The sequence below is a fragment of the Capra hircus genome, chromosome 3, assembly GCF_001704415.2.
Source record: "Capra hircus breed San Clemente chromosome 3, ASM170441v1, whole genome shotgun sequence".
In the NCBI taxonomy this organism is placed as follows: Eukaryota; Metazoa; Chordata; class Mammalia; order Artiodactyla; family Bovidae; genus Capra; species Capra hircus.
Window position 1 is genome coordinate 23309769 of NC_030810.1, and position 71645 is coordinate 23381413.

The 71645-nt window shown below is 46.9% G+C and overlaps 1 protein-coding gene across 4 annotated transcripts; it reads right to left on the minus strand.

Moving 5' to 3' along the window:
* BEND5 (BEN domain containing 5) lies at positions 3866 to 52981 on the minus strand. 4 transcript variants are annotated; one of them, XM_018043979.1, is made up of 7 exons: positions 52622 to 52691; positions 44863 to 45061; positions 37681 to 37814; positions 35188 to 35572; positions 19786 to 19934; positions 13892 to 14105; positions 3866 to 4405 (listed from the first exon to the last, which is right to left on the minus strand). In XM_018043979.1, the coding sequence occupies exons 3-7, from the start codon at positions 37783 to 37785 to the stop codon at positions 4248 to 4250; spliced, it is 1011 nt and encodes a 336-aa protein (XP_017899468.1). In that variant the 5' UTR covers positions 37786 to 37814; positions 44863 to 45061; positions 52622 to 52691; the 3' UTR covers positions 3866 to 4247. The 4 variants fall into 4 exon arrangements, with proteins under 4 accessions (XP_017899468.1, XP_017899464.1, XP_017899475.1 ...); XM_018043975.1 differs by lacking the exon at positions 44863 to 45061 and having other exon boundaries at positions 52622 to 52981; XM_018043986.1 differs by lacking the exon at positions 44863 to 45061 and having other exon boundaries at positions 35188 to 35654; positions 52622 to 52981.

Consider the following 71645-nt stretch of genomic DNA (forward strand, 5'->3'; position numbering starts at 1 on the left):
AGCCAAAGGCAGGTTTGGAAGCCAAGGTCACCGTGTAAGAGGTCAGAGCAGGTCAGAAACAGGATAGGCACACACACAGGTGAGGACTGAAGGGGTGTGAGGAGAGGAAAACCAACATTAACACTGGTGGCCATTCATCCACTCTCATTGGGTACCTTAATTACATCCTCAGTCCTCCTAACAACCCCCAAACTAGACACTACTTTCTCCAGTTTACAGATGAAGCCAACATTCAGAAAGCTGCAGGAACTCGCCTCAAGTGAGGTACCAGGTGTTACAGTTGGGACCTGACCTCTGATGCACTGAACTTCTAAACTCAAGCTCATTCCATTACCGCACTGACCCAAGTATGCAGAGAGGCCTTCCGTGGACTGGCAGCCCTGTGGGTTGGCCCCACAGCTGGCCAGGTGGCTCACCCAACTGCAGCTCGATGCCCATTCACTGGGTGGGTGTCCAGACTGACGCCTGCACACTTCATGGAGCAGCAGGGGAATAAGTGAAGCAGAAAGGGAAGGATATGAGCTTGACCACACGCCACCACCACAGGTACGCGAAATGCACACTTACGCTCTTGAACGAAGGACGAGAAGAAATGCAACACAATGCTTGCATCTTTGCAATTTGGAATGTTTCCCCTATTTTCACAAAGATTTCTATAACGTGCTTTTCATTTCTTCATAATTTCCAAAAAAAAGTCATAATTTAGAAATGCATCTAAGAAACCCATGAGCACAGAACAGTCCTTAATACTGTTATTTACCTCATCTAGAAAGTAAAAATAAGCCACTTCTTTCTGTTTGGTCTGGCAACAGAGAACTTGTGGCTGGGGCTTCTGAAGACAGGGCCCAAACCTCATCAATTCAGGCTCTGCGAACCCAGGGTTGACTGTTCTGTCCTGCACGTTCACTCTCCCTGTCACAGGAAACAAAAGAACCTAAGTGTAAAAGCAAGGGGAAATCATTGACACCTACACTGAAAGTCACCTTCTGCATCATAGCCAAGCACTTGGTGAGCATGGAAGCGTAACTTTGGACAAAGTTTGCGGGCAGATCCTCAGCTATTTAAGAGGAAATTTATTCTCAGTTTCAAATATTGCCAGGCACTTTAGAAGGTGCATGTCTTTTTACTTAGGAAACATTCTTGCTCCTCTGTTAAAGCAGGACTTCTAATGAGCCTACTAGACTGGCGTTATTTAAAACTGGCCTGGTGTGTGGTGTACATGTTCAGTCATATCCAACTCTTTGCGACCCCCTGGACTGTAGCCAGCTAGGCTTCTCTGTCCATGGGATTTCCCAGGCAAGAATGCTGGAGTGGGTTGCCATTTCCTACCCAGGGAATCTTCCCAACCCAGGGATAGAACCCGTATCTCCTGCACTGGCGGGTGGATTCTTTACCACTGAGCCACTGGGGCAGAAATTGGCAGTAGTGTTAAAATACGTTTCCAGCTCTATCCCAGAACTACTGAATCCAGCTCTCTAAACTAAAGCCCAGAAATCTGCATTTTAAGTACCTCAGCAAATTCTTAAGATTGGGCAAGTTTGGGAAACTCCCTGCTACGCGAAATGAACTTGAGCTTTGTGTACGTATTTGAATGTAATAAAACTATAGATCCTCATGGATGGTACTTTCATTTCCCATCTCTCCAAATGGCTTGAATTAATGAGACCAATTTCCATTGATTGGTTACTGATGTTGGGACTCTCTTAAACATGCTCTGAGATTACATGGCTAGATTTTCAGCTCAGACCATAATATTCCACTCAGCTTTCAGTGGAAGTGTAAGGGCAGATTTTGCTCAGACCTGGATTCTGACTCAGCTGCACCACTGACAAGTCTGAGACTCTTGCCAAAAAGTTATTTAACCTTTTCTGAGCCCATTTCCTCTTTTGTATGAATACAAGAACAGTGGCCCTGCCCTCATATAAGAGTCACAGTGCATCAGGGATACAACAGGTGCTCAAAAAGTCTCAGTCTAACTAGGATATAAAGACACCTGCCCCACCCATCCAGACTCCCCATCAGAAACAGCTCTTAAGTCCTTTCTTCTCACATTCATGTCTGACTCTATTCTGCCTTACAAGCTAAAGACCAATAACATCTGCATGGCTCTTTGAGACTCATTTCCCAGATATTAGCCAGCTCATTTTCCAGATATTACCCAGATTACTTTCCACAATAGTGCTGAGTTAGGAATCATCACCTCCACTTTAGAAGAAACGAGCTCCAGAAGGGTCAAGTGACTTCTGAAAAGTGGTAAAAGTCACGATGTGAACTCAGACCCACACAGTCTCTCACAACCTTGTTCTGTCTCTGATGCATAAGCTGTACATTACCTAAAGCACTTCCACATCACAGCATTTTAAACATTTATTTCCATGACTCTTGCCACACTCTCAATAAATGTACCTTTAAGCAGGTATCATATCATACTAGCCTGTGTAGGGAAATGCACGGGGCCTCTCAGTGTCTGTCAGGCTTCGGGAGCAAAGGGGATAAGCTCAAATATGATGCATGCTTTTCCCCAGCCTCGCATGCATTCCACACTACTAATGCCCCAGCTGCCCCTGCCATTTAAATGAACACATCTTAATAACAAGAATTTATTGAATTCTACCAAGTGTCACAAACTCTACTTACTTAATCAATTAACTTATACTAGACACTTAGAAAAGTCCTGGCACATATTAAGCATCTGTTATTGTTGCTATTATTATTTAATTATCCACCTAGCCTATGTGGTATGCATTATTTTCCTCATTGTACGGCCAAGGACTTTGAGAAATTAAGTGCATGGTCCAAGATCACATTGCTAGTCTGTGGAGAGCTGGGAAAACACCATAAAACGAAATTCACACTAATACAACCTATTAGCAAGCATATAATATTTCACATTATTTTATATACTAAAATTATTTTATATACTAAAATAAAACTTCTTATAAAGGCAGCCACATCCACTATTCACCCTAGTGACCCTGAGCTTTTGCTTATAGACCACCAATGATCTAATGGTTTAGTGGATAAAGCATTAGAGAAACCGGACGCCAAAGTTTTCCAACCAACGCCTAAAAGTCAATAACCAGAAATGACTGCCAGTATTTATTGTGCAGCACACGCACACGCACACGCACACACGCACATATGTGTGCGTGTGTATGTATATGTGTGCGTGTGTGTTGCTCAGCTGTGTCCGACTCTTTGTGACCCCATGGACTATATAAATTCCATGAAATCCTCCAGGCCAAAATAGTGGAGTGGGTAGCCGTTTGCTTCTCCAGGGGGTCCTCCCAACCCAGGCATCGAACCCAGGTTTCCCACGTTGCAGGCGACCTCTTTAGCCGCCGAGCCACGAGGGAAGCCCGGTGCTGACTTCGTAGGCACAGGCATTACAGAAAGGAAGGGCGAATCAACAGCAAGGTCAAATGCGGTTTGCTTGACTGTGCACCAGGCACTTTAGAGACGCAGGTACTGAATGAGATACAAATTAGGCAACTTGAGAGATCACTTGAGATACAAGATAGGATAAATGAAGTTACACCGGGTGATGTTGCCTCCAACCTCCTGAAGGTCACCCTGAACCACATCTAACATTACCATCCCCTCACACTCTTTTACAGATTGACTCAAATTATCAGGGAAGCTGAGTCTCAGATCACACTGAAGGAGAGGTGACTGGACAGATCTGTCCTCTGAGGTAAGAGAAAGTAATCTGCTTCAAGACAGCCCTTCAGATCTGCAGACAGCAGTTACATCCATTATGAATTTTCTTTCCTTCAGCGTGAATATTCTGCCCCTCAAAGGACACTGGTCACGTCCACTGTACACTTAATATCCATCCTTAAATAAATGAGGATAAAGATTGTCCACAGCAAAGAATTAATGAAGCTTTATTATAGAACAAAATAGAGGAACAAAGATAGAAGTCCTTGAATGGTAAAAATATCAGCTCAAATTCTTGGCCGAGTGATAGGCAACTCAGAGTCACTTCATCCCCTTCCGAAAGGACAGGATTTTCACCATCCCCAGAACAACTCTGGTGCCAGGTTGCTGCCTGAATCTCAGCAAATCCATCTGCGGTCTTTGGAGTGAGAAGTCCAAGCTCAGAACAGGCCGGCTGACCCCAGAACCCTACTGGCTCCTGGCCCGCGCACCACCATGCATGGTGGGGTCTGATCTGGACAACACCATCGCCCGCAAATCACACGCCAAGCAAGGAAAACGAGAAGGTTTTATGAAAAATCCAAAGTTTATTGCAAATTGTATTTTGCTTCCCTTCGTTCTTCATTTTTACAGGATTTATTGATATCCATGATTTTTTCACAGATGTACTTGTTGACTTTGGAGAGTCTCTGTGCAATTTCAGTTTCATCCACAGTTTCTTGTGCTATTCTGTCATACAAACACTCTAGACAGGGAAAAGAAACAAGAAGGCCAAGGATTAATGGTGCACTCAAGTACATATCTTTACGGAAGAGAGAGGAAAATGTGCCTCCTGACATACTTCCAAAGTACCAATTCACAAGGCTGGCACGGCTGCCTTTTAAAATTTTCAACACAAAATGTACTGAGAAAAGAGATCTACACTGTAAATTTATACTTTAAAAATTAAGATACAATGCCTATGTGCCCACTCCCCTGCTTAACGAGGTCCCTCTGAAGCTCCCAGACACCCCTTTCCCATCCTACCCTCTCCTCGTCCTCACCAGAGGTAACTGCTCTCCTAAATTTCTTTTTCATGTTAACACATACGCACACATCTTTATGCAGATGGTGACTGCAGCCATGAAATTCAAAGACACTTGCTCCTTGAAAGAAAAGCTATGACAAACTTAGACAGCATATTAAAAAGCAGAGACATTACTTTGCCAACAAAGGTCCGTCTAGTCAAAGCTATGGTTTCTCCAATAGTCATGTATGGATGTGAGAGTTGGACTATAAAGAGAGTTGGACTATAAAGACAGCTGAACACAGAAGAATTGATGCTTTTGAATTGTGGTGTTGGAGAAGACTCTTGAGAGTCCCTTGAACTGCAAGGAGATCAAACAAGTCCATCCTAAAGGAAATCAGTCCTGAATATTCATTGGAAGGACTAATGCTGAAGCTGAAACTCCAACACTTTGGCCACCTGATGCAAAGAAATGACTCATTGAAAAAGACCCTGATGCTTGGGAAGACTGAAGTCAGAAGAAGGGGACGACACAGGATGAGATGGTTGGACAGCATCACCGACTTGATGGACATGAGTGTGAGCAAGCTCTGGAAGTTGGTGATGGATAGAGAAGCCTGGCCTGCTGCAGTCCACGGGGTCGCAAAGAGTCGGACATGACTGCGTGACTGAACTGAATGACTGACACACCTTTAAATAACATATCATCTGCTCTTCCCCTGTTCTGAACTTTTACAGTGTCTCCCTACTCTGCATATCCATCTGACTTTCTTTTCAGTGTTGAGAGTTACCCACGCTGAAGTGTGAGTGCAGCTGCAGGTCACTTATTTTCACTGATGAGCAGTGTTCTACTGTCCGACTAATCCACGCGGACTGACCCACTTTACTGTCAGTGAATACTTGGATTGTTTGCTGTGTTCTGCAATTATAGGCACTTAGGCTGTGTCCTGGGGCAGACAGGAAATGCCCAGTACGGGCCTTGGCTGGACCTGCCCAGTGTTAGGGTGTATGCATACTGAATTCTGAAGGCTTCCTGGTGGCTCAGCAGCTCAGCTGGTAAAGAATCAACCTGTTGATGCAAGAGACGTGGGTTCCATCCCTGGACTGGGAAGTCCCCCTGGACTACGAAATGGCAACCCACTCCAGTATTCTTGCCTGGAAAATTCTATGAACAGAGGAGCCTGGTGGGCTACAGCCCATGGGGTCACATGGGCTGTGTGTGGGTGTCTGTGCACACTCAGTCATGTCCGATTTTGTGACCCCATGGGCTGTAGTCCACCAGGCTCCTCTGTTCATAGAATTTTCCAGACAAGAATACTGGAGTGGGTTGCCATTTCCTAGTCCAGGGGGGCTTCCCAGTCCAGGGATGGAACCCCCATCTCTTGCATTGGCCACTGAGCCACCAGGAAGCCCTCAAAGTTCAGTATGCATACATCTTAACCGATTGTTAAGGTTTCGGCCACCTGGTGGGTGTGAAGTGGTGCCTCAGGGAGGTGATCACTAACGAGGCTGAGGACAGCCACTTGCACTGACTTGGCCATTTCTGGAGATGAGGCAGAGAATAAGCCCCCGACAGGACCTGACTGGAACCTGATGGTGGCCTACTTCCTAGCCCGGGGACCTGAGGCAAATCATTGCCCTAGATTCCTCACCTACTAAAGAAGGATAAGAAACCACATATGATCTTTCTTAAGGCTGCCATGAAGGATATGATACAAACATTTTGCAATTTGCAAGATTCTGTCAAACTGTAAGGAACACTATACCTGTATGGGGTTGTCATAGTTATTTTATGTATATGCCGTTGTTTGCTCCAGGGTCTAGCACAGTGCTTGGCACAGGGGCAAGAGTAAGTAAATGCCTGTTAAATGAATAAATGGATGCATGAATGTTTCTTTAAGGAAACCTGAGGGGACACGATAATTCTGCACAAAAGGGGACTACGGCTGTGAGTGGGACTGAACCACTGGGGTAATGTAGTCCTGAGCAAGGTTTTTAACTTTGTTGCACCTGATCCTCCTCGTCTATAAAACAGGAATGGCAACCGAGTCTCGAGGAACTGCTATGGAGGATGAACAAAGTCTTCCCTGGAGGAGGACACGGCACCCCACTCCAGATTCTTGCTTGGAAAATTCCCTGGACAGAGGAGCCTGGTGGGCTACAGTCCACGGGATTACGCAGAGCCGGACGGGACTGGGCACACGCACACACACGCACACCAGGTCTTGTCTACCAGGCCAGGGCACAGCAGGCAAGCCTGTCAGTGGCGCACAGCGTCAACGCCGGCAGAAATCATGGAGACTAACTGGTGCCAACTCCTCCGCCCACGTGAGACGAGACCGAAGCTGGAGAGCAGTTAAGCGGGGGCGAGATCCCCCGTGGTCTCTGCTCTGAGCCCTTCCCTGGGGACACAGGCAGCCTGCCTCCTGCTGCCATTCAGGCTGCGGGTAAGTGTGCTACAGGCCTTCTTTCTCTGAAGCACGTCTCCTCCCTACGGAGAAGGGTTTAGAAGCTTCCAGCTGACCTCACTGCTTCCTGACCAGCCTGCACTCTGTCTCGTGCTGGCCTTTCCACGGGGACTGAGACGAGAAGGCAGGCAGCCTTGTCTCTCCAGTCCTACCTCTGCTGACTCCACTTCCTGCCCCATTCCAGGCTGGCCCACAAACCAGTCTTTGCTCATCGCCTCCCCAGTCACTCGGGCCTCATCCTTCACCTGACTAAACCGCACTCATTCTTCTAGCTTCATTCATCTTGCAATCTCCCAGGCTGAGCCAGAGACCCCACTCTGCCTGCATTCTTGGTGCTCCCTAACTCATTTGGCTTGCTACCTATCAAATCTCTGACTGCAATCTAATAAAACTGTGACCACACTGTCTCTCCTACAGACTAGAACCCTGGGGGTTCCCTCTCCAGCCCTGGGCCATGGTAAGGCAGACAACTGCAGTGATGTTGCTGGAACTTGAACCAAATGTGGGGTGGTCCTGCGCAGAGGACTGTCTCCAAGTTCAGGGGTTCGAATCTCGCTCTAACCCTAGTTACTGGGCCACCTTGAGTGGGAACCTCCCTGGGTTTCAGTCTCACAGTCTGAAAGCAGGTCAAACCCGATCATCCAAGGAGATTCTTCCAGCTCCAGGGCTCTAGTTCTCTGGAAGGTAACAGCATGGGTGAAGAGGAAGAGGAGAGAGAAGGGGGCAGGGGAGTGGGTGTGCTGGCCCCGAGAGGCCCCGGCGTGAGTCAGAGAAGAGGCAGGAGGAAAAACGGGCAGATGGAGGAAGGTTTTCAGAGTGGCCTCCACAGAATACCAAATCACTCTCGTTTCCTGGGGGTAAGAGCACTGAATGGCCCCCGAGGTTGATTAAAAGGCTTTCGTTAGGCTCCAGATATTAATCACCTGCAGTTGCCGGGAATGTCTCCCTCTGCGAGGGAGCGTTTGAGATTATTGCTTAATTAACAAGGTTTATAACAGCGTTAATGTGTCCTATTAAAAAAGTTATAAAAATTAACCAGAACTCAATGCTGTGGCTCATTTGAAAACTCACAGTCTGCAAAAGGTCATTTGACCTTAATAAGGGTTTAGCTGTCATTCTGGAGCTTGTCATTGCAGCCAGACACCCCTCCAGCCCTCCTGCTTTCACCTTTCTAAAGTGACGTCAGCGTTCACCCCATTCCCCGGCTACCTGGTAAAGAATGGCTTCCAAACCAAAGAGAAGAAAAAAGTCCTCACCAACCCTGTGAGTACCAAGGCTTTTGTCATTTTGACATGTCCAATGTGAGTAAATGTGGCAAAGTCATACAAAACAAACATAAACAATCTCAGTCCAGAATACAGCCTGCATGGGAAGAATCAGTCAAATGCAACCTCAAATAATTAGGCTAAAAACGGTGAGCGCATGCTGCGATGGGAGACAGATTTTAAACTTGCTGGGCTGTAGTTAACAACAACAACAACAAAAACAAACTGACATTGTACTTCAGTAAGACAAGAAACCCTTGGAGACCCAGGGAAGCCTGAAAGCCCACTTCAGCTCAGCTCTGATCGAGCCAGATGTATGGCCTTGGGTAAGTCAATTTCCCTCTTACTCACTGGTATGGTAAGTATTATGGGCTCTAAAGGGTTATTTGACCAGGTACCTAGGAGGCAAAGATACAGACAGAAGAGGACAGAGGCAGGCACAGGGTGCCCTAGGACACACAACAGAAGTGTCCCCCTACCCTGAAAGGTCAGGGAGGGCTTCCTGAAGGAAGGTTCTCCTGAGCACACCTGGGCAGTGAGTAACAGGTGGCTGGGCAGAGCAGCACAGGTGTTAGGTGGGCAGACTGACCTATGCTTCTAGTGCCAGACAAAGCATCTTCAAATTCCCTAATGTGAGAGAGGACAAGACTTGTTGGAACACAGAGGCTCATTATAGTAAGAACTTACAGTTCAAGGGCAATATGCTAAAAAAATAAGCTAGAGCTCCAGGCCAGGGGCCAGATTATGAAGGTGCTTTTTGACATGTTCAGAAGCTTCCCAGGTGACTCTAGTAGTAAAGAATCTGCCTGCCAAAGCAGGAGATGTGAGTTCGATTCCTGGATTGGGAAGACCCCCCTGAGTAGGAAATGGCAACTTGCTCCAGTATTGTTGCCTAGAAAATTCCATGGACAGAGGAGCCTGGTGGGCTACAGTCCACGGAGTCTCAAAGACTGAGCATATATAAGAAGTTTACCCTTTAATAATGGGCGCCAGGTGTCGGAGTGGTGGTAACAGGATCATACTTGGTTTCGGAATGATCACTCGGATTACATATAAAGAGAGGAGTCTGGAAGCTGCTGGGGTAAGGCAGGGGAGAAAAGAAAGCGGCAATAGGTATGGAGAGAAGCAGATGGTTTAAAAGATATTTAGGGGCAGAACTGATGGAGAGTGAGTGAACAGGAGTGCGGGATGAGGCATCCCTGGGTTCCTGGCAGGTGGTGTTGTGTCCTTCATCATGACGGTGAACACACAGGGCAGAGGCTCTGGGGTGAAGGAAGAGGCGAGGTGAGCAGCGAGGGGCATAGATGTGCAGGTGTCACGTGGACATCTGGGAGGAGGGGGCCAGTGGCACCCAAATGTATGCATCAGGAACCTCAAAGTGGGAACTGAGGTCAAATATATATTCGCCACCAGTCACCGATTCAACAAATACTATTAAGCACTTACAACATACTGGCCCTGAGCAAGAATCGTAAAGCTCATGTTCTCATGGGGGTGGGGAAGAAAGACAGTCATCAAGCAAATAAATAAAGAAGAAATGCACTGCAGACTTGAGGGAGGGTGACGTGTTAAGAGAGCGACGGCAAGGCTACTTCATCAGCTTGGACAGCTGGAAGTCAAGGACTCGGACTCGGAAGTCACGGCCTCTCCGAATGACGCGGAGGCAGGGTGTGCAGCCCAGAGGAGGGGCGCTGCAGGAAGCGGGGACAGGAATGGACTGTGAGAGGGCCTCAGCGGTTAGAGAGCAGTGGGAACTGGGAGGTGTGTGAGACGAGGCCGAGGGGGCACCGGAAGCGGATCACCAGGCAGCGGCCAAGACGATGAGCGTGGATTTCCACTCTGGGCCCTGTGCACGCCGGGGGCAATGGGAACCAAGAGGAGAGAGAGCAGCAGAGGGCAGCTTCGTACAGGGAGAGGGAGGAGGGCTGGAGACGGAGGAGAGGGGAGGGGAGAGGAGCCCACAGTGGGGATGAGAAGCCACAGGCAGGAGGAGGCCTGACTGGGAAGGATGGGTTTCTCAGTGAAGGAGGGGCGGTCACATAGGCTGGGGAGGAGGTGGAGTCCTGCCCTGGAGGAGTGAAGAGGAGCCGGAGGGAAGCTTGACAGGGACAGACTAAGCAGAGGGCTGGAGCGGAAGCCAGACGAGACGGCAGGGGCATTGCTAGTGCACACGGGCAGTGAGTGTCGACAACTCTTTCAGGAAACCTGGATGTGAAAAGGAAGACATGGCAGCAGCTGGGTGATGCGGGTGGCCCCTAGGGAGTGTTTCGCTTGCTTCTGTAAGAAATGAGTGGTCACAGCATATTTAAATGGCACTGGGAAGGAACCAGCTGAGTGGAAGGAATAACGTACTCGGGAAGGTAGGTGGGCTGAAATTTACAAAGAGAGAATGACCAGTTCCAAATAAGACAAGGAAACTCTTCTTTTGGACATGAGGCATAAAACTCGGGGGGGGGGGGGGGGTCCAGGTAAGTTTGTAGATATGGTGGATCGAAGCTGTGGGATTTCTTTTTCTTTTCTCTGTGAAGGAGGAGACAAGGCCATCTTTTTGAAAAAAGAGGTGTGGACTCTCACGGGAAAAGTAGAGAAACTTTAAAGAGGGTTTGGAAAATTGAGGAGTGGATGAGTGAGGGAAACTTGGAGGGCGTGGCCTGTGGGCTGAAGACAGTAAGCCTGTAATGGCCTGAAGAGATATGGCTAAGGTGTTTTCTTCTAGATTGTCCCTTAGTAATGAGGACCAAATCAGCTACAAAGAACATCATGTGAATGGGGTCCAAAGCACATACAAAATGTCTCTGGGTCCACTGGGCAGCCAGGGCAAGGGCTATGATCCTGCCCTTACATGTGGACACATCGAGCGCCTACCTAGTATGAGCACTGCACGGGGCCTGGGGAAACAAAAGAAAACAGAACCGGGGGCAGCTCAGAGTTAAGGCAAGGCAGAGCTGCGGCTCAACCCCAAGCTTTTGCTATTCCTCTCCAGTTTCCGCTTTCCATCGCCTCGCACTGGGAGCAGTCGGGAGGGGCCTGAAAGGTGAAAAGCACTGAGTGATTGTGAACTTCAATGATATGACCATCACGAAGTCATGCCAGCCCTATGGCGCAGCTCAGCAAAGAATGGAAACTTGTTTTCACAACTTAGGAGTAACCATGACCCAAGCTATCAGTCAGGCAGCCCTCTTAACCATCTGAGAGGTAAGTTTTCAGCTGAGGGCACTGGACAGGGAGGGAAAGTGGTTCACAAGAAACCATGTGAAGAGTCGATCAGGGGATGGCTTGCAGGTCTCAGCGCGATGTTTCTTCAGCCCTCACTGATTGAGCTACCAGCGTGTCAGGCCCCATGTGAGGCACGGAGGACAGGGAGGTGAGTTTCACACTGTCACACTAACATCTGAGGCAGACACATGGCAGATGACTTTATACCACGGCGTGACAGTGATAGCCGGTCACTGGGAGGCACCTGGGACCTGCTGAGTCACATTCCAACAAGCGTAACAGAATCAGAGGTCAGCCACCCCTTGGGGAGGCAGGGCTGCGTCCCCAGGAAGGACTCTTTCTCAGGATGACCGCCTAAATTAGGCTCCATCATTTCAGACAGTGGGCAGACTACAGGTTACCTCTGCTTGTCTAAAAATAAGTGTCTGCCTAAATCAGTTAACTGTGAATCAGCCATCCAGGAAGGCAGCCGAGCTCCAGAACAAACCCCAGATCAGAGTCATCCAGGTGGGTTTCAATCCAGGCTCTGAAACCTCATAGCCACAACTTCCAGTTGGTCAGCTAATCTCTCTGTCTTGAAATCTGGACCTCTAAAATACACCCTACAACTGGCCATTTTTCTCTGTCTCCACTGCTCTGACCTCAGTCTATGGCACCACTGCACCAGCCTCCCGACTGGCCTCCCATTCAGTCCCTCCCACCGAAGACTCCACATCATCTTTCTCCTGCAAGAAGAGTAAGGTAAGCTATTCACCGTGGCCTTCACAGCCCAAGACCGTCCCTCGCCCCCCTACCACCCTGGCCTCAGTCTCCCTGAACTCACGACTCTGCAGCTGGCTGGGGCTTCTTCACCCCTTGAGCATGCTGGCCTTTGAACCTGTTATTTATTCTGCCTTCTTTCACACCCCCTCAGAATCACACAGGACTGCCTCCTCCACATCCAATTCCCAGCTCGAAATCAACTCTTCGAACAGGTCTTCTCCACTCACCCCAGCTGACATAGCTACTGTCTCACTCAGCTATATATCACAGCCTTTCATCAATACCTGAAATTATCTGATTTGTTTGTGGACATATTTGTTGCCTGCTCTACAACCTGGTACAAGGCTTGTTCTAAATGCACATGCTGACTGGTTGGGTCTTACTTTCTTCATCGAAACCTGGCAGCTGGACACTTAAGAGACGAATGGTTAGGAGTATAGTTTCTGAAGCCAGCCCTCCTGGCTAGGACTCCTGGCTTTAGTCCTAAAACTGTGTGATCTGGGCAAGTTACTTAACATCTCTGTGTCCAGTTTCCACATTAAAAACAGGGATGATATTAGCAGCCAACAGAAGGGAGAGTTGTGTGTTATGAAGATTAAATGAGTTAGTACGGACCTGAAATATCCTAAGTGCTCAGAATAATGAGCGATTATTATACTCTCTCTGCTCCCGTGTCCTTTGCTGTCTCTGTAATCTGCGTTGTCTGTGCTGTAACTAGCTTTTCTGTGTTCTCCTTCCGCATGGGACTCTGAGCTCCTTGCAGACGGAGACTGTGTCTTAGCCCTTTCTAAGTCCCCCATACACAGCAGAGTCTGGTAAAGAATCAGAGCTCAGTGAACAGATGGAGAACAGGTGGGAGAGACAGAACAGAGAAAGAAGGAAGAGGAAAGAAAGGGGAGAAAGGAAGGCAGGAGGGAAGGAAAATGAGAGTCCAGGTTAGAGCCCTACCTTTGGGGAAACAAACAGCCAGAGAGACAGGGAGTCCCTCCAAACCCTCCCAAACCCCAGAAAAGCAGCTCAGTCTGGCGACCGTCGGCTGGTCTTCATCTCACTAAGTGCTCCAGGCACGATGCTAGGACCCCCAGGAGCTGGTGTCCTAGCCTTGACCTTCACGCGCTCTACACAGCAGCCTCCTTTCCCAATCCCGCACCTTTGCCCCGAGTACCTCTCTTTAAACATCTGCGTCCCCAGGCCTGGTGGACCCTTCAAGGCCTGCTTCAGTGACCCACTTCCCAGGGACCCTCCCTAGCTTTCCAGCTAGGGGTCTCCTGCCCTCCTGAGAGCCCCCTTCTGGGCCTCTAGCATGTGAGCTCCCTGAACTGCACTTGTGTCTAGAGCCCATTTGCCCTGTTACATGTGAGCTTGCCCAGCACCAGGTCCGTATCTGCTCCTGTGTTCCTGTGCCCAGGCCAGGGCCTGGCACGGGGAGGCTTCAGCAGGTGTGCTGAACTGAAATGTTCCTGACAGTGTCGAGGGCAGGACCTCAGTCACTGCGTCTCCAGTACAGGACTCACCTCTGACGATGCTTAGTTTGTGGGGCGAGAGGGGTGGCTTAGGGACTGCATCTTTCTTTTTTTTTGTGGCAACTCCTGTGACGCTTCTGTTCTTCAGAACATCTGTTCCCCAAATCATGACTGCCAAGTTCTTCGTGTACTTGGAATCTCCTTGGGTGACTTGCAGCTGGTGCCATTTCTCCTCATCAACCCAAATCCCGCTTCCCAGATGGACCTGAAAGGGATAAGAACGCAAGCGAGCACCTGTTTAGTCGGACAGGATGGTGGCAGGAAGCTTTTCCTGTCCTTTAAAAGACACTGCTGCACAACTACAAGAGATCTGCTCCATAAACACTAACCACCTTTCTTTCAGGGAAATAATCACACGCATTTACTGAACACCTGTAATGTGCCAGGCCTTATGTTAGTGCTTTATATTTACTCTCTCAGATCTTCACAGCAACCCTGGAAGGAAGGTGTTGGGACACTATTTTCATTTCAGGCAGAAAAACCAGGTTGGGAGAGGTGCAGCCACTTTTGAAAAGTCACTCAACTATGAAGCTGCAGAGTGGATTTATGCGGTCTGGGTGGGGCTCTCTAGGTGACTCCAGGGTACAGCGGGGTGTGGCAGCCACAACCGCTGGAGTGGGCAGGGAGACTGCCCAGGTCCTGCCACTAGCGGAGCATGTATGCATGCTCTGCCTGTCTCTGGCTTCAGTTTTCGGGAGCTGAGCAGGGAGAGTTAGATTTCAGCTAAGTTCCTTCTGGCTCAGAAAGCCTATGATTTTAACAAATTAAACACAACCACTGTGTCCCTGGTCTGATTCTGACGGCACACAGAACAAAACACAACCTTCTGCTCCTTATAAGGGAAGCGCTCAAAGTTTCAGAGTAGAGTCCATAAACGCAGATGTCCCAGAATAATCTAGCAAGGAGCTCTGAGATTTCCTTTTGCTTTCTGGCTCTTTTAACAACTTAAAAACCCTTTGCTGATGTTAATCATTTAAAAATGAAGTTGTGACTTTGACCTTGCCATTCATGCTGCATTTCTACCGAGTCCATGGAGGGTGGACGCGGCCTCTGCGGGGACAGTGGGAGAGGCAGCCGCTGATGAGTTAAATTTTCTGAGGGGACTGGAAAGTCCCTGCCAAGGTCCTTGTCTTCAGAGACTGTCAGTCGTGGACCTTGCATGGTCAGGAGATACCCTGGGAGAGTCCTGGTCTGAGAGATAGCATACACACACCCAGACTGACGGCAGACTGGCAGGACTCAGGGTTCAGAGATATCTGAAGAGCTCTCTACTGAAGATCGACTTGGAAAGCACAGTGGGCGTGCACAGATAGATGGGGAGACAGGTCAACCAGCAACGCTTCTTCCTTCACCAGTTACTGGGATTTTCAGACCATGAACAAGAAAAAATAGAGCAACGTAGCCCACCCACAAATGTCAGCAGGTAAACAATCTAACATTGCCACATCCAACTTCACTTCCTTTTGCTCAAAGGATCATTCAGACCTCTGCAGGCATCATATCAGATAACCAGACCCACCTGGCCTCCCTGTGCTGAGAACCCCAGTGCTGCAGCTCTGCTCTCACAGTTCAGGAAGATAAGCAGCCCTTGAGTGGGATGTGTTGGCCTGGGGCTGCTGGACAACATCCACCCGAGGTCGAGTCTGGCCTTTTCTCTGCAGCCTGAACTGCAGGTGGGCAGTCTGTGTAGCAGATCAGGCCTGCTGGCGACTAGCTCCCTCCTGCTCCCTGTTGGACCCCAAGTCACCTCCCTGGATGACTCTCTGTGGCTACCCATGCAAGCTTCTTGAGATAGGAGAAAACAAGGGATGCAAATTAGATTAAACACTGAAACAGAAACCCTTGGAGATGGAGGGCAACTTCGATTTTCCAAAGATCTTTGCTCTTTTCTATTCAAGCCTTGTTTTCCTACAACCTTTCAATTTGTTGTTCTTTAAAGAGAGGTGGTAGTCATCTTGGTCAATGTTCTTCTACAAGAGAAAGGGGACACTAATATTTCTTTGAGTACCCATTATGAACTAGGTATTCTACTCTTAACTTAGTTATAAACATAATGACCTTAAGAGATGGAAATAGGTAGAAATATTTACAGATAGGGACAGAGATTCAGAAGGACTAATTAGTTTTCCTAAGACATACTATCAGAAAATTTTGGAATCAAGGTTCAACTCTAAAGCCGGATGACCCCACAGCCCACGCTCTCTTGGCCTCCTGCTGCTGCCAGCGTCATGGTGGCGCCGACATGGTGGAGACACAGCAGATTTACGTTCATCTGGCTTTCCTCCTGAGCCTCCTCTGCACCTGCCCGGCCACTTTGCTGGCCAGCACCCACTGTGGGTCACACTGCAGTCAGGGAAACCTGCAGAAAAGCCACGGGCTGGCCTTCCTGTCCCCAGTCCCTGCCCCGACCAACCCACGCTGTAAACACTGCCAGATCAATTCCCTAAAACACAGCTTTCCTTCTCTGACTAGATGACTTCCGCAGTCTTTCAACTGTGTTTTTATGTTAACCCTCTGGAGTCTTGAATGGACCCCTGTTTTCTGTCACATCAAATGCAACGTCCTCAGTTGGTTTTAAAGGTCCTCTAGAATCCTGTTTCCATTCAACCTATTAAGCATAGCATGTCTACCACTCAATGATGTCCCTAAACTCACTCATTTTCTCCTACGTCCAGTGTCTGGTGACAGAAAGAGGACAGGCTCCAGAGTCTCCTCTCTGTGAACCGAGCCCTTCCACCTGCCAGCTGGGTATCTTGGGCTAGTCACCCTACCTCTCTGACCCTCTCTTTCCTCAGCTGCACCAGACGCAGATCACCACCTGAATGAAGAGCTGCTTGCAGATGAAGGAGGTAACATGCGGACAGTGTCAGGAGGGCAGCGCAAACCCGCAACTGCCACTTCTGCTGCCTTCCTTCCCCTATCTATGTCTCTGTCCATGCCTCTCCCCAGCCCAGGGATGAAAGCCTTCCCTTACGTCTCCTTAGCCTAATAAGCTTTTAAACCCCAGCCCCCCATGAAAGAAAACCTCCTTCACCACTCTTGGGCTAAGTTCTATCCACTCTGAATTTCTAACTTACTAAGAGCCCTCACTACCTTCGCAGGCCATCTCCACGAGGAGAGGTCCAGGCTTTGCCTCTTTCGTCCTCTACAAAGTGGCCCAGACTAGTCTGAACACAAAGCTGTAAGAAACTGATGCACATATTTAATATGTCTTAATGGCACTGGCTTTCAGTTCAGATGAGCTGCTGTTCCTTGAAGAAGAAAATATTTTCTGACATGCACTCGAGTACAAGGCCAGCTACGCACACAGAAAGAGAAAGCCCTGGGTAAGACTGATCACAGGAACAGGCTGGGGCATTTGGGACAAGGGTTCCTGAGGTCAACAGAGCTCAGGGTCTCCTGGAGCAACGCCCCGCTTTCAAGGATGTGGCAGAACAGCCTGGAAAGAGCACCAGCCTGAGAGCCAGGTGACCTGACTTCCAGCTCTCGCCTGCCTCTGCTCTGGTGTGCCGCTGTAGACGAGCCCCCTTCTGGATGTACTTCCCCATCCATCCCGTGTACAAACTATACTACTTAAACTGTGATGGTCGGTGACCTGGCTTCCAGCTCTTGCCTGCCTCTGCTCTGGTGTACAGCTGTAGACGAACCCCCTTCTGAATGTATTTCCCCATCCATCCCGTGTATAAATTATACTACTTAAATTTTGATGGTCTTTGAAGCTTTACGATTCAATGAGTTTTTGAAATAAAACATCTTAAGACAAAGAAAAGAGATGCGCTTGAGCCAAATGAGAAAGTAACTTCTACAGCAAACCCTTATTCACATAAACCACAGTTCACTATTGGACCAAAATGTTAGCCTTAACGCTTTCAAGGGAGGTTATTAAAAATATGGCATCTGGTAGGATGGGACTTGATCAAAGAATGCCTTTGTGAAATGTTTCGGAGGACAAAACTAGCTTCCTGCTAGGAAACGGATCTCATTCGCATGCTCTGTGCATCACAGAGATCGAGGCAGAAAGAAGGAAGGGTCTGAAACGACAGCAGAGCCAAGAATAATAATGACTACTTCTGGGATGTGGGGGATTGCTGTTCTACGCAAGCTGCTGTGCATTTCCAGGATGTCTGCTTCCTTCCCCTCCCTTAATCAATTCCTTTGACTATAAATTGGTGGAAATAAAAGCCAGTTAGTTTTATAGCAACATATTGGCCATAATCAATGATAAAACAAACTTGGCACTTTCAAGATAGGTTGTGCAGCTTGAGTATAAAAAAATCAAATGACATTTGAGAGACACAATTTCCTGGAGGGAAAATGATCCTTTCTAAAGAGACCTTCATAATGCCCAGAAACTGTCCACCAGTCTTTAAAGCAAGAGAGAAGTAGATTTCTCTTAGAAGCTACTTTAAGAAAAAGTCTGTAGTCATTCCATATGTGATTGTTCCTAAAAGAAATCAACAAAGACAGAAAAGTCTTTTCTGTTCATCTCTAACTGCTGAAGGTTCACCAAAGTTAGATACACAGTTTAAGTCATTTTTAATGACTTCAGAGAGCATTAATTTGATCCTACCTGGCACAGCTAGAGATGCTGAGGCCCAAAGAAGGGAAGCCCCCCCTCGGAGTCACACAGGTAGGACAAAAAGTTAAGCTAACACTCAGGCTCCAGGCTGCCTGCTTCCACTCTGTCATGCCACCTCTTCCCTGCAAAGCAGACTCTTAAAGCCTGTAGGCTGCAGCAAGGCAGGGCAGAACAGGCCTGTGGTTTGACCCATCAGTTCTGCCTCTGCAGGGGAGGAAGTGCTCTGAGGGAGTCGAGGGCACATGGATAGAAAGAGGAGGGCAGCATATCCAAGGGAGCCCTGAAGACCAACAAGCTTCATTTCCTTGGCTTGACAATGCTTGCTTTGGCTCAGCCTGGCCAGCTGCAGGGATGTATCTGGAGAAACCCAAATAAAACAACCTTTCCTTTCTCATCAACCTATTGGGGAATGATACTGGATAAACAGAGACCTTTTGAAGCATAAGGCAAGAAAAACAGACTGACACAGATGAGTCTCTGGGGAGAAGGAGAGGTGATGTCTATAATGCATGCCGTGGTGGCAAAGACTATTATAGTAAAACTGAATATGACCAGTGCCTAGACAAAGAGAGCCAGTATCCTTCCTCCAAGATGAATTCATTCGGATGTAGGAAGAATATCAGAAGTCTTCTCCTTGCCCTGCTGCTATGTCATATATGTGATTTTAAGACTTCCAAAGGCTATTCCATTACTTTTCACCCTGCACTAATATAACTACTAATAGTGCTTAAGTTTTCTTTCATAATTTTTTTTTCAAGAGTCTTCCAAAGAAATCTGAGGAGTTGTATGTGGTCCTAGGACTGTGGGCTAACCAAGCTGAATGTACAACTTGAAAGCAGCTTAGGGGTAAGGAGCACGTCCCATTCACCTCTGTATCCCCGGCATTTAGGGTTAGGGTAGGACTTACAACACACAGGTACTTTGCAAACAATGAATGAATAACTACTCAGTCACAGCCATATCTGTAAATCAGATATCTCATCTCGAGATCACCTTATACATTTTATGCATCTGGTTTCATCAGATTATCATTTTAAATTATCTTTCTCACTAATAAGCTATTTTTAAATGTTAGTTTTACAGTTGCTTTGGCCCAGTATTTACCAAAAAAAAAAAAAAAAAAAGAGAAGAGAAAAAGTCCTAATAAAGCTCCACTGATTACAGCACATGGATTCTGGAAGCAGTCACAGGGCTGGGCCTGAAGGCCAAGCGGTCGCTGTATCTCGGGCAGCTCCCACCATACCCTCCACCTTCGAACTGACTAGCCAACACTTGTAGGGAATGGAGAGTGAGCTTGAAACACTACCTTGCCATTGTCTAGGATATACTTGTCCATGACAGGTGCAGGAGCGGGGTAATAGGACGACGTATTTGCTTCCTCACTGAAAGTGCTCCGTAACTCCGGCTCGGGCTCGAGACATTCTGACTTTACTTTTTCCAAGTCAATGGCGGGACCTAGGCAGTTAAGAAAAGAGATCTGTCTAGAACTCCAAGGAAAATAAAAGGCAAATATTTTAACTAGGCATCTGTCAGCACATAGTGGCACACACACAAAAAATATGCTGGCTTATTTTTGTCCACTGGACTACAATTAAACCCCAGCTTGAAAATAATATGAGGTATGAACATCACAGGGGAAAAGGTGGCAGACAAGAATGGACGAGATTCTAATTAAACATGAATGAGAAGCAGTCTTCTAGGGTGTCACTGTCGGAATGAAAATGCAAGGGATTCAACTTCCTGCAGGGGAAAGAGGTCCTTTTAAGACTGGGGTGGAGACAGCGTAGCAATGACTGCAGTATGCAAAGTGTGTATTTGCCAAAACCCCATCCCTGGAGCCTACGTGAAACGGGCCACAGCAGAAGATAGGAAAGCAGGGGGAGAAATGCAAAGGCCTCCCCCGCCCAAGACCTAGTATCCAGACGGGCGCATTTCAACCAAGAAATTAAAGTACAATACAGATTAAGCCCCTGATTGCCTGAACCGGCAGCTATCCTGATTTTTATTTTAATGCAATCAACACAAATTATGTATGGTTTAAACAGTAAAAGGCAGGAGATAAGTGGTGGTGGTTTCTAAGGAAGACTTTTTTTTCCTCCATTAGCTTTTTAAAATGATGGACTATTTTTCAAATCACCTGTTGTGTCTTGATTACCAAAGGGCAGAAAAACAGGGTAAGGCCGGATAACTTGATTAACTTTTATAGGCGAGCAAATCCAAAGGCCAACGGAGAGTTCTGGCATCCTGGAACTTCTCCCTATGCAAGTATTTCAGGAGTTAACTGGGGTCAGAAATTTAGCTACTGCCAAAGCCGGTCCCCAGGACCGCACACGTAACTTAAGTCACCAGTGAGTTTCATGGTCCCGGCTTCCCTTATTCTTACCATGTGGGCCGCTTGGTACGGAGCTGTTTGTGTGCCAAAGCCCTCACCAACAACCTGGCTGCAATTTACTGTGCTAAATGGCCGTACCCTTGGCTTTGGCTGGTGGTGAGGAAGGTATTGGTGATTTTGTTACAAAAATTCCTCACGATAGGGCTTCCTAGACTGATAAAACCCTTTCTGAGTTGCTGGTAGCTGCAAGACAGATCTTGGAAGTCTCCAACAATGCAGGTGCACGCGTGCTCAGCACGAGTGCGTGCTCAGTCACTGCAGTTGTGTCTGACTCTGTGCGACCCTATGGAGCCTCGAGTCCACCAGACTCCTCTGTCCATGGGGTTCTCCTGGCAAGAATACTGGAGTGGGTTACCATGCCCTCCTCCAGGGGATCTTCCTAACCCAGGGATCAAACCCATGTCTCTAGTCTCCTGCACTGGCAGACGGGTTCTTTACCACTAATGGCACCTGAGCAGCTCAATGAAGTGTGAAGGCACAAAGCTGAATGCAGCGAGGCTGGAGAGCGGCGCAGAGCTCACTGAAAAACAGGACTCATCTTGGGAGACCGAATTTAGGTCTTATTCCTAGTTTGGCTATATTTTAATTGTGTGATCACAGGCGAGTGAATTGTGGATGCACAAGCTGTCAGAATAAGGGACTGATAGCATCGTCACCATTCTAGGAGCATTTCCCAATTCTGCGTGACCTACTCAAGAGCTGGGCCTAAGGCTTTCTTTTCTTTGTCCCCCGCCCCTGGCATGAGGAGGTGTTCTCTGACTGGTAAATGAACAAAAGAATGGCAAGAATGAATGAATAACTCTAAAGTTTCAGAAGCAGATGCCATAGTTTCTCCTCTCTTTGTATGAGATCTCGGTTGTATTTCTGAGATATAAGCAAACTCAAGTGGAGCATTTGATCTTTTCTTAGGTCAGGGAAGAAGCAAGTACTTTGGCTTTCCCCAAAGGGCATGGCTGAGTTGGCTCCTGAGGCCTCTTCCTGCTCTGACATTCAGCAGCAAGATAAAGGAATGGAGCCATGCAGCCGATGGAGCACAGGTCATCTTAGGAAAAGATAGTGTCCCTCCTCTAAAGCCTCCTCTTCCTTCTATGAGAGGAAGATGGTGGACAAGAGAGCGAACCCAACTCGGCTCTGACTTCAGTCTAGTGCTCGTCCATTTATCTCCACAACAGCAGCTGCCAAAGAAATCTACTCACAACCAAATCTTTCCCGGCTTAGGCTCCCACTACCCTCAAGATTAAGTTGTGTACCATAGCCTCCTTAAGACCCTGAATACAGCCAACTTCCTCTTGATCTCTGGCGCTCAGTTCCTGCTCTCCCCAGATGCTGTCCCTCAGGCGCTGTGCTGTCCCAAGCGTCTGAACCTCTGGACGTGCCACTGTTTTGGCCTTGAATGCCATCTCATCTGCCTGTCAAGTCTCTGCTCAGACTGCAGAACAGAGCTTAGGTGTCTCCTTCGTGGGGCCTTGCTCTGATCACTACCAGGTACAGGGTCTCTACATCGTAAATACTTCCAGCGAATTATATTTGGAACCATCTACCAATCTGTCTGCTGTCCACATCAAACTGTGAAGCTCCTCAAGGGTAAAGTTTTACTCTCTCTGTAATCTTGGCACCTAGGGCAATGTCTGGCACCATTCAGGCTCTCAGTAAATTCTTCATAACATGAGAGAGAGTGAGTTGTGGGCAAGAAAGAGACTTAAATGGGCTGAGGCACAGATTCTGAAATAAAGCCCTGCTGCTGAGTGGAGGTGCCTGAGGTGAATGGGATGTTTATAGGTATTTGTTCTCAAATACCTGTGACCTTTTTGCAGCCCAGGAAGTATAAGTTAGGGCTGTAAAATGGAAACTGGAAACATCTAGCCAGGGGAATGGACAGTTCTGATGGCTACACAGGGACACATAAAGAGCAGGGGCTGAGAGCAAAGGGTCACCTCTCTGGCTCCACCCTCACTGGTCCTCTCTTCTAAGGCAGACTCTGCTCCCTAGAGGCTTGCCTAGCCAGGTCCTTGGGTCTCCTTCCTCCCTGGTAATAGTTAGCTGCACTCATCTATTTCTCTCTCTGCCACCCCCACCAGACTGTGAGGCCGGAGGGCAGAGGGAGACTGTATCTTTTTATATTAGAGACCAGGGCTCAGTACAGTGCCTGGTGCCAATTCAATTGTCAACAGGTAATTTTACACATCAGTAAGTACTTAACCTTTCTGACTCTTGTTGTCTCATCCTGAAAGGAGGAATGATAACAGTGACTCAGCCAGGCTGCAGCATAAAGGAGTTAACCTCATGTATGTAATGATTCACACAGACTCTGGCACAGCATGGGGGCTCAGGACATGGTGGCTCCCCACCCCCACCCCCACCCCCGTCCCCGCCCCCGCCCCACGCAGGGGTCATATTTGGGTGCTCAAGTTAGTCACTGCTAATCCCTGGGAACCAGGGCCCCGCTGGTCTTCTTTTGCCCCAAGTCCGTGGCATGAGCCTGGCCCAGAGCAGGTGTTCAGGCTCTCACGGCACACACACCCACACTGGGCTCCCCTCTGCCAGCTTGCTCAGGGACCAACAGAGTTGTTTCGTTGAATGCTGAGCCTATTGTAATGGGATCTTCCCGCTCCCAAGCTCTCAAGGAACTCTATTTCCTAACATCCCCGATCAGCACATTTAATACCTGACGGCTGCCAGGGATTAGCACTGCTCTCTGCCACTGCCTCCTCTGGCATTGTATACAGAAGGACCTGGTGTCTCAGCAAGGAGGACAGACCAACCAAAGGCTCCTCCTGGAAGCGGCTCGTCAGGAGACCCGGGTGTGAATCCTGAGACACATCTCCATCGCCTCTCTGTGCCTCAGCTTCCCTACCTGCGAAATGGGGAGTGCCAACAGCCTCCAGAGAGCGAGGCAGGCGCACAATGGAGGCTCAGACACCGGCTCAGAAAATGGCAGATGAATGAAGGGATGAATCAGTCAATAAAGCAGCATGTTTAGTAGTACAGAATCAGAAAGAGAAGGAACAAAAAGCATGTGGTTTCTTCCCAGAGAGGAGAGAGGGCCTCTAGTGCTTTTAATTTAAAAGGGGGAGAAAAACACTTCACTGCAAATTTTAGTCGGCTCCACTATGATGCTGGCAATTTACATCTCATTACAACAAACGCTTCAGATTGCTGTTTTGCTTTTAAAAATTTCTGAGGCATTGTTCTCCTTCAAACACATGTGACCAAATTAGCCACGATAATAAGCACTTGTGCTAAGAGACGGCACTGCACGATCTGGTGCAGATATTTTAAGTAACAAAGCAACTTTTTTTCACTTTGTGGGAAGAGTAGGAATCAAAAAAAAAAAAAAAAAAAGAAAAAAAAGCCTTTTGATCCACTTCAGGTTTATTTTGGAGAAAATAAAATATACCTTCCATGGAGAGAAACCTCTCAGCTGGGTTAAACAAAAAAAAAAAAAAAGCTTTTGAAAGAGTATAAAAGACACCGCTTGTCTTTTCATTCAGTCATTCATGAGCCCATTCATCACACAATCCCTTACTGCATACCAAGATCGAGCCCTGGAAGAGGCATTGGGGACCCGGAGACAAATACAGCATGCCCCAATTCTGGAGATGCTGAGAATATAGCACGTAAAACTCTCATTATACCACATACAAATAGCTGTGAGTTGTCGGACAAACACTGGATTCAAAGCTAGAAAACCTGCTGCAAATCCTGGGTCTATTATTTCCTTTACGTTTTTAAGCCCCAGAGGCCTTTCCCATAAAATGGGAACCGTGGCACGCAGTAAGGGGCCTGGTAAATGTTTGCTGGCACAACAGAAAAATGAAACTGTAACATTCTCTATTCTTGTCTAGCTTAACTGGACTAACGCCATTCTCCCTGAAAATCTAAGAAGTTGATGCGTATGTTCTATTTGCGTGTTCAGTCATGCCCCACTCTTTGCTGCAACTCCTCTGTCCACAGACAGGAGGTTTAAAAATCACCCGTTTCTTCAAAATATGTTATGTTTGGACACTAAAAATCAATTCTGACTTCTGTTGAAACAAAAAAGGCTAATAATATTAGATTTTCTCTTGAAAAGTATTGAAGTCTTCCATTTATTCCTGCAAATGAACAGGACTTTTCTCTGCTACTGGTATAATTCTAGTTTCTTCCTAAATATAAAGTGAATCAAAAAATCAAATCAAAATCCTTAAAGCATATGCCTACTTTGGTGGCCCAGAGGCATACTGGGTTTGTCAAAAAAAAGATGATTCTACTTGTTGAAAAGGGGCTGAGCATGGGAAGAGCTACAGCAAAGAAGGAGATACACACAGAGGCCTTGGAAAGAGATGGGAGATGGCCCACAGCTTGGGCAGCTGGATCTCCTCTCTCAGAAGGTATCGGCCACTCTCACCTGTTGCCGCAGCTACGCATATGGTTCTTAGCCCCGTTGTGCTTTCAGTGAGGGCAGGGACAAAGCTGGTCTCATTCCTTCAGTGAGAGTCTATTAGGCACCCACTGAGTGCCAGCCCTGAGCGAGGTAGCTTCAAATGATGTGCTGTCCAGTAGTGGAAAGAGACAGACCACAGACCCTTAATACCATCCTGCAAGAGTAAGGATAAAGACTTGGGAATATAAGCAAAGGAGGAGGTGCCGCACCTGGAGGAGACTAGGAAGGCTTCAGAAGGACAGTCACAAATTTCTGGGCTGGGGCTTGGAGCTGGCCGCACGGGTTGGAGTAGGGTAGTTACTGTCACACGGGGAAGGCAAGTGGCACATTATTGAGGCTCACTGATCGACCAGGATGTGGGCAGCGTCATCATCTGCACAGGTTTGCAGAGAGATAACCATGGGCTCAGGGACCCTGGAAGGCCTTGAGGGACAGGTGAGCTCCTGGAACTTCAGATAAGGTTGAGGGAAGATGGCAGGATGGTCAGGCAGGGCAATAGGATCACTGTCAGCAGCGGCTCCTTGGGGTCCTTCCCCCGACCCTCCCCATTTTCTGAGGGCTCTCTGTGGGTGAGGGTTGGAGAAGGCTTTGCTAGGCAGAGGCAGGAGAGGCCATTCCAGCCCTAAAGACTGGATTGGGCAAGACCCCTGCAGCTCATGCCTGCCCCCTACCACCTCACAGTGGGGCTGGTCCCTTGGGGAGTCGAAACTCTAGAGCAGCAGAGCTGGAATTGACCCAGAGACCCCCCTCTCTATGGAGCAGAAACCCAGCAAGACAGGCGTGGCAGGAGGGGGCCCAGGTCCCCAGTCGTGGTGGTCAAGGTATTTTACCCACATTCGAGAAGTGTAGGGGCCTGTTTCAAAGGACATATTTGCTTCTCCCTGAAAAGGAGAGGTGACTGACACCCACTGAACATCTGTATTAGTTGTTGCTGCTGTTTAGTCGCTGTCCTGTCTGACTCTCTGCGACCCCATGGACTGTAGCCCGCCAGGCCCCTCTGTCCATGGGATTTCCCAGGAAGGAATACAGGAGTCGGTTGCCATTTCCCTCTCCAGGGGACCTTCCCAGCCCAGGGATCGGATCCATGTCTTCTGCACTGGCAGGCAGATTCCTAACTGCTGAGCCACCAGGGAAGCCAATTTTACACCAAAATAACTGTTGAAAAAAAATCTTTTAATCTTGACACCCCAGTATCAAGTTATTCGTTTACTATCTTCTGGGTTAGGATGGAAACTCTGAGGTCAGCCACTGTCCTCATCACCGCCGTATCCCAGCACCCAGTGCAATGTCCCTGGCATACAATGAATACTCATCAAACACGTGCTTAATGAAAGAAGTTAATTCTTGGTAATTTGCCGAAAGTAAAAAAAAAAAAAAAAAAAAAAACTCAGGGTTGCTAGACTCTGAAGGCCTGCTCTTACCACAGCCCTACACACCTTCAGCTAACTGTGGTTTTCAGACTGCACAGGCTTCTCACATAATGTCCACCTTGTGGGACCCATACTGCATCTCTGACCTTCTTTTGCCTTCCTAGGTGTCTGTGAAGAACTCCACAATTGAGGAGGGGGTGCAGTGGGGAGGAAGTGAGTCACCAGCATTCATCTCACCTCTAGGAGCTCTGAGCCTGTACTCTGCCAGCTGGTGGTCAAAGCTGGGCTGGCTCTTCATCTGTGGTCCTGCCACTTCCCACCTACCCCAACTGTCTGGACCCAGGCAGTGTTCCAAATGGCAAGGATATGCACAACAGCATGGGTCTGTCCTGCCAGACAGGCGCTGAAGGCCCCCACACATGTGCTGAATGCACACGAAATGGCCTTTGGATCTGGACCAGAACTGGCTGGGTGCCAAGACTGAGGGGGCTGTGGTACGAAGGAGTGGGGTAGGAGGCACAAAGGCTGCCCTCAGATTCCCGAGGGGCTGCGGTGGGGCACAGCGAGCACCCGAGGGCAGGGGCTGGGGAGGCGGAGCTTCCTCATGGTGGCGCTGACATCTCCCGAACAAGTCAATCCGTGACTGGCCTTGCTGGCGCTCCCCTTCAGTCCATGAGCTGTTCTAGAGCAGGAGCTAAACGGGATTTGTCTTTGCTAAGTGTGGGCTGGTTGATTTGCTTGGTTTTAAGACCTGATTTCAGAGTAGCAGGACAGTCCAGGGCCCTCCTTCCTCTTTCTCCCTAGAGTTCACTTTTCCGGGGCAGTGGGGAGGGGGCTGAGGGACAGCTCCAGTCTGTCCCTCTGTCCCTGAAGCCCATGACCAAAGGGGCAACTCTGAGGTTCATGGGCTACAGGCCCCTCCGAGGGGAGGAGCCCCTGTGTCCACCTGTGTGAGGGCCGGGGCAGTGCTAGGGGCTCTCACCTGCCTTTGTAGCCCTGGCTGTCCCTCCTACCTACCTCTCCTCTGTGTAGTTCGGTCAGGGGTGACTTGTGGTTCCTGAATAAGCCAGCCTCTCTCCTAACTCCAAATCTTTATCAGTCTCTCCTGTTGTCTGAGACATTCATTTCCTCTCTCTGGGCCCGCGTCCTCATCCGATGATCCTATCTACTGCTGAGGTGGTTTTCTCTATGAAAAGCAGCTAGCATCTGGCCCAAAGCAGGTGTTCACAGGGTCCAGCCCTTGCCTGGAAGGAGAGCTCTCTCACCTCTGTTTCCTCGGACTGGCGCCAGCAGAAAACAAGCCTGCCACACAGCCACACTGAAGCCCATGACCAACGGGCAAAGCCCTATTTCAAGTGAGAAGCACGTTTCCTTCTCTGGCAATGGAGAGAAGCCCAGTGACTCCTGCATGTTCCCACTCCCCAAGCAGGGTCAAAGGGACAGCCTGGAGCTGTCCCTCAGCCCCCTCCCCACTGCCCCAGAAAAGTGAACTCTAGGGAGAAAGAGGAAGGAGGGGCCTGGACTGTCCTGCTACTCTGAAATCAGATCTTAAAACCACCTAGGGTGAACTGTGGCTAATGGTGATCCCGTCAAGAGTGCAAAAAGTCCTTCAAAGGGGAAGATGGCCCATATCTTTAGGAGACACAAGTCTCATTGCTACACCTTTTCCTGCAGTCCAGGGTGAGGGGGCACAGGGCACAGTGGTGTGGGCCCCAGCCCACCAGTAAGCAAGGCAGTGGCAGGCTGTGGACCTGCTGGGTCCTGGGAACATGAAACCTGACCTGATGGGCTGTCTCCCACCTCTCCTCTTAGTCCTTTCTTGAAGCCCAACTTTTGTGAGTACTCCCGTGTGTTGGTGAGAGTGAACTGAAGGCTGAAGGAAGTGGAAAAGAGCCCTGAGATGAACAAGCCCCGGGAGGAGAGCTGTGACAAGGCGAAAACTGAAGAATCAAGGGGGCCCAAAGGAGTGCTTGAGGACTGGAGAGAGGAGGATGGAATTCTGCCCTGGAAAAGTGCGTGGAGGGAGAATTCAGTACACTATATCCCAGCGAGCCTGCAATCAAGTCCAGGCGTAGCTGTAAAGCAGACAATGCAAATATGATTTCTGAGGACTTACAAGGGAAAGTAGCAATCCCCAGGAGACGCTAGGAGACCTAGACTGGCCAAAGATTAAGACAAGCCAAGACAACCACATCTGTGCTCTGCTGTAGGACAATGAGTGCCTCTGGTGCGCCAAGCATCGTACACACATCTCATGTGCAAACTCAAATGGTAGTACATCACTAATGCTGGACTCACTGAGCACTGACTATGCCAGCCCTTGGGCAGAAGTCTGTACATGCCTTTGCTCATTTAATCCTCTTAAGAACCATAGTGGCTGGTATTGTCACTGACTCCACTTTATGGATGAAGGAACTAAGGCCCAGGAAGTTAAGTAACTTGCCCAAGTTAACACAATCAAAATACGGAAAAGCCAGTGTTCAAAACTCCAGTATTTCTGACCTCCTAGTCAGTGACCAGGCTCTCCTGCCTGTGTGCAGTACGCATTATGATATCCATTTTACAGAGGAGAAAAGAGAGGCTGAGAAGGGTTAAACTATTTGCTTCAAGTTGCGCAGTGAAAGAATTCGAAAGCTGAGATTCAAACGCAAGTACTATCTGCTGCCAAAGCCCACGCTGCCTCCAGTACAGGGGAGAGCCAGCAGGAGGCATTTGGCTGACATTCGCTGCTTTTCAAAGGCACCACCAGAGACCTGTGCTGAAAGACTCCAGCTCCAACCGCAAAGGATTTTAAAGATCAAAGCTGGTATTTTAACGGACTTTGGACAGAACACAAGGCACGAGCCCAGAGGGGAACAGAGGTGATAGAAACCCAGCTCTAAAGAGCCAAGACAGATTTGCAGGGCACAATGGCTTTCTCGTTCAAAAGTTTCAACCAGCCTGTGATCTGGCCAACAGGGGCATTATCTCTTCTTTTGCCTTCTGCTCTCTCAGAAGGAGACAATGCTTACCTGGCCTTGCAATAAGGCTACTGGAATAGTCCAATGAGATAAAAATGTCACGGCCTCTGAAGTCTGTCAAGTGTCATGTGTATGTGAATTACTGTTATTATCCTTAGTGTCTATTCCTCTTCTGGTCAGAAGTCACCATTTCCACCTACCTTCCCTACAAAGTGCACACAAAATCCAGAGCCATCCTCTGCCGCCTTCCTGCAGATCCAGCACTTGCTATGTTCTGTCCCGAGCGCAAGTCTGAGCTCCGCCTCGGGCTGTGCGTGCAGCTTGGAGGCAAGGACTCTGTCTCCTCCTCTCATTCCTCACTGAGCCTTTTCCAACCTTAGTTGAACTCATGGTACCAGAATCACACCAAAACCATTTTATCTAGTAAGAGGTACTTAGAGTGCTAAAAGCTGAGGCTAACACCTGAGCTTCGGTCTCTGACCTCTAAGAACAAGGACTCTGGCTGAGGGGAACTCAAGAGAGATGCTAGAGTTTAGCTTCTCCTACACGGGAGCTCACCCTTGTCACTGGCTTTCACTGCTCTGCTTCCCCTCACACCCCTGGAATTCTCTGAGTCTGCCAAGCCCCGGTTTAATAAACATCACTCTCACCCCCTAGGCTCATGAATGTTTTCAAAAGGGACCGTCTTCCTGTATCTCCAGCACCTAATACAACCCTGGCACAAAGGATACCCTTAAAAAATGATAGATGAATGAAAGGATAAATGAATGAATGAACACACAAATCTGTATTTTATAAATTAGAAGATCTTCATGCTTTTTGTGTCCTTGGCATTTATTTCTTTGGGAGAAGACAAACAGGAAAGGGCAGGAAAGGAGAAAGAGACTGGCATTTAGTAAACACTTGCAATATGCTGGTTACAGTGACGTATTCTTTATACATGCTTCCCCTTTTAATTCTGACACTGTCACAGAGGCCGGGAGAGAAGAAACTTTCAGAGTTAGAGAGTGAGGTTCCTTTCCATCAGAGAGGGCTGCATCCTTTGCTAAGATCATACAAAAGGAAAGCTCTGTTTTACAGAGAGATGTCCTTTGGGGGATTAGGCTGGGGGTCACCCCCATGTCAATGACATTTAAGTACAAGGGCATGTGGCCAAAGGCCCAGAGAGAGGCTCTCAGAACCAGGTGTCAGGAGACCCATAGAAATAGACCTGTGACACCTTCTGGGCTTGTTTCCTCATCAATGACATGAGGGCCATAGCCTACATCCTCTCTAAGCTCATTTGCCACTCCCTGACTCCATGTTCTAGAGAATTTTTCTGTTAAATATATCTTGTGTTTATTTGTGGAATGAATGAAAGAATTAATAGACAAATGAGTAAGTGAGTCATCCAGCAAAGTCTCTGAAACATCTTACACCATCTTGCTGCTGCCCCTAACCTCCATGAGGTGTACCATCAGCTCCTGGCTGCTACGGGACCTTCTCACCAATCAGAGGTCCTCTTCAGGCTCCTGCTCTCTGCTCCCTCCCGTCTATGGCCTGCAGGAGCCCAATGCCTGGGGGAGTCAGCAGTTATTCTTTTTAAAATTGAGTATCTCTAACCTGTGGATGATCCAGCATCCTTGAGATGGGTACCCTGGCAACATGGAAAGGAGAAAATACTCAAGGGTGGGCCTCTAAGAGCACTGCTTGAGCCAGTCCCCAGGGGAGCGGGGGCAAGGAGGGTGTAGCCCAGGCCACACATCAGCCCCCGACCAGGATGTACTGCTGAGATTCAAAGACGGTCTCTCAGTCCCTTCCTGGCTCTTCTCTACCTTGTTATTGGCTTCTTGGAGGTGTGTACTGTACAGGGGCTGTTACAGCAGAGAATTTTCTCCCAGACGCATCCAGAGAGAGTTCCACCTTCAAATGTCAGCCACTTCCCCGGAACCACATTCACTGCATTTCAATTGCATGCTTACATGTTCACCTCCATCACCGTGCCCTCCCCAGCCTACAAGGTCTGAATCTTCTCTGTGTCTCCCCAAGTTGCTAGGCTCAGAAAGCATGTGGTCAATGTGAACTGACTGAAGAAATATGTATACGGCCCCCTTTCTCTTCTATAAGACCTTGAGAGGCAGAGAAGTTGGTAAACCTGTTCAAGGTGATACAGCCTTGACTGGTTAGGGAAGACGAGTTAAAAACCAAATCAGACCATGTCTGATGCCCGCTAGGGGTAAGGGAAAAGGTGCTTCTGGTAATATAGCATCAGCAGAATACCAAAGAGTATGCTGCGTATCCCTATGCCATAAAAGGGATGTTATTATTTCCATTCTACAGATGAGAACACCAAGGTTCAGAGACGTGCCCTCTGCCTACACTGCACCTCGCTCTTCCCACGCACTCACTCCTGCCTGAGGAAGAAAAATGCATTCATCAGGCTCCGGATTAGAAGTCACTTTCTTCAGGAAGCCCTTCTTCCCTAGTCTCCCAAATTCAGCGGGTGCCCCTCCTCCACTGTCTCACAGCAGAGCTTCTGTCCCTGTGCTGGCACTAACTGAATCAGTGGCTGTCTCTCCCACATCAAACTTTAAGATCCTCAAGGGCAGAGGGCAAGGGCTGTATCTTAAATGTAGTGAACTTTGCCTGCTGCTAAGTCACTTCAGTGTGGCCGACTCTTTGTGACCCCATGGGCTGTAGCCCACCAGGCTCCTCTGTCCATGGGATTCTCCAGGCACGAATACTGGAGTGGGGGTCGCCAGGCCCTGCTCCAGGGAATCTTCCCAATGCAGGGACTGAACCCGTGTCTCTTGTGTCTCCTGCACTGGCTAGTGGGTTCTTTACCACTAGTGTCATCTGGGAAGCCTCACTAAGCAAAACACCTGGCACACAGTGGAGACCAGTAAATATATGTGGGAGAAAAGAGGGAAGAAAGCAAGGAAAGAATGTTCCCAAAGCCACAGAACTAGGAAGTGGGGAAGTTGGGTTTGAATCCAGGCCTGCCTGGTTCTAAGGACTAAACCAGACCAGACTACCTCCATGAAAACATACAAACTCCCCTTAGAGTAGACAGCCTTTTATTATACTCTTGGGGATTTATCTTTTGCTAATCAATGGATCTTAAGCTTTCACAGGTCAGGGACAGCTTGATCAGATGTGACTTTTCTGGTCCCTGGAGCACAGAGCACCCCATGTGGTGGGTGCTTTATGCGTAACTGTGGCTTAGGCTGACTTATGTTCAATCCATTGATCAGAAGGTGACTCAGATCAGAGAAGAGCCAGCCACTGGCCCTCAAGATGGCACAAGGCCTGTGGGGTGGGAGTGCCTAGAATGATCAAGACACTGAAACCCCAGTTGGGGCCAAGTTTATCTAAGCGTTTTAAGACTAAAGAAGCACGGGTACGTGTACGCATGTGTGCAGGCTCAGTCACTTCGGTCGTGTCCGACTCTTTCCAACCCTATGGACTATAGTCCATCAGGCTCTTCTGTCCATGGGATTTCTCAGGCAAGAATATTGCAGTAGGTTGCCATGTCCTCCTCCAAGGGATTTTCCTGACCCAGGGACTGAACCCGAATCTCCTATGTTGCAGGCAGATTCTTTACCGCTGAGCCACTGGGGAAGCCCGAAGAGGCATATACTGATACAAAATGCAGTGTCTTAGTGCTCTCAAGGGTTAGGAGTGGCTTCTGAAGTTTAAACTAAGTTCATCATTATATAAGACAGGCAGTTTCCCTGGGAATAAAAATAATGACGTGGAGAAATTTTAAGTTTGCTTTGTCCGCCGTTAAGAGGTTTACAAAAGATGTAGTGTACAGAAAGCAATGAAAATAAAAATTATTCATCCGAAGACCAGGAAACACTTTTTCTCTCTGAAAATCTCAGTTCTCTCTTGCCCTCCCACTGCCACTCCAAGATCACAATTTTTTACAGTTAGGTTTTCTCTTTGATAAAAAATTTTAATAACTTTTTATGTTGCACACCACATGTGACCTTTAGTGTCACTGTGCGCCTCTCAAGGCAGAGTCCGGAAGTGGGGACATTACTCGCCTAGGAAGTGGGGATGTGGTTTGAGGTGAGCGCTGCTTCTGCTTCCCCAAGGGACCCTGGGCAAGTACCAGCCTCAGTTTTTTTCTCTGTGACAAGGGCATGAAAAGGCCTCTTGGCTGACTCCTTAGGCTGCCCTGAAGATCTACTGAGACGCTGCCTTGGGAACACACTCTAGGTAGTAGGAGGGACCTATCAATATAAGTAACGTAGCACATTTATCTAAATATCAGAAAGGATTGAAGGTTTACATGTAAATCTATTATCTAGGTAACACAAACCTTCCTTCCTAAGTATAAAATTGTACTGGATTTAAACTTTGGGGATGGCACTTATATTTCTAGACCAGTCTATTCCCTTTTTGAAGCCAAGAATACTGACGCAGGGTTAGTAACGACTGTCTTGAAGAAAGGTGGGGCTATGAATCTGTGTTATCCCGATTTGCTCAACACTGACTGTCCTCTGCTCTCCATGGTGTTCCTGTCTTTTCCTCTCAGGTAAGCAGTCATTTGTCTCTGCTGGCAAAGTGGTGGCCTTTCAGATTTCCCCTGATTCCAGCGTCTAGGCCACATTACATGAGAGAGAGAAAGTGAGAATGAAAGTCCCTTAGTTGTGTCTGACTCTATGCGACCCCATGGACTGTACAGCCCATGGGATTTTCCAGGCCAGAATATTGCAGTGGGCAGCTGTTCCCTTCTCCAGGGGATCTTCCCAACCCAGGGATCGAACCCAGGTCTCCCACGTTGCAGGTGGATTCCTTACCAGCTGAGCCACCAGAGAAGCCCAATTCCATGAGAAAATCTAAAAACCTAAGTTTGGTAAGTTCAGTTGCAGTGTAAGAGCCTATCAAGTTTTTCTATGAGCAAACCAAAGTAGCTTTATACATCTTTTACATTAATCTTCCTAAGGTCATGTGCCTCTCTACTCAAAAACTCAGTGTTTCTCATTCCTACCAAAACAAACCCAGACACCGCCGGCTGGCAGAGGTTTCCAGGCCTTCAGTCACCTGTCCTGACTACACATGCAGTCTCCCTTCTTAGTACACGTGGTGTTGACTGCTGCCCTCTGCCACCTCTTGTGCCTTAAAAGCCAGCCCACCCTTCGAAGCCCACCTTCTTCCTGGAGTCTCCCTCCTCTGAACTCTCCTCTCATCTTATCCACATCTTTCCCATGGCCCTGACCACGTTCTGACTTAAAGTAACGCAAGTTTTCCTCGAATCATGTCTAACTCACTTCACTATCCTAAAACCCCCTTGGAGCTGAATGAATGCATACATGGGTGGTGGCAAATGCGTTTCTCTGAGGCCCCTCTCCCAACTGCTGCCCACTGTGTTCCAGAGAGCTAAGGCTGCTGTGTTCCAAAGCTCCTGTCAGATTCACTCTGAGCAGGGAGGGCCTCTCTCTTGGGGGACCTGCTGAGCCTCGTCTCTGCCCTTCCCTTGCCTCAGGGTCTGCCTCTCCCCAGTGCCCTCCGGGGCTGCCATGCCACCCCGTGGGGGTTGGCAGGTGGCTGGTGGTGGGGGGGGGGGTGCACTCACCACTGCCCAGCCTCAGGAGCAGCACGTCCTGCAGCCTGCGGTTGAGGTCGCGGAGCTCCTTCATCTCAGCCACAAGCGCCCCGTACTCCTTGAGCTTCTTGGCCTGCTGCACCAGCTGCCTCCGAGTCCGCTCCAGCTCCTGCTGGAGGTGGCGCATCTCCTCCTGCTGCTGCTGGTAGTTGCGCAGCAGCTCCTCGTACAGAGCCCGGGGCACGCCGGCGTCTTCCAGACTGTCCATGTCCCCCACGCCCGGCGAGGCCTCCACGAACACCTCCTCCGGGCACGTGCCGGGGCCCAGGCTCAGGCCGTTCTGCTTCTCTAGCCGGGCCACCACTGCCTCGATGCTCTTGTGCGCCACTTCGCTCGGCTTCCGCCCCTCGGGTCTCTGTGTAGGACAACGAGAGTCAGTTCAGGCAAGGGCAGCTGGGGCTGTCTTGGACTGCGGCTCAATATGTCCCCAGACAATCCTAGAATCACAGAACCACAGAACATCAGTGCTTGGAGAAACTCTGTGCACACACTTAAGACAAAGCTCTTTATTTGACACATGGGGAAACAAGAGGTCCAGAGTGGGGAAGTGTCTTGCCCAAAGTCACAGGCTCAGTGAGCAACAGAGGCAGGACTCCGGTTTCCCAGGCCAGCGCTTTCCCATCCCCATCACTCTGCCTCTTGGATGTATCTCATACCATGACTGCCCTCCCCAACTCCCCAGTTCCTACCCACCCACAGGGCTTAGGCAGTGATCTGCTCACAGTGGGTATTCAATGAGTATTTGTGGAGAATCCATGAGAAATCAGGCCAGGCCTAGGCATCCCGGGTGAGTCACCAGTCAAATCTTTACACCAACAAAACATAAAGGCCTCTTTTCCCCACCTCACCTCCTACCCCAAGAAAGGGCATTCCACCAAATAAAGTTTTCCTGAAGAATGCTCCAGTTGGGAAGGATGCTAAGGATTCTAATCTGGAGCAGGAACTGTGTCGTATTTTCTGTTTCTCCACTGCCTACTCAGAACTGGCACCCGGCAGGGGTTTGATAAATGTTTACTTAACTGAAAAGTTCGAAGAATACTAGTACTGGAAGGTTCTTTCTGTTTAACTCCGTCATTTTACAGGTGAGGAAATCGAGGTTTAGAGAGGAGGACTATACTCAGTGTCACATGCTGAGCTACAGAGTCAGACCTGAGACTTAAAGCCCAACTTAGAGCACAAGGCTCCTTCCCCCACCCCTGCCAGTCTCTCCTTGAACTCTGGCCAAGCTAAAGCTCAGCATAAAGTGGATAGAAAGAGGACAGTTTAGTGAGAGGAGAACTAACCAGGACTACCCAGGGGCTGGGGGCTTCAGCTGCCTGAGGAAATTCCAGCTCAAGTGGACAAAGCTTCTAAGACGGGGAGTGGAAGCTATGGGACCAACTGAATTCTTCACCCAGGGCAGGAGGGCTAGGGACTCTCCAGACTGGGGGCACTTGTGGGAAGTACAGACACCCAAAGACACAGGATTCCAGACAACTTAACTATGTCAGGTTGAGCCTGCCTTAACCTCTCAATAAGCTCCTGAAAGTTTTGGAAAAAACCAACAAAAAAGAACCATGACTCTGGGATTAGGTTACATGACAAAATCCTATCCTGTCATCTTATCAGCTGGGATAAAGCTACTAGTCTAAGGAATCTATTCATTAACTCTGTAATGATCACTTTAGATACCCAACTGCAGTACTACGCTGGGACACCCCCAAGGGCAGTGACCACGTCTGTCTGACCTCGACGACCCCAGGAGCCAGCACAGGGCCAGGGCCACAGTGGGGTGCAATGAGTGCATGAACTCAACTCAGCTGGATCTTCTGGACTACGCTTCAGGAATGTCCTTGCCCTGAGTCCAAAATCAGACTGTGGTCAAAGCAGAAAGTATCCCTCTTCTGCCTCCCTTCCTCTGGGGCACCCATTGCGCAGAATAAACATCTGGCTTATTGGACAAGCTGTTTAGCAGGCTTCCAAGTAAAGGCTGGAGAAGACCCACTAGGGCTCACACCAAAGGAAATGCAACTCATGCACAAGCTTTTCTTCTAACCCAGGATCACATTAACCCTTTTGTGTGAACCTGGCACACCCGCCTCTGCTCAGGAGTCCACTCCTGGCTGTTAGGGGGCAACCTGACAGTGGCTGGCTCTGACCTGCTGCCCAAGAACAGCCACCTCAGGTTCCTGGAGCCCAGCAGTGACCTTTCTGGAGCTGGAGGCCGGAGGAAATGCCCCTTCCAAGCCCTCAGTGGTGATGACACTGCACAGATGGTCCAAACAGGACAGTGCTCCCTGGAAAGTCAGCCGGCACAGCCAACTCCTACCAGCTGGCCCGAGTCTCTCACCACATGAACAGATCATGGCCTGTGACATCAGGGGACATTTACATGGGCAGAGGAGGCCAGACTGGAATTCTTCAGCTATCACAGATCTGAAAAATGCTCCCTCATACTTTCAAAAAGAGGAAAGATTTTGTTACCTTGATGTGTCTAAGCTGTAAATCTTCTTCCCCATAATCTTTAACTTCCCCATCTTCTTCTACGAGATTGAGAGAAAGTTTGGGGATTTTTATTTTCTTCTGCATCACACTGTTTTCAAGGTCAGATTTGTCTTCTAAAATGCATATCAAAAAAATAAGGTTCATTATGGGTCAAAATGCTCAAAATGCCCACAACCTCAAATGCTAGAGAATGACTGAGGCCAGACCAGTTAAAGAGGAAAAGCCAACCAATCCAAGACATGTTCCCTCCTTCGTGCAGGGCTCTTGAGAGCAACAGCGCAGATCAAGCTTGAGGATCAAAGTGAAAGTGAAGTCACTCAGACTCTTTGTGAACCCACGGACTGTAGCCCACTAGGCTTCTTCGTCCATGGGATTTTCCAAGCAAGAATACTGGAGTGGGTTGCCATTTCCTTCTCCAGAGGATCTTCCAGACCCAGGGACTGAACCCAGGTCTCCCGCATTATAGGCAGACGCTTTGCTGTCTGAGCCACCAGAAAGTCCTGAGGATCAAGGCTATATGCTAAAAGCACTACCATGCAAAGCACTGAAATAGCACCCAATGAATGTGCTGAGGGGTTTTCCTAAGCATATCTTAAAGGGTGGCCTTTCATGGAGTTCTAGAATCTTGGAACTGGAATGGCCCTTAGATTGTTCTGTTTTTAACTTAACTAGCATACAAATTCCTCAACAATCGAGATCTTTTTAAGCCAAAGGACTTCCCAGGAAAACCTATTGGGTTTCAGCCAGCTCAGGTACTAAAGAGCATGAAGGCTCTTATGAAGATAAAGCCTGGACTGGAGCTGAGGTGGAGCCTCCCCACAGCCCAGACACAGGACAGACTGAGTTAAGATGGTTACAGGAAGAGGAACAAGGAACACTCACTGCCTTTTTACTGATATCAAATCAGGATACGACAGAGTTTGAGGGGCCTCTGTGAACACAGGGTCCAACTCTCCCATTTTACATGTAAGGATGCAAGCAGTGTGATGAGTGTAAGGAAGAGCCAGGAAGTGGAAAACAGGCCTTTGGCATCTCATCCAGTGCTTACTGATGTGCACTACAAACTACAAAGGGCTACACAAAGCGATGCTACTTCTCTCATTCTTTCAACTCAACTTCAGATAATCTGAAAGAGAATTCTCAGAATTTACAGGCACTTAACTATTTTAGTGATCTCAAGTGTCTCCTCTGGGGGTGAGAGCAACACCTCACACCCACAGAGCACAGCAGACACCAGGCACGCAAAGAGCAGGGTCTGAAAACTGGCATGGTCAACACGCTCAGAACTGTCTTACTCCCCAAGCAAAAGGTGGATAAAGACACTACCATTGAAAAAAAAAAGGAAGAAAGAATGACTTCAGAAAGGTACAGAGTGGAAGGGAAATGCCGAGGAAAAGAAGATGGTCTTTGTTAACAATCTCCTGATCGGAGATGAAAATGGCCTTTCCCACTAGTGAAAGAGCAATCCTCAGGCTCTAGTTCTTGTTCTCTTTGTACCTACATTTTATAGGTGGGTTAGGAATGAACAGAAGCAGGGACTGTGGTCTTTCTGAAAGAACAGCAGCTCCCCTCCTATTAAACCACGGTTCTTTCTTTCTAAATTAAAAAGCTGTTAAAAGTAAAACCCAACAAAAGTGCTTCAAGTGAAGTTATCCTGAAATGGGATGGGTGGGTGTTTTCGCAAGTGAAGAAACAGAGAGAGAAACTGAGAGAGATATAGGGGATGAGAGGGTGGTGTCAGGACTTCTGAATGTGTTGAGGCAAAGCTCCTGGGTTAGTCTTCAGTTTGACAGGTTCAAGGGCAAAAATTTGAGATGTAGCCACCAAACTAGAAATGACAAGCTACGCTCAGCCTCTCTGAGCTGAAACTCTGAAGCTCAGAATCATGTTGGTATGGAGAGAAGCAATCCTTCAGACTCACAAAACTGGGCAATATTTGAACTGAGAGCAATCCTCAGATCATTTCAGTCAACCCTGTCAAGATGGAGATGAGGTTCCAAATGGTAAATCCATGCACTGTCCACTAAACCAGCAGGCCCAGGGATACAGGAGGAGTAGGACAGGCAGGGTTCCCATTCTGGAGAGCTCATACTTGTGCAAGGTCACAGAAATTAGGGTCATAACTTGAACGGCGTGAGGGCTCAGACCATGTGACCAGAGTTCAGCACTTTTCCTCCTATGCCTCAGATTAATGTTCACTGGGAATTTACACTCGCAGGATCTAGCTGGGGCCTTGAGCCACAGTGAACATCGTTATGGACACTAGATAAGAACCCACAAAAAGGAAAGACCCTCTGATAAGACTGAGAAAAGATCTCAAATACTGAGTTTGAACAGCAGGACAGTAGCTGCTACAGGACCTCAGGGGCAAGGAAGATTACTTTGGTCAGGACAACCATGGCAGGCTTTGGAGAAGAAGTACCCTTTGAGCTAAACTCCTTACTTACACGGTGGTCTTGGGTAACTTACTTTACTTCTCTGATCCTGTTTCCTCATCTGTGACCTGAAGTAAATAATTCCTGCTCACATTGCCAGGATGCCCTGAAGATGATCAATTCTGTGTGTTAAGAACCTGAGTGAAGTACATGGCACTTGGACCATCAGCAGTCATAAAAGGACAGTCATTTAGGGATGGCAAGAAGAGGGAAAAGGATAGAAATTAAAATATATATATAAAGACTGCAAAAGCATTTAGACTGGAATGGTTATAGAAGATGGCTCAGTTATAGGCAGGAAGAGAGGTAAGAAAGGAAGTTAGGGTGGCTGAGCTTGGAGAATAAATGGCCTTGAATGCCAAGGTAAGAACTAAGGTTCAGCTTGCAGGTGTGGGAAAGTCAGACAACCTGGATTCCAAGTCCAGCTCTGCTAGGTTATAGCTGTGTCAGCGAGTATTACTGATCTCTTTCTGTAGAAATGGAGATAGAATATTGGCTTCAGGTGGGATCAAATTAGCCGAGTACATGTGCCTTGAAGGCAACAGAGCCCTGTCCTTACAGCACGTGACAAAGTTCTGCAGAGCCTGCGGCTGGCCCAAGGCTGCTGCAGGCTTGCGCCAAGAGGTGGAGACCTGCGCAGCCACCTGGCTTGAGAGAGGCGACACTTGGCAGAGCTCTACTCCTCATACGATGACAGAAGTCCCCCTCCCATCAGCTATACCCAAAGCTCCATGCTCTTCCATCTAACTGGGATGCCCTCTCCTTTCCTCTCTGTCTGTAAAACTCCATCCAACCTCCACTCAGCTCCTTTTTCCTTCTTCAAGGTTCCATTACACCTTGCACATACCTTCTCTAGCCTATTTTCTTACTATGTTGCAATCACCTGCTTTGAGGTCTACCTTTCCCACTGGAGTGTGAATAACTACAGTGCAGGTCCCATATCATAAGCCTGGTCACATAATATAGGGACTCATCAAAAAATATTTAATGAAAGAATAACACAAAGAAGCTATGCCAGTAAGCATTTGAAAAGATGCTCAAAATCCTCAGTCATTTAGGAAACACAAATCAGAAAGAATACAATCAGATATACTTCATACTCACTAGGATGGCTACAATCAAAAAAAAAAAAAAAGAAAAAAACAGAGGATAAGCATAACAAGTGTTGAGAAAATATGGACAAATTGGAACCCTGACACATTCCTCATAGGAATGTAAAATGGGGCGGTATGGAAAACAGCATGGCAGTTTCTCACAAGGTTAAAAAGAGTAACTGCAGCATCCAGCAAGTCCACTCTTAGGAATATACTCAAGAGAAATGAAAACATGTCCACCAAAAACTTGTGCACAAATGTTCAGAGCAACATTATTTGTAATAGTCAAAGGGGGGAAACAACCCGTTGTCCATCAACTGATGAAGGGAAAAAATGTGATATACTCATGCAATGGGGTATCACTCAACTGTAAGAAGAATGTATTGATACTTGATATAACATGAATGAATCTTGAAAACATTACGCTAAGTGAAAGAAGCCAGACACAATGGCCACATAATGTACGATTCCATTGATATGAAATGTCCAGATAGGTATATCTGTAGAGATGGAAAGTGGATTAATGTTTTCCAGGAATGGAGGGGGAAGGGGCAATGAGAAGTGACCACTTAACGGGTAACAGGGATTTCTTTTTGAGTGATGAAAATGTTCCAGAATTAGATAGTGAAGATAACTGCAGAACACTAAGCTGTATGCATTTTTAAATGGTTAAAATGGTGAATTTTATGTCAGTTATACTTCAATTAAAAGATAGGCTACCACTTTTAGAATGTATATTACCTACCAGATACCACTATAAGGCTCTTTTCACATACTACTATACTTCCCAACAACCCAGCAATTAAGTACTAGCTGCAATTTTCCCATGAAAGAAGAGCTGAGACTCAGAGAGGGCCTAAAGCCATGCAGACAGGAAGGCGCAGAGCCAGGGTTGATCTAGATCTCTTTGCCTCCCAAGCCCATGCTCTTTTCTCTCTAAATACATGCCTGAAATAGAGTAGAGCCATATTCATAAATGCTGAATGAATGGATGATGACTCTGGATAAAGACATCTAAATCCCTCAGCCCGAAGTTCAAACCAGAAGACCACTTTAACAGTTGCTCTCCTGACAAGAACCCTGTGGCCTCAGAAAATCCCCAGACAGAAGTAACCATTACCAAGCACAACAGAATGAGGCTGGCCAGACCCCAGGGCTTGAATGGGTTCTTTGAAAAGGTGGGATGAGCAGTACAGGAAGGTCTGAGTGACAGGAGTGAGTTCCAGAAGGGAGCAGAAGCAGACGGATTCCCCAGTCACCTGTCCCCTGACCTGGTCCTGGCTGCCCTGATATTTGGCCATGGGGATCGTGAGGCAGCTCTGAGAGCTACCTACCTCCTGGCTCCATGCTAATGCTCATCAGTCTTCTCCCTGGATGAGGGCTTCCTGGATGTGCTCCCTGGATGAGGGCTCAAGAAGATCTAAGGCCCCCACTTGTCCTTTTTCTGGGATCAGTGGACATTCATTGACCCTTGTTCTGGCTTGAGTATTCTGCTAAGTGGTCTGTGTCTTTCAGATCCTTACAACCCAGGAAGCACCAAGAATTTCAACCAGAATACAAGGCTTGACTTTCAGAGAGATGCTGGCTCATGTGGGACAAACCTCACATCTCCAGGTCTCCTTAATCCTCACCCTGAGCTAACGGTGATGCCTCCCATCCATTCTAGCCCACAGATTATGGAACACTCAGTGTCACTGTAAGAAGTGGGTGAACTGGTTGGGAGAAGGAGGCCCAGGACTGAATAAAGGCTGCCTAGTCTTTCGAACTAGGTGGTCCTGGTTTGGAACTCTGGTTATGCTACCTGCTGACTGTGGGAATTCGGGCAAGCTACTTCATCTGTCTGAGTCTCACTTTCATTATTTCTAAGGTCGGGATGATAAACTGTTTTCCAAAAGGTGATGCTTATAAAACACCAAGCACTGTGCCTTTCTTGTCCAAGGTGCTCAATGAATAGCAGCGATGAGGCTGTTCTGTGGGTTATGTGCTTGGCTTTTATCCTTTGGCACAGAGAACCACTGCAGGCATCCAACACAGATTGGGACATGATGAAGGAGATGTTTCGGGAAGATTAATGTGGCAGTGGTGAGCAAGATGGATGAGGTGTGAGGAGGAGACTGAACATAGGGTGACAAGAAGCTATAACTCTTGACTGGTCACATTAATGAAGGTGAACGATGGTGTGGATCATCTGAGACAGCAGGTGACTTCATGTGGCATTTTAACATGGCTTTGGAGTCTGTCTGGCTTTGCGTTCCAGGAAACAACAGAAGAAATTAGCAATGGACTCAAAGGGATGAAGAAAACTCTCTACAGTCAACCCACCTTTGCAACTACTTCAAACTTAAGACCCAATAATCAGTTTTAGTGTAAACAGAAATAAACATATAGCCTCTGAAGAGACTATCTTCTTTGACTCTGACTTCCTGATTGTTTCATTTCCAGGCCAAGAAAACCACCGAGGATTTGATCTCATCCTCCTTTCTAGCTTCTGTGGTGTTAGCTAACCACAGTCATCTATTCAACAAATATTGAGTAAGCATCTACTATGCACCAGGCCCCATGCCAAATTCTTTACTAACTTCAATATATTTAATCCCCATGATGATTCTTTTGAAGCAGAAAGTGAGGCTCAAAGGGAGGTGGTTTGCCTAAGACATAAACTAGAATTTCCAGTCACATCTGCATGACACTTGGACCATTTCTATTACCTAATTATCCTATAGGAACAGCGGAAATATTACCAAGTTTTGTAACTTCCTCAACTGAACTAAAAGGCACATATAAAATGACAAGTTTATCAATATAATCTCCCAAGTGCCAGCCTTTTTCCTAAGCCCATGCCTGCATCCAGGAAAATGCTGTGATAAATTCCCAAACTCAACTTAGCACAAGTGTGACTCAACACCAACCTCCTGAACTGCAAGCTTATCAAGACCACCAAGCCCTAAACAATCCCCCCAAAGAGCCCCTATTCAAAGCCACAAAATGTGGTAGAAGCCGCTCTTCAGAAATACAGAAGAACTTGGTGCCTGTCATTCATCTAAGAGGGAGAAATATCCCATGAAACTTACCACTATTGAAAAAAAAAAATGGAGGCATGGTAATGAGCAAATAGTGTTTTAGAGAACAGGCTGGTAGACAGGAAATCCCATGCAAGTCTGTCTTCAAAAGTGAAGAGACCCCTGGAGAATTAAAGTACAATTACAATGGGAAAGGCACTGTCTTAATTTCCATTTTGCATAAAATCATGCTGGATAATTAAAAGACTCAAACGTCAGAGTTTAATATGGTGTGGGCTTGTTGGTTATGATGAAATTCTGAAAGGCTAAACATAACCCATTTCACACAGGCTTTGTCTTGTTTTAAAAAAAGTATCTACATGCCAGCTTCAAGTTCTTCAACCGTCTAAAAACCCTGCAACGCCTATGTTTGCTTCAGAAACAGACATGCCACAAAAAAAGCATGTGCATCTCTCATTCTCTGGCCTCTGTTTCTATATCATCCGAGGCAGACAAAATTCCCAACTTTTTAGGACTGTATCTAATCAAGACAACAAGAAGATGAGTGCCCTGCTGTGGTAAAGCAGAAAGAAATCAAGAGACAAGGGTTTGAGGCACGGCTCTGTAACTCACTCTCCGGGTGACCGGTCACTTCCTTTCAGCTCTCTCTTCTGTAAAACAACAGGGACTGGACTAGAAAACTCAAGAGAACCTTCCAGCTGTGTGACCACTGGACAGCCACAGGCAGTTCCACTTCTCTTTCTCTTCCGTGCAGTGCTGGATAAGAGCAGATGGTCCCATCCCTCCAGGTGGGCTTGTCTGAAGAAGTGTCCTGATGAGTCCACCCAAAAAGGGAGAGAAGAACTGACAACCAGGTTTTGGTAGGTCTCCAGGCTCTCACTATCACAGCCTGCCAGGCCTGGGTACAGGGTTAGGGCACAGACAAAACTAGGAACCTTTAACCTGCTGACTCATTTGTCTAGCTACCCTCATGTGCTTTACCAGGCTGTTGCCAGGGTAATAAGTGGCCCCACCACAGGGTCACAGGCGGGAAAATCATGGGGTGAGATGGGAAGCCTGTCATGCTAAAGTCAAGCCCCAGGAGGATTTACAACACACACAAGTTACATTTTAACCCTGTCTGCTCCTTGGTCCTCTAAATCGTTGCTTTCTACCATAAAGGGTAGTACCCACACTAAGCAAGCTGTTCTTTCAACAGTGCTGAGCCATCACAGTCCTTATCAATTACCTACATTTAATGAGTGCCTACTATGTGCCAGATAACTTCCATGTTACTTTGCTAATAACACAATGATATAATGGGTAAGTAGCTCACGACTCTCTCTATGTTTGGGCACCCAAAACTCAGAGAAGTGACGTAATCTCCCTAAGGTCACACAGCTTGTAAGCAGAGTCACAGTTGGAACCCAGACCGCCTGATTTCAAAGCCTATCTTCTTTCAGCTCTCTAATACTTCCTACTTGATACTTAAGGAAGTGACCTGGGAGAGGAGTACCTCTAACCAATTCTCCTATCATAGGGCAGGAGTTCATTCCGCAATGTCCACCTTCCCCGACAGGGAGCTCATCACCATGTTGGAAGCAGTGTTCATCTGCTCTTATTATAGTCCTCCCACCAACTCCTATGAATTCCAGGACCTAATTTTGCTTCTGGGACTCCAAAGAACAGGTATGATCCTTCCTCTGCTGCTGCTGCTAAGTCGCTTCAGTCGTGTCCGACTCTGTGCGACCCCACAGACGGCAGCCCACCAGGCTCCCCCATCCCTGGGATTCTCCAGGCAAGAACACTGGAGTGGGTTGCCATTTCCTTCTCCAATGCATGAAAGTGAAAAGTGAAAGGGAAGTCGCTCAGTCGTGTCCGGCTTTTCGTGACCCCAGGGACTGCAGCCTACCAGGCTCCCCTATCCATGGGATTCTCCAGGCAAGAGTACTGGAGTGGGGTGCCATCGCTTTCTCTACTGGGGCAAAACTCAGACAACCAAAACTACCAAAATATCACCCCAAGCAGATTCTGTCTTCTCCTGCTTATATATTATTTAGCTGTCCTATCCTACATCTCACCAGTGAGCTCAGAGGAAGAAGTGGTTGCTATGTAGTTATAAGCAACAAAAATAGGTTTAGATCTAGGATACAAAGACTTCACTCCTCATTCGATTTCTAGAACACCCATCTCTCCTGTTTATCTTTTGATTTTTAGTCCATCCTTGGCTGCTTCTTCCCAGTCATCTTTTGGGGTTCTTCTTCTTTAGCTGTGCCCCCTAAAAGCTGGTGTTCTAGAGAGTTCTGCACCATTCACTTCCTCTGACCGCCCCCTCCCTCTGTGACCCCACCACACCCATGGCTAATGATTTCCACATTGGGATCTTCAGCCCCACTTCAGAGCACTCTCCTAAACCTTGGACCACATGCCTAGTCCCTCTCCTAGAGTATCTGCCCAGATGTCCAACAGGCCCCCAAGATTCATCCTGTTTCAAACTAGACTCATCATCTCCTCTTCTAACCAACTACTCTTCTAGTGGGATCAGAGCCCAGATCACCACATCATCATCACACACGTCACCACAACCAGGCAGATCCCAGATCCTACGGAGTCTCCTTCCTTAGTCCATCTCAGATCCATCACAACCACTGCCACCTCAGTGTGGGTATCATACTCTCTGACTGCCCTGATCACAGTTCTCCATAAGCTTCGTGTATATGGGAAGACCTTAGCCCACTGCCTGGCACCTACAGCAGCCAGTAAATGTTTGAGTAGCTTTCTCCTCCTGGGGTAAAACAAGAAGCCCTGTCTCACAAGGATGTAGAGAGGAGTATGTATATGGTAATTCCCAGCACTGAACCTGGAGCCTGGTGCGTACTAAATAAATATTTAGTGAATTGGTCTTTGAAGGCAAGAAACAAAGTTTGTTCCTCCTCCTGCGTTTCCCTCCAGTGTAAGGCTGACCACCTAGTGTAACTCAAGAGCTGGGGAGCTAACAGGAACCAGCGAAAAGTTCTTCAGGGCATGGATGCTTTACTGGTAAGCATTTTAAAATGAAGGGAACACGTATCTTCTCTCTTGAAAGAGCTTATAAGACAAAGCAGGTAGGCACAGTGGAAAGAGAATAAATCCTGGGAGCCAAAGATCTAAATTTGAACTCTACTTTTCTGGTGTGTTTTTAAAAACAAAAACCAGTGTGCTCTTGAATAACAAAAACAACCAAAAAGAAACATTCAAAAGAGCAAGACCTCAGCTTGCATGGGGCAGTTTTTTCCTTTCATCCAGCGAACCAGAATTCTGAAGTACTCTGTAGCACTTACTATTTAGTTGCAACAAATATGTGGTTCTTAAACAAATCACATCAGAAGGAACTTTCAATGGTTAACATTTCAGTAGAATCAGCAACAGATGACAACAGGCAAGTTCCAATCTTTGCTCCAATGTACATCAGCAGCACACGTCAAAACTTAAAAGTTTTCACTTGCTTTAAAAAAAAAAATCCTTTTGTTGGCAGTCTCCCACTGATGACATGCAACAATCTTTGCATATGAAATCGCCTAGTCCCCTGCTTCGCTGCTAACTTTGTAGAAGTTCCAAAGCATTTCTGGAGCAAGAGATCTATTTGGACCGACAATGCCAAGCTGGGACCTGAGCCCTGAATGAGCTAAAATTACCAAAGCAAGAAGAACGTGGCTTTGGAAGCTACTTCCCCCAAGTGTGGGGTTTCTTCTAGTCAAGGGAGAGATACAGAATGTTGACTTTTTCCAGATGAACAAAGTTGAATGAAACCTCCAGAACTCACTGCAGGTTTCTGCTCTGAAACAAATTGCTGCTACAGAGTCCCTGTTCTCCCTGCTTCTTCTCCCCGCTTCTTCTCCCCGAGCATAGCATATGCACCTGACTTCCCAAAGTTGGTGAGTTCAACTTGGGCTGACTGGAGTGGACCACGTGACGGGCACTGCAGGTGCATAGGAAAGGAAGGCAGGTCCCTGTCCTGGAGGAGTTCACCGTTTGGTAAGAAGACAGACACAGTCACGACTGACCAAAATAGGACACAGAATGCTCAGATAAGCGAGGAACAGCCAAGTCAAAGGAGAGCACCAAGGAAGGAGGGTCTCCCATGGGGACAGAGAGTGGAACAGGGTGCTGCCGATGCATTTATCCATTCCTCTATGACAGCCCTCAGCTCACAGGACTGCAAGCACCCATGTGTCTGCCCTTCCCACTGAAAGTGAGTTCCATGGGCAGAGGCCCATCTGACACAAAGATTAACCCATCCTGGATGGCTTGAGGAGTGCCCGAGGGTGTGTTCTTAAGATGGTATGAAATACCACCTGCAGCCTAGGGGAAGCTGCAGAAATGAGGTGGCACTGGGGCCGCTCTGAATGCACAGGCTGAGAAGCTGAAGTTCATTCAGTAGGCAATGGGGAGCTACAGAAAGTTCTACCAAGTAGTGACTTGACTATGACTGAGTCTTAGAAAATTATTCTGGCAGCAATTTGGAAAATAGATTGAGGCAGGGTGATCAATTAGAAGACAGCTATGCTGGTTTAGACGTAAAAGCTGGTGCAGGCCTGGATGGGGCAGTGGGGATAAAGTTAGAAAGCTGTGCAAGAGAAACTGCCAAGCCCCTCTAGAATAGGCCCTTTCTCTGACCTGCAGTGCCTGGCTTCCCTCTATTTAGGCCAAACATCAGGCCCCAAGACTACCCCGAGGATGGTGCCCATTTTTCCCTTGTCACTCCAACAGACAGAAACCCTACATGGCAGGGCCTGAAAAGTTAACTTTTGGTCTCACCCGGGTTGTGCTGCCATTTCAATCCCAGGACCTCAGACCTGTGGGTGCACGGGAGCATTTGTTTATTAGAGCAAGGGGCCTGGGGTATAGAAGTAGTAAGGGGACATACGACAACAAGAGGAATTTAGCATACCCGAATAACAATAATGCAGCAAAAGTGCCTTCAGAGAATGGCACAGCATTTTAAGACTCAGAGCTTAAAAAAACCAGTTTGGGCCCTGTTAAAAAGAAACAAAACAAAAAGCATAAATTCAATATCATGAGCCCCAGGAGGAGACTGGATTGCAGTTGGATAATGGTTAAGTTCTCCAAGTGGGTTGCTCTCATTTTCACAAGCTGTTTGGCAAGTAAATGAGAGTGACGAATGAGACCGTGTCCAAAGGTGAGCCAAGTCTTGAGTTATGTGAACCAGGAGGATGGGCGCTCTTCTGAGATTTCCTGAGGAAGATGTAACTTAGCAGGGAGGAAGGCATGTGTGCTCTGAAGGAGGGAGGCTGGTAAGAGAAGAAGGGAAGAGCAGAAGGGGCTTGAAAATTCAGCGCTAAAAACTGCTCTTGAGCTCCAAAACTTGCTTTGAACTGTAAGCTTCACAGACAGCTCTTTTCTCTTCTTTTACTCCTTCCAAGCTTGCTGTGCGGCCGATGGAAACATCAGCTACTTTACAAAGGAGACTTCCCAGTGGGCACCTGGCATTGGAAGACCTGGGTCCTGAGTCTGGCTTTGTCACTTGCAGCTACGCAGCTGCACAGGAGTCTCTAAGGCTCAGTGTCCTCATCTATACAATGGGAATGGTAACAACAGCAATCTCTACCAACAGGTTTCTGTGGAAGACTAAGAGATAATGCACAGGCACAAAGCAAGACTGTCAATAAAGACTGTGTTTGTTTTTTTCGCTTGAACTGAAATCAAGGCTATATATGAGGTCTGACACACATGGAAACCATGGTGTAGAAAATGCCAAGTCCCAAAGCAGCTGGCTTTGACATTTCCTGGATACAGGAGGTACACTTGAACACAGGCTCTGGGTTGGCCTGGGCAAACAGTAATGAAACAGGCTTCTCACCAAAAGCCATAACGTAGCCCCAAACTGGCCCCCTGAAACCCTGCTTTTGATGTCAGGGAGGGATTAATTACTCATGGCTAATTCACAAAAACATACCCTTCTCTGCCTCCCGCTTGAGGACTCACCTAAGCACATCAGGTCCCACAGCACAGTTGTATTTACAACTAGGACATGCCAGAAGAAGAGCTCTTTACGATGAAGTCACTCTAAGCAATTCTCAGAGCTTCGCATTTAAGATGGGGTTTCAAGACACACAGGAGAGTTCTTCCAGGATAAATGAATTCCCAAACCCACCCTGGCCCTTCCAATCAGGTCTACAGCCAGAAGAACAGCCCCAGTTTAAAAATTAACCAGCTGATTGGAATTCTAAATGTGGTCTAGCCAACCTCAAGACCTCAAGTCTTTCTCTTCTCCCCGCAACCCCCCGCCCCTTTTCAACTCACTTTGCTCAAGCTGGCACCACGCTTCTTCTCTGGATCTACTCTGCCAATTTCCAGATGTTACCTAGTTTTGTGGGTTTTTTTTTTAATTGTTTTTAATAATCCCAAAGAGTTATTTCCAACTAGGAAGGATGAACAGTCTATACATTCAAGATTCATGGTCCTCAGACCAAAGATTACATTGTCTTACTTAAAAAGACTTGTGTCAGTTTTCAAAATTCAGTCTGTGGGGGCTGCCATCTCCCCCAGCAGCCTCTATACAGTGCTTGAAGAGCCAAGCACAGTGTTAATATTTACTGAATGAATAAATGGATGAATGAACAATCTCTAAAAGAGGAAAACAGCCATCCCACACTAAAGCATGTACATACCACTGACTCCTTCTGACATACACCATTTCTCTCCTAGGGTCCTTCCAGATCTAAGAGTATAACAGACACATCAAGAGCATGCTTTCTTTTCTTATAGTCAAGGGGAAGCAATGGTTACAACCTAGTTATAACTTCCTCAGGGCAATTCTGTACTCCTGGGGGGAAAAAAAAATCTCCAAATCCCTTCCCTCAGGTAATTAAAATCAAGCAAACAAACAAAACAAAAACCTCATCAACTACAAAGGTTTCCCTCCCCTCCCCCCATATTTTCTTTCATTCTGTTTTTCTGGCCCCAGGCATGCCCAGGTGTCATGGGTGGGTTTATACCACTGCGACCCAGGGCTTGTCAGAGAGGTGGTAAGGACAGTCCTGCCAAAAGGGCCCCAGGTGCTCATCTGTTTCCAGCTTTTCTTCCACTCCTCAACTCTGGCAAACCTACTTTCCAGAGGCAACAGGGGGTGATGGAAAGGAACTTTATGAACTAGAGCTCTAATGTACTGCTAATTTGCCAGGAGACCCTTGGAAAGTCACTTCTCTGTTTCAAGCCACAGCTTCCTTACTTGCCAAATTTAAATATGATAAATGCTGAATTATTCTTTTAAGCTAAATGAAGAAAGCTAAGGAAGTGGGAAAAAACAGGAAAGGTCTCAAACTACAAAACACCAGCAAGAGCAACTCATCCCTGGTCTTCTCTTTGCACTGGAGGGCAGGGTGGCTTACTGTCTGCTCAGTCTGAGGTACACCCTCCTTACTTACCAGGAATAGCTAGAAGGCTGCTCCCCAAAACAGAAGTGACACTTTCCTCTTCTACTCCTGTCTGTACCCAAGCCTCCTAGAACTGGCTGCGAAAGAGGATCTGCTGACTTTACAAAGGAAAAGGCACTTCAGTACGGCAGAAGGAACTTGGTGAAGGAGACTAGGGGGCTGGTTTCTTGTCCAACTCTAATTGAACCTCAGCATTCTCACCTGGCAAATGGGGATGCGCCACCTGCCTTACCTATCTCTCAGGGCCCTGGGAAAGCAGGAATGCGAAGTCTAGTCTTATCCTGGCCCTCAGCTCTTACTCGAGGAGCCTTCTGGGAGATTCAGAAGGAGTGTGGAGGCTGAGGGATGCTAAGTGCCACTAACTCTTTACCTCTGCACCTATTCAGGGAGGGGCAGGAGAGAGGCACCCAGTACCCAGTGATCAAGGCCTCTTCATCCCATCCAGGGACCGCCCGGATGGGACAAGGATGTCATAGCTCTCCTCTGTGAAGAGGGACTCCCACCTGGAAGAGTGACAATATCAAGCCTTGCCTCCTCAGGCAGTGCTGCGGGCCTTAAAGGGAGAGACAGCCGGCTAGAGAAACTTCAGGAGACACAGCAGAGAGGCAAGGAAGTGAGACAGAGGGAAAGAGAAGGTGGGAGAGAAATGAAGGCGCAAACAGGCAGAGAGAGAAAGGGAAAGTGAGGCAGCCAGAGAACAGAGACAGAAAGAGTAGGACAGACACGGGGACGTGGAGCCAGACTGACAGCGCGCGAGCTGTCCGGGAGGCGGGGAAGACAAAGGGGACCATCCCGTATTTTTAACTGGTCTGGCCTTCTACAGACACCCCGTTCCCCACAGAGAAAAGCCTATGGGACGGGAGGAGGGGGCCGGAGCGAGCAGCGGCCCCCCCCGGCCCCTCCCCGGCCCCCGGCCCCCGCCCGCTCCCCGGGTCCCTCCCGGCCCCCTCGCTCACCTGCCAGCGCCAGGATCTGGGCCTTGTGGAGCAGCAGCGCGCCCCAGTCGCGGGGGGCGCGCGGGGGGCTCTCGGGCCCAGCGCCCAGCTCCTCCGGGCCCCGGTACACGGCGTACACCTTCTGGTTGTCAAAATCCAGCCGCGAGCGGGGGCTGAAGTCGCGCACGCACGACACGGGCAGCGCGTAGCAGACGTTGTCCTCCAGGAACCGCACAAAGGCGTACATGGTGGGCGCAGGGGGCGGGCCCCGCTCGGCCGGTCAGCCCGCGGGGCGGGCGCGGAGGTGGGGACCCGGCGCGGGGCGCGAGCCGCGCGGCCGGGCCGGGGGCGGGGGCGGCTCCCCAGGGCCCGGGCTCCCCCCGCTGTTATTGTTCCTGAAAGCCCGGCTCTGCCAATCGGCTGCTCTCGCCTGGGCGCGGAACCGGCAGGGAGGGGGGCGGGGGGCGGGAGGCGGAGGAGGGGGTTTGGAAGCGCACCGCCACTCGCGAAGTCAGACCCGAGCAATCACAGCCGGAGTGCGATTCGCCGAGGGAAGGGGAAAGGGCCGAGAGACTGCATTGCAATAATGATAATAACAATAGCTTTGCAGGAGGAAAAAAAAAATGCATTGACTAATCATCAGAGTCGCGCTGCATGCTGGATTCGTCGCTTCAACAATCGCGCTACACACCAAATTGCATGGCAGCAAAACGGCACTGCCAAGGAGAGGAGAGTGTGAGGGAAGAAACGCGGGGCGAGGGGCATGCTTGTTTGGATTCCTAAGGGTAAACTTGCGCTTGCAAGCAAGCAGAATTTTGGAGTATTTCAAATACTTCTAAGCACTCCCCTCAACTCCTTTAGTTCACTTTCTTTTTCTTTTTGGCAGAAGCTGCCAGCTCCCCTGTGGGGAGGGTCAGTCAGCTAGAAATATTCCCCCTTTGCTGCCAAACTAGTTCTGACCAGAATCTGGGGCTTATCTGGGATTTCCAGTTGGACCAGCTGGCTGGGACGGTGGAGAGTTTATCAAGGGCCCCTCTCAGCTGGAAGGAACAGGGTAGCCTCTCTCCCCTGTAGTCTTCCAGCAGTGAGGTTCCCTCCACAGCGTGCAGGTCCCTAAACTGGGACCTGCTGGAATGAGCAGGGAGGGGAGGGATGCTCCCGGGAAGGCAAACCCAGGGCTAGCTGGGCATTTCTGGGGCACCTCGAGGAGTTCAGGAACGGGACTCTCTGGAACAGCAGTCTTTGCTCTGTCCCTAGTGTCACAGGCAGAAGGGAACCTGGAGGGGCTTGTGTCCGCAGGAAAAGTATGAACACCATCAGCCTAAAGAGGGCTGACTGGGGCTGTTCCTCACAGGAACCTCATCTCACATTAGAGGGGGTCAGCATCCTCACAGTGAGGCCTCTGAGAGGGTGGACTTTGTATCCAGTGTGGCTACTTATATTCCCATTGCTTAGCACAAACTTGGCACTTGGTAGGGGCTCAGTGAATTTTGGGTGGAAAATAATAATAATTAAAAATCCGCATTCATCCAGCCATCCAGTCACACCCATTTATTTAAGCAACCAATATTCATTGGGTATGCACCACATGCCAGATTCTGGGCTAAGGGCTGGTGGTAGAGAGAGGAAAACACACAGGATAAACACCTGGATCTCTTGCAGTGTTAGACAGTGTACAAGAGCTTGAGTCTTGATTTTGGATTTCTGTGCTGAAATTAGGTTACTATGAATAACCCTCCTCTGTCCTGGAAACAGAGTCTGGTCGGAAAGTATTAAGAAAGTATAAGTAATTATGTTATAGTGAGAAAAGTGTTCTCATAGAGGAATGTTGAATGGAGGTGACAGACTGAATTACATATTATATATTTTAAAAAATTCATTTTAACAAACTCAACCTGTAAGAAAAAAGCAAAATAAATGTGCCAAAATGTTTCTTAGTAGTCGTGGGTGACTTTGTTTTCCTTTGTGTGTTTTTGTTTATATAACTATTTTCCCCAATAAGCAGGTATTACTTTATAATCAGAAAGCATTAAACATTATCTTTTTTAAAAGCACTACACTCACATTTCAGATTAGCTACGTGAATGATTAAGGATAAGCCAAAAACCCCGTCAACACGTTCTCCCCAGATCCAACTGTACAGGTCAGATTAAGTTCCTTTAAACGGAGCCTCTGATATACACACAGATAAGACCACATGTATGGATGCAGTTGTTGAACCTCTGTTGCCCTACATACTTGCGGAAAAAAGAGGAGCCACTCTGAATTGTTCCAGCAGGTTTACCTTCATGATTATGATTTGTTTGGACTGATCTTGCATGCGCTTTTATTCTAAGAATACATTCCTATGGTGGTCAAGGGGAAGTAATGTGTAGCAAGACTTCTGATTTAAAAGATGAATCATGCAGAGCTGGCCATATTAAATGAAATACCATGAAACTCCAAACTGTGTTTGCAAAATAATTTCATGTAGCACCCTGGCCAACCTCCTAGCCTGTCTAGATGAGAGTGACCTCAAAGTACATTACCAGTCTCAATCTCTTTATCACCTTCCTGGACATTCCAGTACATTTCAGACACATTAAACTATTTGACATCTTCCAAGAGAGCATGTTTTATCAGGATCTCCAGCCTCTGTGCATTTTCTGCCCTCATCCTGGGGAGTTCTTCCTCCCCGGAGTACACAGTGACCTCACCCTCCCCTGAAGGCCAGTGCACAAGTCACTTCCTCTGTGAAGCTTCCCCAACCAATCTCTCTCCTCAAGCACAGGCAGTTTCTTTCTACTATTTTGTCCATCACATTTTATCTTCCCTCATTAGAATGAGCGCTCTGGGGGTGTGGTGGGGGGACAAAAAGCATCCTAGCGTGGAACTGGGGAGAAAATGCGAGTAAAAGAAAGGCGTTAAAGAAAGACACCGCATGAATAACAAACCTCTTACATGCTTTTGCTGAACATCTGTCCCATCTTTTCAGAGTTGGAGCTGAATCTCAGCTGTCTTTCCCATTCCCAGTAACCAATATGCCCATCATGATTGCTCTCTTTGTGAGACAGACACATCCATGAACATATTAAGTACCACTGCACTCTCAGGTTCAAACAAATTCTCCACCCAAGTCAGTGTAAATAGTTCTCATAAGGGGGCAGTTTCACTTTCCAAGAACCCAGACAGAAGAAAAGAACAAATAATGACATGGATGTCAACAGAGGAAACACGGACTCAATATGTTTTCTTGCAGGTGCACAGAATGGATTCTGGAGAAGGAATGGCATGAACAGGATGTTCAAAGAGACAGCGTTCAGCAGCCTAAAGGCAACAGAAGGACAACCAGAGTTTCTGCTTCCTGTGTGTATCACAGAGTCTTTTAATAAAGCTTCTAGGGAACCTACTAAGTGCGTATCCTTTGTCCTAGTGAAAACTGGAGTCAGAGTACCTCTTTGATCCAGAGACTGTTGCCCCAGGCTTTACACATACCAGAAACTCAAGATGTTGATGATTCAGTGACTGGCAAACAAAGAGAGTTCAAAAGTACATATTTCAGACTTAAAAGAGGTGGTTAAAAATGTCCTGTTTGACCAAATCACGCTTGTACCTCCTCTTCAGTATCCCTGCCAAATGGTCATCCAAGCACTTCTTATATGGTTCTAATGTTAGGAAGTTTACCAGCACCCCTTATCTTTGGGACACTACTGACTGTTAGAAAGGTCTCTAATACTTACACTGATGCAGAACCTTTCCCCCTGTAGCTGTCATACTAAGTTCACCACCAAGACTCTCATGCCAGCCCATCAGATATGGAAGAACTTGGGATCCTATCTCATTAGGATCTTTGTCTTCTGCCCAGACATCTTCACTTCCTTCACCTGTCTTTCCTCATATGACCCGGTTTCAGTGATGATAATTGTGCTATCTACTTTTCTTCCTCCAAAGCTTATGCCAGCCACCAAGCATATATGATTTCAATTAATTTCACACCAAACCCTTAAAGTGGGTATTATGAACCTCATGATAGAGTTAGGAAAACTGGCCAAAGAGTTTGGCTCTGGGGAATCCAGGAAAGCCTGTGGTCATATTTGCATTTTAGACATCTTAGATTAGAAATGGTGTGGGTAAGGATTGGGGGGAAGCAGGACTGGGGAGTGGGAGGCCCATGATGAGGCTGCCTGTCTTCTCCCTGCCCCTCCCCTGACTCCCTCTTTCTACCAGCCAAATGTACTCTGCCTCTCTTCCAAGTTACTTTAATGGAGCAGAAAATGTACACATCTGGGGCAGCTTTGCGACTGTGTCTCCTTGCGCTTTCCTGTCGAGTTTTGCAGAGCCTTGGGTTAATGTCAAGCTCCTTCAGTTTAGCCAGCTGAAGCATGATCAGTGGCAGCAGGGGGACTTATGTTTCATATTACTGCATGGAATTCTCAATGTACTTTGTAAAACTATTTTAAGGAGACCTGGGTTCTGTGAGTTTTTAAAGCAACTGGAGCGTGTCTTTTCAACCTCTCTGCTAATGATTGACCACATTTTTTCATGATTTTGCCTTTTTTCCCCTGATATTTAATTTGACTTTTTAAGTCTGTGCTTTAAAAAAAAACAAAACTTTTTTTTTTTTAATTTTTTAAATTCTGTCCAGAAAAACAACTTGCTGTGCTATGAGCTCAGGGCCGTTGTCTTTTTAGGCTGATTCAAGGAAGGAATGTTGACACATGGCTGGGAGGATCTGGGACTGTTGGGAGGCCCATGCTGGGCATTACCCTGAACAGCTACTATCACCAAAACGGTGGCATAAACACAGTATATCCGTTTGAACTCCTGATGGTGAAGTCTGGCTCAGTCTGACAATGGGGTTTTAGGCAGGGGAGGACAGGGACAGGAGACAGGGGAAGGAAGGAAAGACAGGACTTGTATGCTGAGAACAACCTCAAAGGCCAGTGGACACTGCCTGGAGTTAGAGGGAATGCCAGCTTGTCATGTAGGTGACAACCTAGAGGGCCAAAGCAATGTGGGCTTTAGAATCAGACCTTTGCTGTAACTTTGGCCAAGACAGTTTGCCTCCCTCAGTTCCCTTACCCATAAAATGAGGCTAATAATATGTATCTTCTGAATATATTGTGAGAATTGGGATAGGAGTTTTTACCTTTTCTGTGTATCAGAATCACTTGTGTTAGGACCAAACTGGAGCCAGGACAGGCCCTAAGGGGCAGGCTAGGCCTGAGGTTTAGTCTCTAGGAAAGCTGAGGTACTGGGAACTCCCGCAGGCAGTGTAGCTAGACCAATCAGAAAAATCCCCCTAGCCCCCCGCCGGCGCCAGACCCGAGCCAATCCAGATAGGGATGCGAGGTTTAAAAGTCCCGCGTGCAAGCAAGTGCGTGCACACGCGCACGCGCGCGTGTACGGTTTAACCAATCAGCTATGCTGTTACAGAAACAAAGAACCGTCTGTATAAAAGTAGATGTGATTCAGAGCTCGGGGCTATTGTCGGATTCCACTGTGCTGGATGAGACCTGGGCCCTAACTCGAGCTAGCAATAAACCCCTTTATGCTTTTGCATTGCTGTGGACGTCTTATTCTCTCAGTTTTGGGGACTCGGACTCTGGGCATAACAACTTGGAGAACATAAAAAATATGCCACTCCCAGGTCCTGTCCCCCAACATCCTGTGATACAATTGGTCTGGGGATGGGACCTGGGAAATGTTTTCTTTTTAAGTTCCTGGATTATTTTAAAATCAGATCAGGTTGAGCATGTCTGAGTTGGAAGATTTTTAGGTAACATGGTAGTCACAAAGAAATTGCTCAGCAAATCCTAGATACTATTTTCAGGGAAAATACACAGGGCTCTGAAATGTTTGTTTGAAAAGTGACACACTCAGATGACCGTTATATCTATTACTGTTGGCAAGAATCCCTTAGAAGAAATGGAGTAGCCCTCAGAGTCAACAAAAAGAGTCCAAAATGCAGTACTTGGGTGCAATTTCAAAAATGACAGAATGATCTCTGTTCATTTCCAAGGAAAACCATTCAATATCACAGTAACCCAAGCCTATGTCCCAAGTAGCAGTGCTGAAGAAACTGAAATTGAATGGTTGTGTGAAGACCCACAAGACCCTCTAGAACTAACAGCCAAAAAAGATGTCCTTTTCATTATAGGAAACTGTAATGCAGAAGTAGGAAGTCAAGACATACCCAGAGTAACAGGTAAATTTGGCCTTGGAGTACAGAATGAAGCAGGACAAACGTTAACAGAAATTTGCCAAGAGAACACCCTGGTAATAGCAAATACCCTCTTCCAACCACACAAGAGAAGACTCTACACATGGACATCACCAGAAGGTCAATACCAAAATCAGATTGATTATATTCTTTGCAGCCAAAGATGGCTCAGATCATGAACTCCTTACTGCCAAATTCAGACTGAAATTGAAGAAAGTAGGGAAAACCACTACCATTCAGGTATGACCTAAATCAAATCCCTTATGATTATACAGTGGAAATGACAAATAGATTCAAGGGATTAGATCTGATAGACAAAGTGCCTGAAGAACTATGGACAGAGGTTCGTGACATTGTACAGGAGTCAGGGATTGAGACCATCTCCAAGAAAAAGAAATGCGAAAAGGCAAAATGGTTGTCTGAGGAGGCCTTACAAATAGCTGAGAAAAGAAGAGAAGCAAAAGGCAAAGGAGAAAAGGAAAGATATACCCATTTGAATGCAGAGTTCCAAAATATAGCAAGAAGAGATGAGAAAGCCTTCCTCAGTGATCAGTGCAAAGAAATAAAGGAAAACAATAGAATGGGAAAGACTAGAGATCTCTTCAAGAAAATTAGAGATACCAAGGGAACTTTTCATGCAAAGTTGGGCACAATTAAGGACAGAAATTGTATGGACCTAACAGAAGCAGGAGATATTAAGAAGAGGTAGCAAGAATGCACAGAAGAACTGTACAAAAAAGATCTTCACCACCCAAATAATCACAATGGTATGATCACTCACCTAGAGCCAGACATCCTGGAATGTGCAGTCAAGTGGGCTTAGGAAGCATCACTGAGAACAAAGCTAGTGGAGGTGATGGAATTCCAGTTGAGCTATTTCAAATCTTAAAAGATGATGCTATGAAAGTGTTGCACTCAATACGTCAGCAAATTTGGAAAACTCAGCGGTGGCCACAGGACTGGAAAAGGTCAGTTTTCATTCCAGTCCCAAAGAAAGGCAATGCCCAAGAATGTTCAAACTACTCACTGCACTCATCTCACAAGCTAGCAAAGTAATACTTCAAAATTCTCTAAGCCAGGATTCAACAGTACGTGAACCGTGAACTTCCAGGTGTTCAAGCTGGATTTAGAAAAGGCAGAGGAACCAGAGATCAAATTGCCAACATCCGCTGGATCATGCAAAAAGCAAGAGAGTTCCAGAAAAACACTTACTTATGCTTTATTGACTATGCCAAAGCCTCTGACTGTGTAGATCACAACAAACTGTGGAAAATTCTTCAAGAGATGGGAATACCAGACCACCTGACCTGCCTCCTGAGAATTCTGTATGCACTTCAAGAAGCAACAGTTAGAACTGGACATGGAACGACAGACTGGTTCCAAATCAGGAAAGGAGTAGGTCAAGGCTTTATATTGTCACCCTGCTCATTTAATTGTAGGCAGAGTACATCATGCAAAATGTTGGGCTGGATGAAGCACAAGCTGGAATCAAGATCGCCAGGAGAAATATCAATAATCTGAGATATGCAGGTGGCACCACCCTTATGGTATAAAGCAAAGAGGAACTAAAGAGCCTCTTGATGAAAGTGAAAGAGAAGAGTGAAAAGTTGGCTTAAAACTCAACATTCAGAAAACTAAGATCATGGCATCTGGTCCCATCACTTCATGGGAAATAGATGGGGAAACAATGGAAACAGTGACAGACTTTATTTTTTGGGGCTCCAAAATCACTGCAGATAGTGACTGCAGCCATAAAATTATAAGACGTTTGTTCCTTGGGAGAAAAGCTATGAGCAACCTAAACCGCATATTAAAAAGCAGAGACATTAGTTTGCTGACAAAGGTCCATCTAGCAAAGCTATGGTTTTTCTAGTAGTCACATATGGATGCGAGAGTTGGACTATTAAGAAATCTGAGCTCAGAAGAATTGATGCTTTTGAACTGGAGAAGACTCTTGAGAGTCCCTTGGACTGCAAGGAGATCCAACAAGTCCATCCTAAAGGAAATCAGTCCTGAATATTCATCAGAAAGACTGATGCTGAGGATGAAGCTCCAATATTTGGCCACCTGATGCGAAAAACTGACTCATTGGAAAAGACCCTGATGCTTTGAAAGATTGAAGGTGAAAGGAGAAGGGGACGACAGAGGATGAGATGTTTGGATGGCATCACCGACTCAATGGACATGAGTTTGAGTAAGCTCCGGGAGTTGGTGATGAACAGGGAAGTTGGCATGCTGCAGTCTATGGGGTCACAAAGAGTTGGACATGACTGAGTGACTGAAGTGAAGTGAAGTGGTGGCTCAGTTGGTAAAGAATCCGCCTGCAATGTGGGAGACCCAGGTTCAATCTCTGGGTGGGGAAGATCACTTGGAGAAGGAAATGGCAACCTAGGCCAGTATTCTTGACTGGAAGATCCCATGGATAGAGGAGTCTGGTGGGCTACAGTCCATGGGGTTGTAAAGAGTCGGACATGACTGACAAGACTTTGCGCTCTCACATCCTTACTAAGTGTGTGGTCATGGACTAATATCTTAATCTCTTCAAGCCTCAGTTTCTTCATGAAAATATTAATATAGCTTCATAGAGTTGCTGTGAGAATTAAATGAGATAACCCATATAAAATGTTTGGCACAGTAGCTGACACATAGTGAGTTCTCAATATATGATAGTTGCTATTATTGTTATTATTATTATTGTCACTATCATTATTGTTACTAGAATGCTTATCCTCATGCTGAAAGTAAGATTGAATATAATGAGATAAACTATCCTGATAATTATCTAACAAGCACTCCACAATGTTTCGATCCCAGAGCCATTCTCTTTAAACCAGAACCTGTGGGCACAGGGTTGTAGTCACCAAAGACGGACCCAGATCTCACAGTTCAAAAGCTATTGAGACTATGGGCCTTGTCCAGGCCTGCTGCAGCAAGCACTTCCAGGAGAATGTATTTGGATCCATTCATTCTTTCAAACTTACTTTTTGTGTTTTCTTAGAAGAAATAAAAAACTGCATTATATAAAATCTAAAATGCAGAAGTGTTTACAGCAGTCTGAAGCCAGATGTCTTGGCCTGATCAAGCAGGCAACACAGCGGTCGAGTTCAACCAATCAGATCGCAGCTACATTTTGATCTCATGTTGGTTACACTCAGGAGTTGGCTACATGAATGATCTGAATCCAGGCATTTTAGTCTAGGTGTGTATACTCTGCATTAGCAAAGCAAAGCAAACCAATTCCCAATGGCTGAAGACCAAAAAAGATTTGTGAATAGAAGAGGGAGAAGAAATGCTGTCACAAAGGAAGAGCGTTTGAAGTGGTTTTGAAAAAGAAACCAATAAATTAGCCTACCTGGGAAGAAAGCAACTTGCCTCAACTATGAATTTCAATCAGGGGACTATTAGTTTTAGAAGCCGCCTCTGGCTCCCATTATTAATTCATTCTGTTACTTTTCAGCTGAAGTGTCACTTCCCCAGGAAAGGCTTGCTGGCTTGCTCTTCCCATCCCCCTTCACAGACTAGCTCAGGTCCCTGTTACGTATTTCCACTGCTACTTATATTTTTTTCATAAAGTTTATTATAGTATATATTTATTCTATTATTGTCTGTCTCTGCCACTAGGTCAAAAGCTCCTCTAGGGAAGAGGTCCTATCTTTCTTTAGTGGCTCAGAGGGTAAAGCGTTTTCCTGTAATGCAGGTAGACCTGGGTTCGATCCCTGGGTCAGGAAGATCCTCTGGAGAAGGAAATGGCAACCCACTCCAGTACCTTTGCCCAGAAAATCCCTTGGACGGAGGAGCCAGTAGGCTATAGTCCATGAGCAAAGAGTCAGACACAACTGAGCAACTTCACTTAGTGTATCCTAGCACCCAGCCTGGCATAAGGCAGACTCTAAACAACACTTGTTAAATGAATACATATCTGAAACAGACCCTGGAGGAGAGAAGCCTGCAAAGGTGAGGTGGGAGAGGTGTCCCAAGGGCCTTATTCTGTCCCTCTGAGTCTTATCTTCTTCTTGAGAGTGTCTGTGTGTTTCTGGGCCCCCACCATGTCTGGTCCCCATAATTTGGCCCCTCAAAACAATAAAAGCCCTCAATTTTCCTTTAGAACCACTGGACAGACTGAAATTTTCAAAATATTTTTCTAAATGTAAAGAGAGAAAAAATTGGAAATGATTATAGAAAAATTATCACACTGACAATTACACATAGTTATCACACACTGGAACCAACAATAAATGTAATAGTATCAAGAACCTCCCTGACACAGTCCATGGGCCTCCTGGGACACAAGGTAGTGATTTTTGCCTCATCCTACAAGGGTAAACTTCCTTTTTACCCTGCTGTTAGCTAGGTGTCACTGACTCTCAAAGCCCTACTCATGGTTGAATGCTGGCTCGTTCTAGTGTTTTGATGATTCCAACGTTATTTGGGAGGTAACAGGGCAACTTTGCTTCAGTGGCCACATGCTAGTTCTCTGGTTATCGTCTCTGCTCATTTCAAGTACCTGTGGCTCAGAATATCTGCCCTTCACAGGTCCACAGAGGGCCAGAGTGCACCCCACATTGTCATCCACTCTTAGACTTTTGTTTGATAACTCTGGACTGCCACTCTGGGTCACAGGCACACAAGGGAACATTCATTCACGGAATGGAATCATCTCAGAAAATCATGAATAACTCTGATTTTCTTGAGAATATATCCTAACCACACCATAAATTCAATACAAAATCTGAAGAATGGTATGAAAACAGAACTAACAACTATTGATTTCCATAATAGGATCTATTCAGGCTGCTTTATACATATCACCTTTAATATTTTCAGAGCACTCACAAGATTTGATGTTTACATTTTTTTTTTCTAAGGAGGAAACTAAGACTTATAGAGGTAACAGCAGTTGCTTATAGTCGTGTGGAAAAGCCCTGAACCTTAGTTTCTTGACCCAAAATCTGGTTTCAAGGACTGTTTTGATATAGGCCTTACCTCAGAGTTTCCTGGGCAACAAGGAACTGAATTGATTGCAGAGTTTCATCCCCACTCCCTTTTTTAGAGGCTTGAATCTTGACTAGAAATCTGAGAACTAAATCTTAGGGCCAAGTCTAATATCTGTTAATCCACACATCCCTAGCTTGAGTAGCTAATGATTCTGAGAATATTGATGACGTGACTACCATAACTACATTATCTAGGGTTTCTGAAACCATGGTTACTTACTCCAGAGACCCTGAATTCTCTTTAAAGAACTCTGAGGTTTCTAGCTCAAGCAGATTTCTGTATTCTTATAGCCTCTGTTGATAGTCAGGGAAAAACTACTGGGGATTACCTGTTACCACAAAGTCTGGAAGGAGCCTCCACTGAGCCAGAACAGAAGACTGGAGAGCTCCAGTTAGAGAAATCTCTGGGAGAAATGTCACCCCACCCCATTCTTACCCTCTGTTACTCGGAGGAATAAAAACAAGAAGAGAAATAACAGCCATGAACTTTTGTGGAATGTTTGCCTCATGCCAGGCTTTACATATATTTCTCATTTAATCCTCAAAGCAATCCAGGGTGGCAGGTACTATTATTAACAGTATCAGCCACATTTGAGGGTTGAAGAAACCTAGGTATAGGGATGCTAGCTAACTTTCCCAAGGTTACATGGGAGTATATGGTGGAGCCAGGGCCCAAACTCAGGCTATCTGACTCTAGAGGCCCAGCCACGGATTTGTACTCCAATTCTGGCTCCATCTGGGTCAGACTCTTGACCCGGTGAGGGTGACCACGGTCACCTCTGAAGAGGTGATAAATCATCCATCCTCAGAGGGTCATCTACTGGTTTGCAAGAGATGTCCAGACCACTCTGATTGGTCCAGGTGAGACCCTATCAAGCACTATCTCAAAAAACATCCTGGAGTTTATTAACATTTTCATCCCATGTTATGGTGGATGGGAATGTACTAGATTCAGTCAGCAGTATAAAGACAGCTTTCTCTTACTTACTCAAAATTAATTTATTTAGTACCACAATAGGGCCACCTATTATGCCAACCAAAAAAAAAAAATGTTCTTGACCTCTAAGCTTTTCTATTGTAATGGAAAATGACCCTTCTATACAACATACAACACAGTTGTGTTGTTGTTGATAGTCTTTTTCATATATTCCTTTAGTTTACTCTATGACACCTACCCTAACAGAACTTAGCCCCCTCCTTCATCCACTAATAGAGTCTGGAGCCTCCCTCCACCTTCTTTGAGGCAGGAGTTCACCTACCCCATAGGATTCTTAAACTGCACTGAAACTTCTCTTTATAGATATTTATATCTTTGCTCACCTGGAACAAGAGACTTTGTTTTGTTTTGTTTTGTTTTGTTTTTCTCTCTAACTCAATCAATCAGTCATTTGGTGCGTGAACTGGTGGTGGGTGAACTGTGTGCAGAATATCAGAACCCCACGTCCCCTTCTTTACTATCAGGTACATCATTGTTATTATGGAAAATAAATGGCTAGAATAGAGGAAGAAGAGATTACTCAGTTAAGGGTGATGCCTATTTGCTTGTTCTAAAATATAGGATCCTTTCAGTTCAGTTCAGTCGCTCAGTCGTGTCCGACTCCTTGCGACCCCATGAATCACAGCACGCCAGGCCTCTCTGTCCATCACCATCTCCCAGAGTTCACTCAAACTCACGTCCATCTAGTCGGTGATGCCATCCAGCCATCTCATCCTCTGTCGTCCCCTTTTCCTCCTGCCCCCAATCCCTCCCGGCATCAGAGTCTTTTCCAATGAGTCAATAGGCAAGGGTATATAAGACTCTGGATGAGGTGGCCAGAGAGTTTAACTCAATTGGCAGAAAGAATAAGTACCTGGGCAGGCCCCACCCAACCCTGCTAATGCATACTTCCTTTGCTGGGCCATCAGATAGTCTCTGATCACTGAACTCTGCTTTTGGCTCCAGGGCCCAGAGCAAAGATGCGGCCGGCACAGAAGGGGTTACGAGGCAACAGGAAAAGTGAAATATGCACAGGCTTTAGACCCAGAGTTGTGTTCAATTATTGTTCCATTACCTTGAGCAAATCTCTTTCAGGTTTCTCAACTATCAAATAGAATCCTATAAAGCTGTCACAGGGTCCAGAAGACTATGTGTGGAAAGAGACTGGCAGGATCAATGCCTCATGCATAGTAGGTCCCATGAAAACCAGTTGTCTTCTTCATTCTCATTTTCTGAGAGAGTCTCTATTACTTTTTTCTCCCAGGAGGTCACTTGGACTTCCCAGGTAGCGCTAGTGGTAAAGAACTCTCCCGTCAATCCAGGAGACAAAGGAGACGCAAGGTTTAATCCCTGGGTCGGGAAGATAACCTGGAGAAGGAAGGCCATGGCAGCCCACTCCAGCATTCTTGCCTGGAGAATCCCATGGACAGGGGAGCCTGGCGGGCTACAGCCCATAGGATGGCAAACAGTCAGACACAACTGAAACAACAGCATGCACACACCAGGAGGTCACTGGGTAATGACAGGATGGATCACCAGAAGCCAGGTATTTGGGGGTGCAGTATCTTCCCCCCGCTCCCCAAAGACTGGCCAGCATTACTGCAGAGATACCATTCTCTCCTGGCCACCCCTGGGGCAGTGTGCTTGGTTTGAGAAAGCTGGGACCTTAGCAAGATCTGCACTTTTATTTTAAAAAATTTTAGGACTTAAGCTGAGTTTGGGGTTTTATTGTCTGCTTTTAAAATTATGTTCAGCTTTTGTATATTTAAAATATGCCTTCAAAATTGTGCAACACAGTGTTCTCAATCATAAAGTAGGATGAGTTATGTTCTGTTTTTTTCTGTTCCCAGCTCTGGGCTCTCTTTTTGTCTCCTTACATGAATTTCTCTGCAGTGTGCTGACTTTTGTCCTAACTTATCTGGGATACTGGCTGTGAAACTCTGGACACTGTTCTTAACTCCTGTGAGACTGCCTTATGCATTCATCCATCTACTAATGACTATTTGTTGAGGGCTCATTATATGCCAAAAGCTTTACTTAATATTTGGGAAACAGTGGAAAGCCGGACAGACTGTTTTCTTCCATAAAATGGGAAACTAAGCTTTTAGGATTGAGAAAAGCAAATGAGATAGTATAGGTAAAAGAGAAGAAAAGGCAGAGAAAAGGACTGAAGTTTATTGAGATCTTTGTCCCTGCAAGTCTTAGATGCTTCACACGCAACGCTCATAATAACCTTATAGACCCATCAACTGAGGATCAGAGAGGAAAAGTTAGGGCCTAAGTTACATCTTGGATTCAAACTCCCCTCTGCTCTGTTGCTTCTCATGGTACCTGGCACATTGCTTGTCATTTGCTAGGTGTGTTAATTCCCATTACAAGCTCCATGTAGAATCTGGGAGGCTGTACTCCTCTTCCTGCTAGCTTCCTGACATCTGACAGCACCAACTGTGATCTGGGTAGAGTAAGAGGTACTTGAATGAAAGGGCCAAATCCTATCCTCTGGTTCCCTAGGGGGCAAGGTGCAAAGAAAGCTTATGAAAGGTAGGGGCATAGGGGAACATATGCATGAAGCTTACAAATTTAAATTCGCCGTTGGAACATGCAAACAGTTATTAGTAACTTCAAGTCATCAAGGGAAGGACTCTGTGGTCTTCAGGCATCCAGAATCATCAGCTTAGGGGAAATCCAGCAAGCGGACTCTTGGCAAGAAAAACATTTCTTTTCCCAAGTCAACACATCTCTGCTGCTTTGACCTTTAAAGATGAAATGATCACAACTCTATCCCTCTGACTCTTACCACTCCCCAAGTGGAGGCAGATCTCATCTGCACAAACAACGAGGTACATTTTTCCACTTGAGATGTCCAGTGTCCAAGGAAGAAAGCATCTTCCAGGAAACGTTCACTTAGGGCCTGCACACTTTCAAGAGGCTGAAAGAAGCATAGGAAATGAAATCACCCTGCTTACTCTTGGCGAGGGGGCTGCAAAATTGCCCCAAGTTAAACAAGCTGGACCTGTGCACCAGTTTTTCTTCCACCTTTCTGTTTGGACAGACCACAGCAAGAGCACAAAACAGACTTACCAACATAGGAGCCAGATAAGTACTGTCAACATGCTTTTAATTTTTGAGAAAATGCTTATCTTTGGTATTAAAAAAAGGTAGGGCTATGCCAGAGGGTGCTTGTTGCCACTGAGGAAAGTTGGGAGGGTTACCAGAATGAAAAGGCAGACACGGTGGAAGAAAAGAACTCTGCAAGCAAAGAAAGGGAAAAGAAAAAAAATCTTTTCCTTGGCATAAAGAAATTTCATCCTGAAGGTTCTTTTTCTCTTCTTTTCTTGGCAGTGTAATAAACACCTTAAAATAGTGTTATAAGACGGAAACAGATTCTATAGAAGCGGGAAACCAAGAATAGTGATATCAGAGAACTTACAGCCCAAACCTCTCATTCTAGAAATGATTAAACTGCAGACAGAAGGACAATGATTTACCCAAAGTCAAAAAGTTTGTCTTTGACCAAATCAGTCCTGGCATCCAGCTTCTGGTGAGCCTTTCCTCTATCATATATTGCCATGCTCACTACTGATCATGGGAGAAAGCCTCCAGAAAAAGGTGATCTTATCTGTGCCTCTGGCATTAGCTTATCTACTCCTAGAGAACCATATAACTCATCATTTGCAAGGTTTAGCGTCAGGAAGCCTTTCCTATTGGGGAGAGGGTGTCCGGCTGCCATTTCCATCTGCCTTCTCTGCCGTCTCCTCTACTTCCCAATCAACTCCCATCAGTGAGATTCTCTAACACTCGGGCCAAAGCATGAACCCAGCCCATTTTGGAGGGTTGACCTAAGCATAGCTGATGCAATCTGGACTCCCAAAGAGGCTTGACTGAAATATGAAAGCAAAGGCACCAGAATGCAATGAAGTGATCCAAGCTTTGATAAATCTGAGCTCCAGTCCCAGCTCCACAGCCCATCAGCTGGGCAGAGCTGAGGAAGTCACTTGACTTCTCTGAAGCTTGGTCTCCTTATCTGTGGTATAGGGAGGCTTACCTCGCAGGGTACTTGATACAATTAAATAAGAGAGCATGCAGAAAGCCTCCAGTCCAGATCTTTGTACACAGTGGACAGAGGTGTAAACAAAAGCATTTAAAAAAAAAGAATCTGAGAAAGCATAGGTGTATAGCCCAAACTCAAAAAATATTTCCTGGACCACTTTCTTTGAGCCAGACCCTGTGCTAAATATTGTGACAGAGACTAAAAAGAAATGGGCCTTACCCGGGGAGAAGTCATTTTGTCCCCTCACTGTTATGGGTTGAATTGTGTCCTCCCTTCCAAATCTATGTCAACGTCCTAACTCCTCATATCTGGGAATGTGACTTTATTTGGAAATTGGATGTAATTAAGTTAAAACAAGCTCATTAAGATGGGTCCAGTCCAAAACGACTGATGTTCTTATAAAAGGAGAAAAACAATATGTGAAGACAGAGACACGTAGGGATAATGTGGGGTGGGTGATTACAGAGCCAAGATGGAGAGATGCAACTGTAAACTAAGGAAGTTCAAGGGATGACGGAAAACTGGAAGAAGCAGAACAGCCTGAGAGTGAGCATGGCTCTGCCGACATCTTGATGTTGGACTTCTAGCCCCCAGAAGAGGGAAAGAATAAATTTCTGTTGTTTTAAGCTATCCAGTTTGTGGTACTTAGTTTCGGCAGCCTTAGGAAACTAATACAATTGAGGAGACACGCAAGGGAGCCAATTCAATAACTGTAACAGAAGAAGTGGTATAGCATTTATTGAGTTCCTTGTGCTGAGCCTGTTACATTTATTCAATTATGTGATCTTGGTTAAGCCAGTAAGAAAGGTTTCTTGTGACGCTCGAGGCTAATGGAAGTATGTGTATGTGGAGGTAGTTTGTCCAGGAAAATGGGCAGCCTGTGGCTGCCTGACTATTCCCTATAGTTGGAGTTGACACCTGAAGGATGGCTAGAAGCTCTGCAGGTGTGAGAGGGTGGAGAGAGCAGACACCATTTGGGCTGAGAACCCAGTGCATGAGGAAGCAGAGGAGGATGAACTAGTTTTGTAACTCTCAGGAAACTACAAATATTTAAGCATTGCTTGGAGCATAGTGTTATCTTTCTTTTAAACTGTCTTCTCCACTTTGATAGCCCACAGAACCCTCTTATTCAAAATGTCCCAAAATGAACTACCTTTTTCTACCTCCATACATACCTCTCCTTCCTTGCTCTCCCTCCTGCCTTCCCTGATTTGGTGAATGGTCCACTTACCCACCCCTCCAGCCTGGCTAGAAGTCTGAGAGTGCCTGCAGGCTCAACTCTTGGAAAGTGACTTCTTTTTTGCTTCTGATTTACACCATCCTTTCTGAGCTTTACTATCTCTGGTTCTGATGGATTCTCACTTGGCACAAGCTCCCAACTCTCCAGCTGTGTCTCTCAGCCATATTCCTTCCACTCAAGCCTCTCTGCCAGATAATGAATGATCTGTAAACAAGTTCTTAATTGCACCAGGGGAGCACGTATTTAAAGAAACTTTGTGATAAAGCAAAGGATCCTTTTTATAACATGAAGAACATTTCTCTCACAATCCCCCTTAATTTATCATTTCATCTGGTTTTTTGTTAGTTGGTTAGTTAGGTACTCTGTCGTGTCTGACTCTGTGACCCCATGGACTGTAGTCCATCAGGCTCCTCTGTCCATGGAATTCTCCAGGCAAAAATACTGGAGTGGGTTGCCGTTTCCTTCTCCAGGGGATCTTCCCAACTCAGGGACTGAACCTGGGGCTCCTGCATTGCAGGCAGATTCTTTACCATCTGAGCCACCAGGGAAGCCTCATTTTACACATTAAATCTAAAGGTCATCCCAGAGCAGGGTCCCTGAAATAAACAAAAAAACCTCCAAGGAAAGAGGGTACCATCCTGAGATGCAGCCATGTCAGGTGCTTCCTAAGATGCTCTTCTTTCTAAGTCTAGTCCCTTTGGCCCTTAAACCCAAGACATGGGTACTTGCTGGGGAGAAAGGAAATTTTGAATCCTGGCAAGAAAAGGAAGGATGTGTGGATTTTTTAAGGACCTAATATATAAGCTCTTGTATGTTCTCTCTTCACGATAATCCCATGAACTGCTACCATTGTATAAACAAGAAAGTTCAGCACCTTACCCAAGCTAGTGGCAGCTTGTAGGGGAGACGACTAATACAGAAGGGGTGCCTGAATTAACTGTAATGAGATTCTTGTTTCTAAGCACACCCTTTCAAGCTGTTTGGGCCATCTGATAAAGCCAGCCATATTGCCTTCCCAAAGTGGATATGAAGTCCTCAGTCAAAAAGTATGCCTTCTGCCTCGTGCCGACTTTCCAAGTGGGTGGGCAAGAGGCTACAGTGGAAATGTTTCTGCTTGCTGCTGCCTGGGGCTCTGCCCTCGTGCTGGGAATCAGTGTTAGGTGCTGCCATGAGCGGGGTGCATCCAGCCACATGGGCTCTTCAGAGAGGAAAGCTTGGCTTGGATCTGAAATCGAATGTCCTCTAGGGAGTTTGAAAAGGTAGTTTTTGTGCAGTTCATAGCGGCCCAGCTGTTGCAGAAAGAGGAAGCACAGCATTTTTAGAATAGTTAGTGGGGTGTGACAGAACCCAAAGACTGTGCCCACAGAAACCTTGCCTGTGCTCACTTGTTTCAGAAGAGAGTGTTCACAGGGCAGGCGCAGTGCTCTGTGCTGGGTTCTCTCAGCTTCTCCCTCTTGGAGGGCCTCTTCCTGTCTGTACTTGCACGTGCTCAAGTCCTTCCCTCAGGCTGGCTCAGGTGGTCCACCCTGAACCATCTCCAAACTCTTGCTCATCCTTGCCTCAGCTTTCATTTCTTCCTTAT

Coding starts and splice junctions, on each gene's coding strand:
- BEND5 (XM_018043975.1), bottom strand. CDS start 52,847: ATGTACGCCTTTGTGCGGTTCCTGGAGGACAACGTCTGCTACGCGCTG. Junction 37,815..52,621: donor CCAGATCCTGGCGCTGGCAG/GTGAGCGAGGGG, acceptor TATGCATTTTAG/AAGACAAATCTGACCTTGAA. Junction 35,573..37,680: donor TACAGCTTAGACACATCAAG/GTAACAAAATCT, acceptor TGTCCTACACAG/AGACCCGAGGGGCGGAAGCC.